Source organism: Vanellus vanellus, assembly GCF_965231255.1.
Source record: "Vanellus vanellus genome assembly, chromosome: 5".
Classification (NCBI taxonomy): domain Eukaryota; kingdom Metazoa; phylum Chordata; class Aves; order Charadriiformes; family Charadriidae; genus Vanellus; species Vanellus vanellus.
Window position 1 is genome coordinate 65,798,970 of NC_138910.1, and position 51,824 is coordinate 65,850,793.

General features: G+C 39.3%; 2 protein-coding genes across 2 annotated transcripts; one reads left to right on the forward strand and one right to left on the reverse strand.

Moving 5' to 3' along the window:
* Positions 1 to 2,032: 2,032 nt before the first annotated feature.
* On the reverse strand, positions 2,033 to 31,789 carry DNAI3 (dynein axonemal intermediate chain 3). The gene is made up of 23 exons (XM_082483886.1): positions 31,769 to 31,789; positions 25,777 to 25,909; positions 24,360 to 24,398; positions 19,953 to 20,134; positions 19,279 to 19,383; positions 18,248 to 18,418; positions 16,564 to 16,763; positions 16,172 to 16,288; positions 15,285 to 15,475; positions 14,251 to 14,375; positions 14,058 to 14,147; positions 13,526 to 13,615; positions 12,683 to 12,811; positions 10,634 to 10,707; positions 9,081 to 9,228; positions 8,238 to 8,325; positions 7,119 to 7,249; positions 6,219 to 6,282; positions 5,669 to 5,799; positions 4,800 to 5,004; positions 4,277 to 4,368; positions 2,737 to 2,864; positions 2,033 to 2,161 (listed from the first exon to the last, which is right to left on the reverse strand). The coding sequence occupies exons 2-23, from the start codon at positions 25,892 to 25,894 to the stop codon at positions 2,155 to 2,157; spliced, it is 2,625 nt and encodes an 874-aa protein (XP_082340012.1). The 5' UTR covers positions 25,895 to 25,909; positions 31,769 to 31,789; the 3' UTR covers positions 2,033 to 2,154.
* A 3,963-nt stretch (positions 31,790 to 35,752) lies between these two features.
* MCOLN3 (mucolipin TRP cation channel 3) lies at positions 35,753 to 47,985 on the forward strand (the record flags this gene model as incomplete). Its single annotated transcript, XM_082484285.1, has 13 exons — positions 35,753 to 35,980; positions 37,810 to 37,977; positions 38,515 to 38,668; positions 39,151 to 39,235; positions 39,316 to 39,412; positions 40,008 to 40,107; positions 42,081 to 42,193; positions 42,274 to 42,423; positions 44,406 to 44,507; positions 44,619 to 44,741; positions 45,284 to 45,490; positions 45,837 to 45,966; positions 47,683 to 47,985. 13 exons carry the CDS (start codon positions 35,753 to 35,755, stop codon positions 47,700 to 47,702), a joined length of 1,677 nt encoding a protein of 558 aa, XP_082340411.1. The 3' UTR covers positions 47,703 to 47,985.
* Positions 47,986 to 51,824: the final 3,839 nt, after the last annotated feature.

The following is a 51,824-nucleotide window of genomic DNA, read 5'->3' on the forward strand; positions in this document are numbered from 1 at the left end:
ATAAAGTAAAAGTACGTGATGCGGAGATCCTGGCCCTAGAAAATTGAAGGGGCATGTTTTTAACACTACCTAAAACCACTTTGCAATGTTTATTTCGGGACATAGGCAGCTCACACTGCTCCTGTTTCGTATTTGGCTACGCTTTGCTCTGACGAAGCAGCACACTGGCGCTGGCTATCACTTGTCAGCCAAAGATCCTCTCTGCAAATCCCCCGTGTGTCAGTTGTCTTTTGTGCTTTAGTGTCTACTGTGACCATATGGACATTTGTTTGACAGGAGTCTGTGACCCTCAAACAGTTCGGTGAGTCATGGAAAGAGTGAACTCACCCGTATAGAGTTTAATCTGTCCTCTGATAGATTTAATTTCTGCTTGACAGGCTCTGCTCAGTTACGTGGTGTCTGACCCGGCTATTGAAACGAGCAACGAGCAGAACACCGCTTATGAAAGAGTCGTCTCTGAGGATGGAGGATCAGCATTAATATTCATGAGCTGTTACTTATTTACACTGGTAAATATTAAAACTTCTGTATAACACCATTCGATCTCTCAAGAACAATTGTCTTTTGACGGAAATGCACACGCTCAACAGCCACAGTGTGCTCGGTAAAAGCTGTTTGTTCTAAACACTACTGATTTCTTAGAGGGAGTAATATATTTTAATGGCTTTGGTTTTCTGTTTGTAAGCATTTGCCAGGCTTAGGTAACAATCATTTTCTAATCTGATCACGGCAAGTAAAAGTGGTTCAGCCTGCGAAGTTTGAAGGGTTTATGAATAGTGTGGTCAGATCTATGCTTTAGGTTCAGCCGCCTCTGAAACTTGTTTACTAATTTACATGGCCCTCCCTTGGTGTATCCATGTATGGATTCAGCAGAGGTGCAAGGGGTTCCCCTATCGTTAAGTGTACTAAGTAATAAACAGAAGACTTTAAAGCATGGTGAATATTTGTTGTGGCTGCATTTAAGGGACCAGAGCCAGGTTGCTGCTGTTGAAGGAGCATTGATGTTGAGTGCATAAGCAGTAGCATTATATGATGCCTTTTGAGCATTGTGACAATCTTCTTGGGATAGATCCTCTTGTAGCAGTGATGGCCACCTCTTCCCTGTTGTAATCCAGGTGACTGCACATGCCATTTGGGGAAACAATTGCTTGTGGAAGTTGTTGTGGGTAAAGCTAGCTAATGACAGAAATAATCTCTAGTGTAAAAAAATATCTTTGTTCCTATGCTTCATGAGCCACAATGGCTCATCGATTTATTAGAGAAATTCAGGGTATGATTTTGATCTTTAAATCCCTTAGGTGAGAGTGGAGCCTTTTCGTGAGGAATTGTTCCTTCTGTCTCCTGTGTTACTGTGATTGTTGTGGTCATCTGAGGTACCGGTGTGCCTGCATGCCTTCCCTTCTCCCTTCCACGGCAGGTCGGGGGCACGGGGCTGCACATATCCCAGGTGAGTGTTCTTTGCTCTGGAGTGCTTTCTGTCACCATATCTCCAGAGCAGGAAATGTCCCGGACATCTCAAAAACCCCCAAAATCTACCGCTTGTCCCTAAGTTTTCAAGAGGAGTGAATACTTCGGGGCTGAGGGAGGAGATGCTTGCTAGAGCTGAGTATCAGAATTTGGGTGGCCTATGTGAATCTAACTACTGGAGTAGAATGACTTCCACTGGGGTGGGAGCAGGGGGATGTAGATTGGAGGGGTGAATACCGGCACATTGATTTGATTGGCTGAGTTGTATTTAAGATTTTTACAGCTTATAGAGTCCTGACAGACACAGAACTTTGAAAACTATTATTTAAACAGATAGAATATTCATTGTAACTGTATTAATGAAAGACAGCGGGGGAAGTGTGCCCAAGACAGTTGTTCTCTAACCACATTGTGAGTAAACAAATGGATAAAGTTAATGAAACAACAGCCTCTAACTGCAAGATGCTTTATTTCTGAAGTTAAACATGTTCTGCCGAAATGAAAAGGTCCTGAAATAAAAAGCTTGCTGGGTCTAAAGGTGGTAATGGGCTCTAAGCATCTGATGACGAAAGTATTTCTTGTCCCTTTACTGGTCCTAAATCTGCTAGTATCTGCTTCTTCAGTTCCAGAAACACAGTATAGTCTGCATTTTCTTGCTCCTCCATATCGTTGTTTTCTGTATAGCAGTCATACTCTGAAGGAAAAACACATACCAGGCAATAATGCACTGTTAAGCTCTGAAACCTGTATGCAACCCCATTGCTTTTCAGTGGATAGTATCAATGCTATCACAAATTAATGAAAATAGGTATCACCTAGGGCAACATTAACTGTATTGTCATTTCTTGGTTGATTTGTTGGTATTATTAAAGCATTTTCCAAAGAATGGATAGGCAAAATTCTTATGTGAATAAAGAATTGAAGGCTGGAGTCACTCCTTGCTTCAAGGAGCAACGTTTACAGGGAAGTTGCCAAAATGTAACTTTTTGAAAGAGCAATTGATGTAAAAAGAAAAGCAAACTCATAGTTGTTAAATGTCCATAGGCTCTAATGCTTTTGCAGAAGTTTCACTTGACCAAGAGCTGAACTCGCGTGAACTAGGAGCATCTATTCTACTCCTAAGAACTGTAAATACGAAATAAGGAGCTGCTAAGCTATTCTGATTATGTCCATCCTGACTTTTGAAAATACTATGGGAAATACTGCCTAGCAAAACAGGTTCCTTTTAAAGACCCAAAGAAAAGTTTCTTAATTCCAAGTATAACATACTGTTTTCTCCCTCTGTGCCTCCATTTCAGTTCTGTTTTGGCTTGAAACTCTTGATACTCTTGAAACTCTTGTTCACAGTACTTCAGATATTTGACTTCTCTTTCAAAATAATCAAGTACGTTGGCATGCTATTAACACAATGACAAACACAATTACACGTGCAAAGACAGAATTATTGCTGATGATCTGAATGGTATTATTAATTCATCTATATTGGGAATATAGGTACCTCTATCCAAATAATTTACAGCAAAATGATATAAAGATGTGAATTGAAACCAGTTGATTTTGGATATAAATATGCACGGGGTTAAATAATTTTAATTACACTGACCCAAAGTAGATCATCCTTCAGGAATCAGCACTGAAATGACTAAACCAATTTTAGGTTAGTGATTTCACTAAATCAGCCCAAATCCTCACTTACCTAACTTCAGGCACAAAGAAACCATAAAATACCATACTTCAGTATTACACTATGCATTTATCTGGGATTCTATGTTTTAGTTTTCATTAGTCTGTTCAACAACATAGTATTTTTCAGTGAATATTTCAGTTAGAATGAACATAATCTAAATATTAATGACTGCTCCCAGGTTAATAATTCTGTGCCCTAAATAGTGTAGTTCCAAAACACACATAATTTGGGCAGCATATGTTTCCTTATGTTACAGCACTTAGCTCTTACCTTGCTTTGGCAAAGTTACTTTTACTAAAATGAGGCTGCTGACCTGGTGTTATATTGCTACATACTGTAACTCTGTACACAGCAAATCTTTATGGGATGTTTACAGACTATTTAAGTGCATACATAAACTTAACTTAAAACTGGGATAGGATGAGAAGAAGATTTAGTGATGTAAAAACAACAGACTAGGTAGCAGGGAAGACTGCTAGACTGGATGAGATGAAAACAATAGCTTGATCTTTGGCTGGGAGGTGGAGGAAAACAACAACTGAAAATGGTGTGGAAATAAAGAGAAATTAAAACTGTTTCTGTTGTTCCCATTGCTCTTTGGTACAGATAGTCCTTATTTCAAAAGAGAATGAATGAGTGGTAATGTTAGTAACAGTTTGCAAACTGTGCTTTAATTAAGCTAGAATCAGATACTAAGATGTGTAAATCGAAGTAGCAAATTTACAGAAAAAAAATGGATGCAAATGTGGACGAGAAGGTGTAAAGAAAGAGAAACTAGGTATGTTTACATTACTATGTACTATATAGCATTGTTTTAATGCATGAAACCAGGTGTCTTTTTATGCATGTGTCAAAAAAATGCTGAACCCTTTACTGTGTTTTCATGTAGCCAAGTTGGAGCAATGCAATTCTGCCAATTGTCACCCAGGTTTCCTTTAGGTTCTTCCTATCTGAGCTCTGTGAAAAGCCAGCCTTGCTACAGGGCATCTTTGGAGAGTACAGCCATACTGATCTCAAATTAATTGCCATCCATTTGAGGGCAAGTTTTTCCAGGCAGGCTTGTTTCTGTGTTGGAGTTTTCAGGGTAAAGTGTCACAGAGATTAATAAAAATTCTTACAAACCTCATTCCTCGAAGCGTGACTTAGCGTCTGACAGATTTCCAAAACATGCAGTACTCCAAGATCATCAGAAACAGCTAAAAAATGCTGCTTTGCTGAAAGATATTTGACAAAAACCCACATAAACAATCTAAATTCCAACAGTAACACATACCCCCACCCAAACATGAGCTACAGAGGTTTCATTTTTGTTGTGGTCTTTTTGGTTTATTGTGCACTGCAGCAAAAAATCAGCCTTATTGCCCTCTTATTTTCTTAACAAATAAAGTTCCCTTTAAAGTTTATACTTCAAACTCTTTTTTTCTTTGTTTTTTTTTTCAATTAAACATTTTCTGTTGCTTTATGCCGTGGTAGTACAGTTACAACTGATGTATGCATTTTTGTATATACAGTGCAGTGTTAAATTAGTAGAAATAAGTGTTTATCATCTATTATATAAGATAGTCTGTAACAAGACTGGCGTGCCTTGGAGTCATGGGCCATTGTGCAAACAGGGTGGCGCAGTAAAGTGCAGTCACCAACATACGTGAGGCAATACGGGGGCTGATGAAAGTGATCATTGATTCGGAGATGTTCTGGAAATGAGATGGCTCATGAGTTTTCTTCAGCAAGTCCCAAATATCTATATTTCCATCATCTCTGCCGATGAAGAAAACTCCTGGTCTTGTTAAGGACCATTGTCCCGCAGTATATCTTCCTGCAGAGCAGCTTGACTGAAGGATCGGTCCATTCTTAATTTTTTTTGGAAAACAAATAAAAGATAGATCCAGCAATCAAACAGTACTATCTATTCACTACTTCAAATCTCCTATCATTTGAGAACATTCACAATATAAACGATCCTATCACAAAAATTACATCAATGGCAAAATTGGTATCACCTTCTGCAGATAAAAAGAATTGTGGGGAAGTACAAAACCTGATATCTCATTTCCAGTAAGGTAATCTGTCTATCTGCTGTTAAAGTCTCTGGTCTTGAGATTTTGCCAGATGCAGCTAATCTGGATTCCTACATGAGAAGAACTGTAAAAAAAACCCCACATTTCTTTGTCTTCACATGATGAAAAGACTGCATCCTAAATATGAGTTCTTCAGACCTGTTTAGCACACTTTGCCTTTATTCTTCAGTTTCCCTAGCAGCAGAAATAATTTGTTGAGAAGCTACAGTTTTTACAAGCTTACAAAGTTTACAAGTAAACTTTATAAGTTTACAAAGCTATTTCAAAAATAATTTTCTGATCTGAAGAACAAGGAAAAGCTCTTCTTACACCAAATTTACTTCTGAACTATGAAGCTTTGTGACTTACAAACTTTTCTGAAAATACAAGCTTTGAGGCTGTTACAGTTGTCTTGTATATCTATCAATTATGTTACAGCTGTGTTAAAGTAACTTACTGTAACCCCTTCTTTCCAAATGGCAAAATTCCGGCCTCCGATGCTTAGAATGACATCTTTAAAAAACGGAGATCTCTGGAGAGTGTTGATAGTTTCAGTGTGGATGGTGTATTTCTGAGTATGCTTCTGACCTAATGGAATGAAAAAGGCAGTTGCTTGTAACTAGCGCTTTAGTGATCATTTTCACAATGGGAGTTACATGGGGGGAAACGAGTGCAGGATCCAGCACGGGCTTCAAAAATACTAGCCCCATTCTTTTTGCTCACAAGGTATAGGAATTGGAATTGCCGCAAATCTAGTTACTTCCATGACTTGTGCCAATAGGTAAATAGCGATGCACCTGTGATACTGGAGAGGGCTTTTGCTATTCTGCCATGACAGATAAACTGCTTGCACTGTTGAGGGTGCACTGCTAAATCATGGTGTCATCAGTGAGATAGAGTATTATAGCAGATGAGCAAGAACGTTAAAAAGACAGAGTATAGGTGCAAATATTTTAAAGTTAGCGACATATCAAGGTTTAAACAGGTATTGAGAAACTTGAACTTACCAACTGGTTTTGCCAAGTCACTATCAATTTCCATTTTCCAGTCAGAATAAACAATATCTCCATCCTGTGATGCCAGAAAAATCAAGTAAATGCTAACGTTAGAGCTTGGTGGCTTATATCAAAGTGACTTGTTTTTAAGCTGTGACTTTACTTAATTATAATCATCATTAAATACGTTCTGAGTAATTTAAAACCTAAATTTGCAGCCAATGACTGAAAAAAACCTAAAATTTTGGATCACCATTTTTCAGTTATGTATGGCCAAAACAGCTTTACTTACCATGATGTATGTAGGCAGTAGCAGTCGTTCCTGCAGAATTAGGTGCTCTGTTTTTGCAGGTCATACTTTGCTTCAGTGTTTGGGGAAAAGGTAACCAGAAGCAAAAAGATAACTAGAAGCCAAATTTTCATTTCTATGTGAACTCAAAACTGGGAAACATTCTGGAATTTTAGATACGTAGGTAGAGGGGTATGAATAGCTGGGATTTCCTAAAGTAGAAATAAGTTGTTGGGGAAACTGTAGTATGAATGTTTTCACAGATGTTTGGGGAAACACTAAAAAAAATATGACTAATCTTATGGGTTCTGGAATAAGGAAATATTGTTTGGTTCCTGGTAGCAGGTAGTTAACTTCAATGTATTTTGGAAATGGCTTCTAATTCTGCCCATGAGGTAAGGGTTCATAGTCTACCAGATATTGGGATTTGATTATTATTTTAAGCAAGTAGCTAAATGCATGAAAATGGGAGTAAAATGTGGCACGTCCAGAAAGATCTTTTTAGTTAACAGCTGAAGAAAACATGCAAGTACATACATTTGTGAAAACTCTGTTATTTAATTTTTCAGTCGAAAGATATTTTGGATTAACATTTTCCTTAGTAATCTATTATTTTCACTTACTTCAGTTCCAACAAAAAAGCCGGTGGAGATACTCTCTAGTGCTTTCAGATTTTTGCTTGAAGGAGCACTCATGTCTGCATATGGGCTGTCTTTGGCAGGGACTTCTAGTGTGCTCAGAGACTGCACCTTCTCTGGGAAACAGTATGGATACATCTATTTGTTATACATTGGAGTTTCTCAGAGCAAGCAAATCCTTTGTCTTATAAAGGTGGAAGGGGAATTTCAAGGGGAGACATGAAGAAAGACTGCCAAGTAAAACAGCAGTTTTGCAGATTAACTGTTTCCTGGTGGAATCTCCCTGTTGCTGCAGCTGCTCTGAAGTCGGTGCTTCCCATACCTGCACAACTACTTAGGGTAGCACCATCCTGTTCTTTGTCAGTTTTACACAGCAGCAGTGGCTCTGCGGAAAGTGCCCTTACGCATCTCCTTTAGCTGCTGCAACCAGGAGCTAACATTTCTGCTCCAGGGAATGGCACAACCTGCCTCCTGCAGTCTGGGGTGTGACAACGTGCACTGGAGCCACTATGCCACAGCAGCTCAAGTGCCAGAAAGGCATTTTCTGGCATGGTTTGCAGTCACTCTCTCAGGTAGTCCAACTCTTGGGCTACCTGTGTGTCAGCTTGCCAAGTTTACAGAGGGATTAGTAGTACGTCCCTACCACAAAGGACCATAATAAGAACTGATCTCTATGGAATATGAAGTGCTAATTTCACATTCTGTAGTGAAGAGTGACCCCTCTATCCAAAGCAGTACAGAAATACCTACAATATATACTGTTACTCCAGGATTATTTTTCTGAAAATAGTATTCTATGAGGGCTGAAAAGGACATACTGTTTCAGGGATAAAGAACCTGGGTGGGGGGCTTGCATGGGCTATTAAGTGAAACCTGACAGAGTTACTGTGGATACAGAACTGCTCTTTTTGTATTCAATACATGTACGTATCTTTGTAGTCAATACATGTATGTCACACTTTGAATACCAGTATATTTAAGAAACCTTTTTCCACAGACGCCTTTGGTTATACAACATTTTGTTGCTCGGCTTTCATTAAGTATATACTGAAATATCAGATTATTAAAAATATTTTCCCCAATAAGGTGTATTAAAAATATTACCTGAGGTTTTGTAATGATAATGCAGTTCCCTTAAACTAATTCTGACAGGACCGTACTCTGTGTTGATATCACTTTCGCACAGGTTTATCTGTTCAGAAAAAAATGTATTTGCTAACGCATTTTGTCAAATATTTGAGGTACAAGACTAAATGACTTTCTGCTGTAATGGAACAGGTCTTTTCAATTTGTACTGTGTTTGTAATACTCCACAAACAGTATTTGCTGCCTCACGTGCAAGCACAGAGAAAATGCAAACCTGTGGTTTGTCTTGTTATCCTTTCCCTGTAAGGATTTTGCCATGTTTGTAGCAAAAAAAAACCCAGCTGTTGTGGTCATGCTTGCATTCAACTGTGCCAGCTACAGCTATTCTGGGCAGCACAGATCAGCAGGTCCAAAATGATTTTGGTTTTGACCCAACAGATTATTTTCAGCCTCAGTTTTTTCACAAAGTGCTATGACCATTTTCATCAGAGTCATTGTTGTGTTGCCGGTAATTATGGGTCTGTTGACCATGACCGTGTTTCAACAGTTTGACCCACTGGGATAGGCAGCAGAGCAGTTGAAAACGGTGACAAGAACTTAGACAATTAATACAGCTACTTTTGCTCCTACTGCAGTTTTTAAGAGGCAGTTATGCTGTTTCTTGTGAGTTAGCTTTTCAAAATGTGTTTTACTGATGTTTAAGAGGAATGTGGAAGTCTTTCATTTCATAATCAGAAGGAAATTCACAAGAAAGTCACAATTTGCTGGAAAAATTAAAGAGTTGAGAAGCAAAAGAATACATTCCTATGGCGTTCTGGCCATATCTACTTGATCCTTCTGTTCTATATTTGTGTACAGTACCTTGATGAGAGGTTTCCAGCAGAGATCTAGGTGCTTAAGAGTATCTGGAACATCAGGGGGAATATTAAAAATTCCCTCCTCTTCTGTTTTCTCAGATGAAGGTTGTTCAGAAAGTTTGGTGGCTGGAATATCCCAAAATAATATTGAGCTGCAAAATGATTGTATAATATTATTTGCTGGTTTTGTTTCAAAGTCAGATGCAGTTTTCTACACATATTTTTTTTGTTTTAGCCTTTCATCTTCAAACTTTGCATAGCAATAGGGACTCTGAAAAGCAGAAAAATTCTGGATACTTAATAGTTTCTTTTGTAAATGATGGCATATATTCCTTTATCCTCATTTCATCAGTTGTTAACTATACCAAAGCAGCCAGATAACATTCATACAGTTTGCTTATGGAAAGTTAGTGGGTGAAGTTACTGGCACTGGTGAAATTCCTGGAAGTTCGGAGAACTGGACAGAATGCTGTAGCAGGTAATCTAGTAATCCAAATTGAACCTCATTCCCAGTTCTTGTGTGTACCAATTTATTTGCTGACATTCAAGGCAAATGGCCCCACTCCCTTGGATCTGTCATCTCATTGGAATTTTCAGCCCTCTGATTGTTCCTGTTGCTCTAGTCTGGACATTCATTCACCGATTTGATATAGACAACAATAATATTCCTCGTTGCTGACATCTCTTCCCCTTTTCTAACAGGAGTTGCTCAGGGCCTGTGCTCTTCATGGATGACATTACAGAGATTCCCCTGCTCTTATTTTAGGTGAATACTTTTCATTTGGAGCCCTGGTGTGTGAGTACTTTAAGTTTTCTTCCATGTGCACTACTTGCATTACAACGCAAACTTACTAACAATTGTATTTGCAATCTTTCTTCTAACTTAATTCTTTGAAGTCTTCTCTGTTTTTGATTAGGAAAAATAACTTTGTATCATTACCAAATTTTGCTGCCTCTGACCCTCCTTTTCATGTAACTAGCGAATACATGATTAAGCCCAGCTATGCAGCCTTGGAGCCTTCAGCCTTTTGCTGTTGTGAAAGCTAAACATTTCTTTCCACTTTTTGCATTCTGCCCCCTTGCCAGTCTTTCACACAGGATAATATTTACTCATAACCATCATGACTATCTAGTCCACAAAAGAGGAGATTCACATGGAATAATTTTGCCAGCTAAGTCTCCAAGTTTAAAGATAGTTTACAGTATTTCTTTGGCCTCAAAATCATTAATAGGTTTTTGTGCAAGAGTCACATAATCACTGTGAGGTGGTGTGGCTCTTCAGGCCCATGCAGGTGTGGCCAAGCCACTCCTTAAGGTATACACAGAATATAAATGTATACATGTGATGTTTTTCAGTTAATGAACCCTTAATGCCATTGCTGTAAAGGGTTTAACTGGCCAAGCACTTGATGGGCTTGTCTTCTGCATACAGAATTTCAGCTATTCAGGATAGGCTGATAGGAATCCAGAAATGTGCTAGTTAAATCATGGAGTATGCTCCATAAAGCTTTCCAAAGGAAACTGGAAGATGTCTTGTAGAGCAGGTATTGTATATACCAATCAGGGGAGCAGGTTACAAGCTGCACGCAAACTTCAGCTCTGTTTTCAAAAGTAGCACCCATTTGGTTTTCCTAAAAAAAACAGTAATAATAATTACAGGGGCAGAAGATGATGAGAGACAACAATTTCACTTTTCTAAGTACTTCAACACATAAACGGGCTTCTATAAATTAAGTCTGTTTCTGCTTGGGTAAGGTTTGAGAATCAGGACTTATTAACCTGTAGTTATAAAGTCAAGACATTTTACAAATGTACTTCAAGTGAACTGATATCTAGACACCTAAAATGCTAAATGAAGTCAGCAGGATAAATACTTGCTGGTACCGCTGCAAGTCAGGCCCTCCTTACGTTGCCATGCTTGTAAATATTTTTATCCAGATTAACCAAACAGCAAATCATTGAGAAAGTTATCTCAAACAGTTAAGTGTAGTGGCAGTGATATATCTTCACCAAGTTTACACCATGGGTCATCTCTCAAATTATTACTCAGCTAGACCACACTGCAGGATAGTAGTAGTACCTTCAAATGTTAAATATTAATAGTTTAGTTTGTGTACGTGGCGTTCTGCAGGTTTTATAGTACTTATCATTTACCAAGTAGTCAGTGTTTTATAGAAAATTTATTTTAATTTATTCAGAAAAATAAAGGAAAGGAGTTGCAGGGGAACAAGTGATTACAGGCTGTGCACTGATCAAATATAATTTCCGGTATATGCAAAATGTATATTTTTGGCTAAAATTGTACTTATGAACCATGTGGCAAAGTTTCAGCTACACTTTTTTTTTTTTCAAGGCCAAATCCTACTTTTATTTTCATTCATGAGTTGCTTACCTGGAGTCAAAATGGTAGTCTCACAACTGTGCAAAACTGGATTAGTTTCTGGATATAACTGAATACTTTTTCATTGATATGTAAAAATAAACTGCTGATTTTAGGAACTGTGCCATAAAAAACTGTAATGCTGCGCAAAGGCTGACACATATTCCATGTTTACGTAACAAAAAGTATGTCCCAGTACACATTGCTAAATATTGACTGATTCCTTTATCAGTGTTATTTATCAAGCACAGCTTTCCTGTATCTGTTATCCCAGATGAACATGAGCACAGTTTCCTGAGCCTAAACCTTGGCAAAAAAAAACCCCAAAACAAAACCACCCAAACAACAAAAACCACAACAGCACTCTGCTATCCAATCCCTTTCTTCATGTTTTACATCTGGTACCAATTGGTATCCATGGGTACTACTGTAGCATAGCTTAATAACAAACAGTTGTATCAGCTTTCTGTTTATGCTATATGTGCACCCTTTTCCTCGCTTTTCTGGTAATTTTGCTAAGGACTGTAGTATCTATGAAGTCTTAAAAGTTTGTTTATAAAAATTATTGATATATTAATTTGCATAAACCTTTTAAAGATCTCCGTTTTCTTCCTGTTGACCTGCTGTTTTATTTTGCATTTGACTACACTTGCATTTCAAATTAATTTGGGCAACAATTTGCAGTACTTTGATAGTAAATGAGCATCCAATACTCTTGCAATAGTGTTGGACCCTTTAACTACATAGACCCTATGTACTATGGAGCTTTAAAACCATCACAGAAAATATGAGTTTTGAGTACACAGGCAGCACCTTGAAGAATTAAGGTAACTACAGTAACGCTATTCTTGGGTACCTAGAGATTTAGGTACTTGAAATTATTTCTCTGAATTCTTCATGGCAGACAGGGTTGCTCATAGTAGAAATTCAACATATTTTATATACGGAAGTCTTATTATAATTTTGAATTATAATTTTCAGTAAAGCTACAGAATTTTTTTCCAGTATGAGAAGATTCATATCAGGTTGCGAACACAGCGCCATTGCAAAGCCCAATGAACAGGACAAATAGCACCTGATTTTTTAATATTTAGAATGCAGTGAGAAATAATAAAGGGTATTATAAATAATTGGAACATTAATATTTTATCTTGAATTTGCACTGATTTCTGAGGTAGTAGATTAGGAAAACAATAAAAAGAAGAAATGTGAATTTTTAAACTCACCTCAGAATAACCTGGCAGCCAATGTATATCTGTTACTGTTTTTTTATGACTATACTGCATGGAAGAGACTGTGCAGTATCTCACTAGAGGTGACTCTGTGCTAGTCTGCTGGACTTGCATAAGTGATGGCTAGAAAAGTTTTAAAAAGAGATATCAGTGTATTTCCAAAATACAATAGTAGACCTGTCAAAGAAAAAAGGTTACTTTACATCCTGTTAATGCTTCTTCACATATTTCAGATCAGTTTGTAGAACTTTCTAGGCATCTAATACCTTCCCTTTGGAAACCATCAAAACAGGCCTTTGGATATGAAGCTCAGAAAAGAATTCCAACATGCCTCCACAGGCACATGCACGTCCACTTATGTTATTAGTTCCTCCTCTGCTTGTCGGTCTCTCTTCTGCTTATCCCCTTTTCAGTCACCTTCCACTGAAATCTGCTTCTCATCTTCCAAGCTACCTTTTTTCTGCCCATAAACTTCCAGAATCATTTTCAGTATTACATTCAGCGACAAATGCTATGTGTATTTGATAGGCTTCATTAGGCAAGAGTTGAGTATATACTGCTGCCCATTAAAGAACAGTCTTACTGAAGTCCAAGTCTGCACAAAATGCAGTAAAGCTATTAAGCTGGACTAATCAGCTATTGTGATAATGGGTTTATTTAATGAACTCATTAAGTTTCTTATTCTTTCTAGTCTTTCATTGTAAAGATTATCTACTCCTCTGTTTTGAGTTGGGATACCTTCACCCATTTTTCCCCCCTAACTTGTGTTCTAACTTTGCGTCTCTTCACCCCAGACATATAGTTGTACTACACTATAGGTAGAATGGAAGCATTCACCATATTAACAGCTGTCATCTTGATTCCGTCAGCAGCAGTTTTTGCATTTTGCAGCTTTTCTTCATGTTGAGAAATATCCCACAGCACAACCTACAATAAAAAATTGAGTACATTACGAATTATTTCATCCTTTATATTAATACAATATTTTCAAATACAATTTATGGGGATTTGGGGAAAAAAGAAGAAATTTGCTCTCTGCAGTAGAACTTATGAGGTCTTTGAAGTATTTCCTCTTCAGTCTGATGCAATCAGTTGAAAGACTATGCTTGTCTCAACAGCAAAAAAAAGAGAGCCTTTACAGCTTGACCTATTTATCAGTACTGCAAAGAGGCATCATACAGTAATGGCTCAGCTGTGGAATAACCAGGCATAACTTCAATACAGGATCAGAGAATTTCTGAGACTGTCATATCTGTCTTGTGACACTATGTGTTATTATGGATGTTGAGTACATCTCTTCACCCTTATTTTTTATACTGTAAGAAAATACAGAAATATCCAATTTTATTCTTAAATGGAGAATTAAAACCTGTCCATTGATGCAGCCGCCAACAATGATATTTGGATCACTTGGACTGAACTGAAAGCAGTAAATGTCTTCAGGACACTCCAACATTAACTATAAAGAAGAAAAACAAAATAGTTGAGAAATACAGTCACACTGATTGTTTGTTCTCTTGTTATTTAAACACTTGGCATATTTAAAAGTCCTGATTAAATACCTGAGGATGAGTAGGGTCAAAAAAACTCCAAAAAAGTATGACTGATTGCTGCAGCAATGATTTAGCAGAAAGGTTAACTTGCTCCTCATAAGAAAGCTGCTTTCTTGCTGACGCTGCTATAATCCCTGATTGAGAGAGAAAACGAATTTTCTAAGAAGAAACAACTCAAGTTTCAACATGCTATTAATTACTCTGACTTACATTTATACCTTCTGAATACAGTGAAAAAAACAAACAAGAAAAACAAAACAAAAACCCAACCATGTATTTATATTTTTCTTTTTACAGATCAACTTCGAAGAAATCATTTTTGTTACTTAAGATTAAGTTATTTAACAATGAGTTGCAGAACCTAAGGATCAGGATACAATTCAACTTCTGCGCTACTACTTCTTAATGGTGTAATACTGCACCTGAAATGATGTGACAGGCATATAGTCCTGGCCACCCATCATGAAATCAAATCTTTTGTAGCAGAATTAATTTCCTACACAGGCTGCAGGGTTGGTTATTAGTATGCTGTGCAGTTGGGACATTTAACTAGAACTTAATTGTGCCATTAAGCCTGGCTTTATAGAGCAATAATCCACAACAGGGAGCAGAAGGAGACATTTAGTATGCCTCGTGATGCTCTCTGGCACACAGCAGAGCCACATCCCATCATGGCTCTAGCATTCCTCACAAGTATTAGGCATGCTACAAGAACCAGCCATGGGAAGAACAACAGTGGTACGCAGAGCCACCAGAAGGACCTGGCACAGTTGCAGCTGCACTTTAAATGAGTCTCATAACGGAGAAATTTCCCTTTCCTATGATCACCACTTATATGCTAGTGTGAGGGACTTTGCATGGCCTGTCTGAACTCTACAAAGTTCATTTTTCACTTCATCTCAAATCAGCAATTCAGACATTCTAAATCAGCTTTGATATTTTTTTTAATGTAAAAGCTGATAATTTTATGAAAGATGCATATTTTATAGCTGTCATATAATACATGTAATTTAAGTCTCAAATCAGTATTTGAACTGCATTACCATAAATGGTTGGATGCCAGCAAATGCAGCTAATAGTTCTGTCCTTGAGATAGCACAGATCTGTGAGTGATTGGTATGCTTTAAGATAAACATCTGGCTTGCCACCAGAACTGCTTTCATCTTCTGCTAGGGCCTTCCAGTCATCAAAAAAAGCGTTCATAATTTCATTTTGCTGCAATGCAATTTCCATTCTGTTTTGTGAAAAGAACAGTTAACACTTTCAGTAATCCAGGTGTGACTACTCAGTAGTAGAATCACAAATATTTCTGTACAGAGGCAGCTTTTTTTTTTTTTTACACAAAATTATGACCACAGTAATAAAAACAAAAAAAGAAAGTACTAATTTCTCAGTGATGCATCACTGTGAGGAAACCCTATTTAATTTAAATATGAATAACTAATTGTACCAAGAATTTAACTCTAGTTCTGTGTCAATCAAGTGTAGTGCAATTGTCGAATTCTTGTGCAAAAAGTGTCAGTAAGTGGGACTTGACCCATGACTAAGGGATGTAGGACATTTGCTCTTTGCTCTTCTGCATAAGCCTCTGCTTGAGGGAGCAGTGTTTGAAAGATCAGCTTTGCAGCTTGTTCAAAAAGATGCGGCACTATCAACTTTAATAGTTCTAATATCTATTTAAACCAAAAGTGCATATTTATATGGTATAGACTTCATGTTGATTTTCATAGAAAGAAATATTAATTTAATATTTTTAATATTAAAATAATAAGCAAGAGAGAAAAACAAAACAAAACAAAACAAAAAAGTATATAGAAACAAAAAAAAATCAGTATTTGACCAGAACAATGGTCCACTCAGACAAGAGTTCTTGCTTGTATTCTATATTATTTGAGGTAGCCTTTAAAGTGTATTACTGAAGTAATTTTACCTTAATTGTACTGATGTAAGAAATTCTTTGAGTTTCTCAGATGACAGACTCTCTTCTTTCTCTTCATTGGACAACTGTCTAGGAAAATACTGCGTGGCTGCATTTTTTGGATAGGTCCTAACCAATTGGAATAAATTTGAATGTGAGTAAGTACAGAAACAATTTCAAAGACAGAAACCCACATAACGTGTAAAATTAAAAGCTAAATATAATCAGTTTTTCTAGAAACTCTTTGAAAAATAGTAAAAGAAGATGCAAACAGAGCATCCAATTCTGTTCTCTTAATCAATTTGTAACTGACTCCAGAAGAGTTAATTTACATAACTTTAGTTGAGATCAGAAACAGCGCATAGCTTAATAAATAAAGCTGATAAATATTTTTTCATGCTTACCACTTTGTCTGAGTACTAGCTTCTCTTATTTTTGGAATCATTTGTACACCCACATCTTTTTCAAGCATTTTAATACTGAATGTTTTGTCTTGATAGGATGTGCATTCAACGTAACTGTCTTTTACATGTGAAGCATTCTGATCAGTAAATGTAATTGGTGCACCAAACTTCCTGCGTACTCGAGAAATCATATACTTAATCTAGAAAAGAGATATTTTTGTAGTTAAAAGAGTATAAAGTTTTTGGAATGATTGTTCTATAAAATGGCAGCATTCATATAATTGTAGAATTAGTTCTATTGATGATTTCTGTGCTGAGCTTACTTACATTTCTGCATTTTGAAATCCTGAAGTGCTCGTATAAATAACCTACATATGTAATAGAAGACATGTTTGTATTTCTAAAACAAGAAGTTGCCTTTAGGTAATGTTTTGGATTACCACTAGTAGGATAAGAGAATTACATTTTCTAATTAATGCAATATCAAAACCACACCTTTAATTAAAGGACTCATTTATAGAAGGTCTTATGTACTACTGCATTGGAATTCCAAGACCTAACTTTTCATTCCTTCCCTCTTAGTGCAATTCTCAGCTTTGGGTGAGGTATTTCAGCTTCCCTTGCAGTGTCTAGGGAGACAAAAGTACGCCAAAGAGGATCCACAAAAATTTGAGTGACGAGTTTCCTTATAGTGAGACCTACGAAGGAAGAAGGGGTGTCGTTTGACTTCTACCCACAAAAAAAGGTAGGCACTTGATTTCTGGCAGTAGCGAGGTATTACTTTTTCTTGAATTCCCAGCCAGGTACTTTTTCCCAGCACTTCCCACAGAACTGGAAAGGAATGTAAGCTTAGAACACTTCTGAGTAGACCTTGCCAGCAAGATAGAATACACAATACTTAGACTGTGAATGTGGGTTAAATTTAGTGACCAACTCTGAATTAGTTTTAGATCAGACATCTTTTTAAGTACAAGCAAGATGTCCAGTTGCTGAGAACTATCAAAACTTAGCCAGTCTTCCCTGAACAGGGATTTAGGTATTGACTGAAAATCACTGAAGGACAGTTAAATGCTTGAAGATGCCCCACATGTCACAAGTTAGGTGACAGCTGTGAGTGAGTCTCCTTTTTTCTCAGTATAAGCTGTAGGTGTAGTTAATCAAATAGGTCTTTCTGTAAAATCAGCTTGTAATAACCCATAGCAGGTAACACTTATTCTGAGGCAGAAAGCCTTTCCAAATCTTGCATGCTACTTAAATACCATCCATGTAATGAAAACAGTTCATTGGGCTCCATGGAACGAGAACTAGGTCCTTAGAATATAATTACAATGACTCAATTTGTAATATGGCAAGGTAGTAAATAGAGCAAAAAGTGGTAGAGATGCTAATGACCAGATATTGAACTTACTGCTTAAGTAGATATGTCCAATACAGTTTCACATGCCTTATTTGCAGGAGTTAAAGAGAACAGAGTAGTAAAAAAAAAAAAAAAAAAAATGTTTGCAGCACTTTCAGTTTTTGTTAAAAGTTGAGCCTCGTTCTCTCTCTTTTTTTTGTTTTCTTCAAAGACCCCAAGAAAAACTAGAATCAAAACTTACAATTTTCTGATGGTTTTTTAAATGAACTTAAAATAAATTTGGTTTTGTGATATTTATTTGATTGAGTAATGTGAGTTGATTCTGACCTTTGTAACAGTTTCTTTAACAGATTCTTCTTCAACTTCCTTTTCACTGCCAAGAGAAACCCAAGGTTTGTGGACAGGAGGCTTATAAGGATGGACTTCCAGGGTTGCCTCTCTATTTTCTTCTTCTTCTTCTTCTTTTTCTTCTTCTTTTTCTTCAGTAGTTTCTAGAGGCTGTGACATCAAACAGTGCAAAATACTGCTTTTTCAAAAATTTGTTACTGAAATGCAAGTATGAACTAGAAACCCTTTTTTCAGTCTTTATTCGCACATTCTTTACTTTTGTCTCAATGCAATAAGTGTAGCTATACAGTGCCCCTGGGTACAATCGGATTAGGTACCATTCATTCATTTATGCATTAGAATTTTCTGATAAATGTTACATATTAAATATTAAACTACTAAAGAGGTACTGCAAATCACTGTTATATAGAAAAGAATTTATAGTGATTTTCTACATTAGGCCGTCCTGCTTGGAATTGCAATTTGCTTTTCTTTCAATTGTTACTTCTGATGCTGGGTGACAAACTCATGGAAAAATTATATAATCTGCCCATAAACCTTCTCCTATGATGCAATGCACAAGGGGAAAATGTATCCAGACTTATTTAGAAGTCATGAACGTTTTGAAGTATGATTTGAAGAACGTGTACATACATATTGTGAAAAATGAGTATATTTCTTTGAAGATGCCCAATATATTAGTCTTCTACTTTTATGTCTTACTTAGAAACCTGGGTCTTGGCAGAGGAAATGATAACATTGCTTATGATAAAAAATGCAGCAATGGGGGTTATACTGGCCCTCTGAAGTAAAATACAAAAATTGCATTCAGTCTCTCTCAGTATAAAAGATATTCTTACAGCGATACACATATTTTTTCATTATCAGATTAACTTTTAGAGAACCATTCTGGCATGCTAAGTATATCAGATGCTTACAAATACAATACCATTCCTGAAGTATAGGTTTGAGACAAGATTCTGAAATACTCATAGATAGAAGAATGCCGTGGTATACTTGGATTTTCTTACCTTCAGAAGGTTTTCCTTGGCTTCCTCAGAAGCAACAAGGTAAAAATTCTGTCCATACTGGAACTTTGCATCAAAAACTACCAAAAGTTCTTCCCCTGGATATTCCTATTTTAATTAAAACAACAAGTGGAAAACAGTAAGCAAATAACATCCAAAACACACATAAGCCTGTGACTGGCAAAGGTACCACTAGTGTAAATTCAGTATCTTTGGTTAATATTGTGGTCTTAACAGAGAATTTAGTGTGCTAATTGAAAAGAACAGATGGATTTTATTTTGTAATAAAAATAAGTCTGGGATAAAACTAATCTTTTCATACTGAGAATTAAATAGAAAAGAAACTCTTTTAATGATTCTCAATGAGTAGGCCATGAATTAGGGGAAGCCAAAATATATGATGCTTTGCCAGTTAACAGAAACAAAACTAGTAACATTTATGTTACTTCTGGCATATTTTCAATCTAACATTAGCAAAAAAAAACCCAACAGCAACAAAATAACCCAAACATGCATGGTGAGCCATGAGAAATTTTGAGTTCATAGTGATCCATGACTTATATAGCTTTTGGATATGACAGCATTGGTGTATGCACCCATTCAAACAAGGACAGACTTTATCATTACAAGAATATATACTCTGAGAGCATGAAGTTTTAAAGTGAGAAGCTACATACTAGGACAACTTTTTTAACAGGGTGAAAATCAGAAATTGCAGCTCTTGTTTTCAGGTCCTGAATGATGTCCTCTTTTTTAATAAGTTTGAAACAATTTTCTTCTGTGACATCTTCATCAACTCGGCAATTAAAAATTTCTTGGGTCTTTGTAGTGAAAACTAAAGGAAAGATTTCTGGGTGGCCTATGAAAGAAAGCAAAATTGCATGATAAACAAATTCAGAGTGTTGTTTAAACATAAACATATACCTTAATAACACTGGGTCTTTACTGTTTCCTAACAGAACGCCTCTGAAACTCTGTGCTTAGTTTTTTCTATTTTGGAAGACACAGAATACAAATTATATTACACGTTGTTAATCTTGGAAAAGACTCTACCTAACATTTTCTACTTAATGAATATGTTATTCCTAGTATGAGCATTTTCCCCCTCTTGATCAACAGGTGATTAAGAGCTTTAGTGAAGAGGCATTAATTGACTGTTTTTAATTCATTAAGGACACAACGGCATAGCTCTGATTTAAGAGCCCTTGAATAAATATACTCTAGTCCTTCCCTGGAGAGCAACGCCATGTCAAGCCAATGTTTAATCTAAACAAGGCTTCAATACCATCCCAAATAAGGATGCTTTTCTGATTTTGGACTTTAATCTTCCTCTCATCCAGTTCAGGCTGCAGTTGAGTCTATTTCTCAACTAATAGGTGAGACAAAAGCAAGGTCACTAAGATTCAAGCCAGATACAAGACTTCATTTTCAGCTTTGCTGGAGAATATACAGCTATTGGTTTCTACACACATAATCTCTGTCAGGTTCATCCATATTAATTCAGAACAAGACAGCTATTTCTTATCCTACCTCTGGCACCATTACCTTCATTGTTTTTAGTGAGGCTGGGTGCTGTTAGGTGACCCAGTGACTGTGCTTTGCAAACACTCAACCTGAAAACAATATACAGTGCTTCTTGTTAAGTGTGTGTCAGCTTTATGTATGTAACATTGGTCCTTCCCAAATTACATGTTCTGCCTTCTGGCTTACATAACAGCTATAAGTGATTAAGATCACTATAGGATCCAGCTAGTTGAATCCTGCCGCCTAAGAGACTCTCTCTTCCTTTGCAATACTGCCATGCCAGCAGACTCATACCATATGTAAGAGCATAAAGGCCACTATACTTTTGTCTGAGAAGGCTAGTAAGCATTCAGTTTGAATGTTCATCTTTTTGATAAACTGGAAAGTGGAAAAGACGTAGAGACATGTATACATGGGATTTTTATGTACTGAAATGGGCTGGCTTTTGTAATAATAGCTGATACTTTCTATCTTCTTTGTTTCACTCTACTTTCTTAGTTTGAGTTATTTAATATTTTATCTTAATTCCCAGAACCTGTGATATTTTTCTCCTTGTGTGTGCCTTAAATTGAAGTTCATATATCTAAAATGATGACACTGACCAGCTGGCTCAGCATGTTTTGAGAAGCCATCTCTAAGCCAACAAGGACTGACAAAACAATAAATCCTTCTTAATCTCTATCATCCGGGAAGCTAAATCTCTGCATAAGCCTATCACATAATACATAATGTTTGATGAATCTGACATTTATCCTTTAAAATCTTTCAGTGCTGCTCCTCCACTGCACCAGCTCTGCTGTAGTCATCACTAAAATTAATGACATGTACGATGCTTCTGGCATACCAGGCACTAAACCAAGTATGATTTACTTGGCGTTCACTAGTTGTTTTGTAGCATAGACAATCCATTTGTAGCATGTACAGTCCATTAGTTCACTGTCTTCACAAGTTGTAGTCAAGATTGCGTGACTTTCCTTTTTGATATCTCAGAGATTTCTGTGTGGATGCTTCAAAAAAAATACAAAATCATAGGGATGGTGATTGGGAAAGACCTCTGAAAGTCACCTGGGGCAAACTCACTGTTGGTAACAGCAGACCAAGCCAGGACTCATTTATCTTCCAGAGTCCCCATGCTTGCCTTTTTGACACCTACTCTCTGTAGCTAATGAGGCCAAGATCTAGATTCTTCTTTTGCTTATCAATTTGGCTATGAGACCAGGCTCAGAAAAAGTGTTCATTCCAGGGTGATTGGAAACATTTAATCCTTTTAAGGAACTGCAAAAGTTGATCTGCAGGACTCCCAGGTCGCTCTAGCCAAGGGCACAAGGCCTCATTAGGATGTCATTAGGAAGCAGACTCAAACCCTAGTACAAACTGCAACAGTACAGATATACTTTACATTTTGATATATTGGAGGAAAAAAAAAATTAGACCTCCCTTTGCAAATTAAATTTCATAGGACAGAAAGAGGATAGAAACCTAGAGCTGTGCACTAAAACAGAATGCAACTTCCATCCTCTGCTGTGCGCAGCTCGCTCACATGTCCACAGAATAGACAGGAAAGCAAAGGAACAAAATACAAAAAGTTGTGTACAAAACACATCACCGTCCTCGGAGTTGGTTATGTGGCTAGTGCAATTAGAAGGGCTAAAACCTACAGAAAAATTATAAACATAATTTGCTGATTCTTATGTGAATTTTTTTCAGAAGATTATTCCCATGGTTCAAATAAATCAAAGGAAACCCAAACAGTCAGGGTTGGGGTTTTTTGATACATCAAAAATTCCAACCAGGACTAACTGTTGTTTATTCAAGAAGCTTGTATGATGTTATTTTTTAAAATGCTGAATCATGCATACAGCTTGTCCACAAATGCTAATGCTAAAAAAATATTTTCAGAGATGTAGATTTCAATGTCAAATGAAAAAATAAAAGCATGCATTAAAGCCAAGCAAAAATACAATAGACATTACTACAAGAGGGACCAGAGTAGGACAGATAGTCTATTTTCTTCAATGCTCTCTCGCTATAAGTACAAGTTAAAAATGTACATCTTTTAGTCTAAAGGACTAAAATTCTATGTTATAGAATTCTGTATTATAACAGATTCTACACTATAAGGAGCTAATACTGGAACTCTTACTATTACGAAAATTTTTATTGAATGCTCTTTTCCAGTAAGAAGTGTGTAGCATCTAATCAGAGGCTTCACATTGTTTTCTAATAGTAAACTGTGCTGTCAGTTGTTAACAGTCAACAGCTGTTAGTGCTATGACAAATTCACAAAGGACCAAGAAGGTCTAAGAGAAGTAAATAACACTTGCAGGTCTTATGCTAGGGAGATACCATACATACAGTTTAAATCCTGGACAGACAGTATCTGCATACAGTAGCATTATTTTCCTGCTTTCAGCAACACGTTTCTAGCAATAGTTTAGATATTACGGCTCTAACCGTATTTGCCACTAGGTGGAGGTAAAATTCTCTCTTACTGCAAAACTTATGTCTCTCCAGGAACACCAAAAATACATTATTTTTTTTTTTTTTTAAAGCAACACTTTCATCATTTGAGGGACCACTTATTGTCCATTTTCATTAATTGCAGCTTAGTCATTTTGGTGATGCTAATCAGAGTGCCATTTTCACTTCCACTCGTGTGCCAATAGGATCGTGTAGGAAGAAAAATGATTTACGATTTCTTTAAACATTACCTAGTTTGTATATTCCTAGTTTGCCACATTGTTTTAGCTTTTAGCAATAAAAGCTGTACTGATAAAAGCCAATGAAAAAGATAACTCTTTGGGCTGTTCCTGTAAATCGCAGATAAATTTTACATTGACATCAAGCTATACCTGAGGAAGAATTGCACAAATCAGGTCAGAAGAAAAATCCAACCAGAAATGTGAAAAAAACATTTAAAAATTATTTGGTGTTTAAGAAAAAAGAATATATTTCAATTAAAATAATTCCATATTTTAGCTCTAAACTATGACCATGCTTAAAACTGCACTTTTCGTGCACATAAGCCAAAAGAAATGCTTGGTATCTTTTGACTTTTAAACAGCAGATTTTTTTTCCCTACAAAGCAAAAGATGTTAATCAATGCCTATTGATATCTATGATTAAAACCCACAAGTGATATGCTAAAAATCATCTTTTCACCAGATTTAATAATTTGACAAAGATCAAAGATTAAAAAATGATAAAAATATTTCAAGTTTTTCTTTCAATTGCTTAAGTATTACTAAATGCAAACATTTTGCACCCTATAATGCTGTTGTGATGCTTTTTATTTCCCCTCATCCCAACTCCTCTCAACCCAAGATAAAAACATCTTCTACAAATCCATACCTGTTTCAGCATTCCATGCTGCACTGCCTGCTACTCAGAGTGGTACAGTAATCACTACTGTAATAGCTGCATTTCTTAATAGTTTCTAATTTTTATCATTCATAAAAAATCTTTCATTTTCATTCCCTGGAATTAGTAACATTGAAGCTTCACAATGCTTGAAGTATTCCAGAACTATTACTTTAAAGCGTAGTCATCATAGCACTTACCTATACCGGCCATAGAAAGATCAACTTCATCGTTTTCACCTGAAATATAACAACTTGATGTTATCTGTAAATTTTCTTCCTAACAATGTAACTACAAATAGTTAGTCCTTTCCTTGCTAGGGCAATAATTAAAATTTCTCTATGTATTTAAAGCTAAACCGTGAAGAGGAAACAAAAAATAATTTCTATTCAGTTCAAATTTAACACAGAAAATGAGTGAAGCCTTTTAAAAGAGGTTTGTATCCTAAGGTGATGTTAGCATATTTTGAAACCATGGAGATTTAAAATTCATTTTTATTTTGAGCAGGTGGTCTGCATAAGAGAGAAGCCGTAAGAAATCTGTCATCTTATGGTACACAATGCAGTTTCTATGGTTGAAAACTGCATTGCCTGCTACCTGATAGCACCTGCCTGGGGCAATTATCATGTAAATAGTGTCATGTGAAGAGGAGATAAATGGGCAGGGCTGGCTAACAGCAGAGAGTAGCAGAACTGGCAGGTGTGCAGGTAGGAGCGGACATTAGTCCCCTCTGACAGTGGTGAGGTGGGCAGGCATGTTCTGGGTGGCAGGGTGCTGCAGGAGCCAGGCTTTCTTCAGCTCCTAAGAAGAGGGTCTGCAAAACTCCCAGCAAGGCAGGACAGGACGAGATTAGCACTGATGTGCAGAATATTCTCTACAGCACAACAGCTATTAATCAGCTGGGAGGGAAAAGGTGATTAAAAGGTGAAAGCGCTTCAGGAAGGTGGTGGTCATGGCAGAAAAAAAAATAATCTATGAAACAAGCCAAATTAAACTCAAACAAGAATACATTCCCACCTTTTCTGCAAATGTGCATGAATCATTGGAAAAAAAATATTAGTATATAGCAAAGGCTCGTTAGCATTACACTTCATTATCTATACACTTTATAAATGAGACAAGTGAGAACAGTATCTTGGTACATCTCATGGAAAAAAAAAACCAAACAATAAAATGCACGGCAAAATTAAATTGTGAGACTAGTGTATTTTCGAGCTGTATTATTGTACCTTTATGGTGTGATCCTGAGCACTTTAACTCCTGCTTCTGGGGACACCACTCTCTGCCTGATGTTCTCTCCCTGGGCTTTTGTGAATCTCCCCACTTCATATATATTAAACCTCCCATTTTCCCATTCAATACTGTTATTATGGCACAACAAACTATTAAATCTAAACTAGCAGGACAAAGCGTAAATATTGCGATGTAGCTTTGTTATGTTCCATATATTGGTTACAAACCCATAATCAGTAATTGTAGATCTCTCAGTTATTTATATAAAATAGCATATTCTAACTTATCTCATGTTTAATTAAATCCATGGGCCCAAAATAATTAAGGTAGCTGTCATGTGAGACCAGATTACTGCTTGTTTCATTGCTGCTGTACCTTACATACCAAGTTGTGTTTGTTTTCCTTTTGAGGATTTCTTCGCTTTGTTTTCACCTTTCTGTTTCTTTGCTGAGGTTTTTGGACCTTTCAAGGAAGTCTTGCTGGAGATGAGATTTTCTGACATTTTTTTCAGATTTCTCTAGAGAAAGACATATCATCAATAAACTTTAAACAGACAACAGAATGTACCATGTACAAGTGACAATTTGGACCATGACTTTATGTAGTTTATCATTAGAGTAATATTTTCATGTGCAGCCAAAGTTATATTCCATAATTTTAAATCATAAAGTGTATTTTGATATATGTAATAGCTGGAAATACTTCTTCTGTCTAGGGTGAGCAAGTATGGAAACTGATTATCCAAAACAGTGAAAGGTTAAATTAGGATAGGGGTTTCCCTTACAGAAAGCCAAGGTCCTGAGCTACACTGGGAAGAGTGCAGGTAAAAATCCTCCAGTTGTAAATATTTGTCCCAATGTCCTTAAGTTTAAATCCTGACTCAGCTGCACAAGACATTTCTGTGCTTTTCTATTTCCAATTAATTTTTCAGTGTAGCTCTGTGGAGGACAAACTTGGAAAGAAGTTGTATGCATAATTACATGTAGCAATGACGCAGCTGGAGGTGATGCTGTATAGCAAGCTACTCTTTTTTCATTTACTCTCCTTCTTCCCAATATCTAGAATAAGGACGAGAGCAGCAGCATAGAAAAGGCTCAGTTGCATTGCAAAGAAGGAAATGCAATACAGCCTGCCCAATGGACAGACCGGACAGCACCATCATGTGGAAGGTACACACATAGCAGCCGATAGGACAACTAAATGGGGATAGTCCAAACTCTGTTAGAAGTATTGAAAATTGTTTGATGTTATTATTGAACAGCCAGAGGCATTCAACTGGGATAAGAACAGTGGGACTCTCAGTTTGTTTGTGTCCTCCCTCTTCCATGTTCCCACTTTTTTTTTTTAAGACTGTAAACTGACTGGGAGAGGAACTATTTTTTAAATCATGGAATCACGGAGTTTCAGAGTTGGAAGGGACCTCTAGAGATCATCTAGTCCAACTCCCCTGCTAAAGCAGGATTGCCTAGAGCACATTACTCAGGACTGCATCCAGGCAGGTCTTGAAAATCTCCAGAGAAGGGGACTCCACAACCTCCCTGGGCAGCCTGTGCCAGTGCTCTGTCACCCTCACCGTAAAGAAGTTTTTCCGTGTATTTGAACAGAACTTCCTATGTTCTAACTTGTGCCCATTGCCCCTCGTCCTGTCACTGGGAACCATTGAAAAGAGCCTGGCTCCGTTCTCCTTCAACCCACCCTTTAGATACTTGTACGCCATAATAAGGTCTCCCCTCAGCCTTCTCTTCTCCAGGCTAAAGAGTCCCAGCTCTCTCAGCCTTTCCTCATAAGGGAGATGCTCCAATCCCTTAATCATCTTAGTTGCCCTACACTGGACTCTGTCCCTCTTGAACTGGGGAGCCCAGAACTGGACACAGTATTCCAGTTGTGGCCTCACCAGTGCAGAGTAGAAGGGGAGAATGACCTCCCTTGACCTACTGGCCACACTCTTCCCTATGCAGCCCAGGATTCCATTGGCCTTTTTGTCTACAAAGAACCTACAGTATTTGGATGCTATTACAATTTTAACACTAATGAGAGGAAAGCAGATGCACTTATAGGACAGAAAGAGACGACACCTTCAAGAACTGTGTCATGACATAACTATTTCTGATGAACTCTTATAGGAGCTACAGCCTGTCTGCCTGCACATGTGAACGGTCCATTTACTGTCAAGATGCTCAAGGTGAAAAGGTGAGTTTATAAAATAAATGTTCTACCTTGAGACTTTCCCAATTGAAATGCCTAAAATAGTGTGAGCATTAAAACAAACATGCCGTGGCCTGTGCATTTGCAATTTCAGTGGGCATCCTGGCTTTGGGATGGTCTTTCATTCCCAGAGTGAGAAACAGTGTTTTTCTGTTTTGTAATACAGTTCTCAAATACTCCAGAAGCAAGCAATATCATTTTAGCTTCTAATCTGAATTTTAGTTTGGAGATGGCCACTGATGGCAAGATATAGGTCATGGATTATAGCCTGGTGGTATAGCCTGGGTTTGGGATCTATGTTAAATTCCCATGAATTCAAGGTAAATTTTGCTGTTGACTTTAATGGGAGCATAGTCTGACATTCTTATTACAGTTTTGCATTTTTCTTTTTCCCACCAGTCAAAATAGAAAAATATGCTCTATAAATCCGTAGGGTTTTTTCTCTATCATACTGGATCTTTCAGATCACAGGTGACAAGCTGCATCCATGGCATGCTAGTGCATTTCTCTGGTGTTTGATCATTATGGCAAATACAGGCCCATTCAATAATCCATCTGAAGAACTGTAGCAATTTCATCTGCTTTTGTCAAAAAGTGGTGATAATACCAATGCAAAACAGATTAATGTTTCAGAATTCTGAAACTTTTGCCTTGCAAGGGATGATGTTTTTGGAGGATTAAAAACACCCCACAAGTCACGTATAATGAATGTAAGGAGAAAGTTAGGAGTTTTTTCTGCCCTCATTCTCACAGTCTTTTTGTCAAATACAGGACTACAAACATTGACATTATATTTGTGTCTAACATTCAATGTATTTTCTCAGTTACAATCTCTCAAAGGAGCCTCTACACTGAACAATATGCTTAGTTTACAGTTCTGAAATGCTTAGGGCTACCTAACTTAGAGTGTGTGTCTATTCAGATGGTTAAAAGAGGCTAATTTTCCCTTATTAAAAAAAAAAAAAAAAAAAAAAAAAGCTCAAAGCCATTTCTTATCTACCTCCTTGTGTATTTTACCTAAAAAAATTGTGACCTATTTTATAAACGGATTCTGTGACTACTCTAGTTTGAAACCAACCTTGATGCCTCTGGATAAAAGAGACAGCCCTCCAGGACAGGAGGGGAGGCCAGCTGTTTTAGCAATTAGTTTAAGGACAATATGAACCATCTCATATGTATTACAGTCACATTGTCTTACTTCACCATTTCCTAATTATACACTGAAACAAAGCCAATTTGGAAATTTTGAGTTCTTTATTCTGAGTAACCTAAACCCTAAGTCACATGAATAGAGGAAACACTGAGAGGACTGAGATAAGTCACATGCCTATGTTTAGTACAATAACTTGCAAGTAAAAACATCCCTTTTCCTTCGACTGACTTATTTTAAGTATATTATAGCTATAAAAACAGTTAAAACTTTTGAAAATTGTCTCCCAGTAATGCAGTTCCTTCTCCTTTACTGAAAGAATGAGGTGTAGAGGTACACACAGCACCATAAAGGTAAGGGCAGTGCTGGTGAAGGCAGTGTCGGTGACTGAGCGTTTGTGTATGCTTATGTTAATACAAAAAGTACTTCTGTTTAAGGGTTGCAAATGAATACAGCAATCAATAGGACTGTTCGTGGTTCCATCTGTGATACACAGAACCTCACCAACTCGAAAGCAGATAGAAAAGTACAAAGTAATTATCTCCTTGTACAATATCCCTAACACCATATCGCCTCTGCCCATTTGTCATCCTGTGGGCATATGATTGTCAGTCGTTTGAAAACACGTAAGGCCTCCAAAGAAAGCAAAGGCAAAACTTCTAAAAACTTCTCTGGAAGCATAATCAAGCCCATAGCCGTTTACAAAGTATGTATACAAAGTTGTTTTTTCACACAGGATTATGCTACTAACCCCCAGGTGCTCCCTGCAGGAAACCAACACACACTGAGAACTTTGAAATAGGTACCGAAGAGCAAACTTTTGCACCCTTCCTCTTCCAAAAAAGAAATAAAGAAACAAAAATCCTAATGGTTCTTAATGTGTAAGGTAAAAGCTAGTATTTTCAGACATTACCTCTTACTTCAGGGGTTTGTGTTTTTTTTCGCTCCCTAAGTTTTTACACAAAGTACCAAATCCTATCAAGAAAACCATGAAAAAATTAGAGGACTGTATGAAAATATGACAAAAAAGATAATTTCTTTAATCATCTGTGGTTAGATCCTCCTCTTAGAGATATTTCTATATTGCTTATTTAGAAAGGACTCTAATATATGTATGTGTCCAGAAATATACAAATGTATTATGCCTTTCCATTAATGCTTATATAAATTCATGATTCTATGATTGAGAAGAAAAGTTGAAAACAGCATTTAAATTAACATAATTTAAAAAATTTAAGAATCCAAAACCTATAAAAAAGAATAGCTCTTGAAAATTGTCATAAACACTGCCATATATTTTATTTTTTAAAAGTAGGTAATGTGTTATATTAAAAGTTCATTAAATATGTTCAGTCTAATTTTTCAGCAATTTTTCAGTGGAGCACAGTTTTACACTATTTAAGTGGTAAAGCCCAAGTAAATATTTGACAACTTACTTTGACATTTGGTAGCCTAGTTTATTTATAGATGGTTATAATATTTTGAACATTAGGCTCAAGAGAAGAAATAAGATCAGCGCATTCTCCTAATCATTTAATGTACTGAAACATTTACAGTTATAAAGCAAATCTGCAAAGTTGCTAGGTACTGCAAAAGGGGAAAGTTAATTAGCTATCAGTGGTACAAAAGATGCTGTCTGAATTGAGGACACAGAATGATTCATTAGTTGCCTAACTGAATGATTTAAGGTCAAGTCTGTGTGTATTACTAATTTAGCACTGCAATTTACTACATTTGGAATGACAGAAGAATTGAGTGCACTTCCATTTAACAAAAGCACTACAAGGAAATCATCAAAAACATGTGCTACTTGCTTTTTTGTTTTTGTGTCACTGTCAAGCTAAAAATCACATTTATGTCTGTAAACATTTAGGAACTTATTAAAAATACCATCTGGACAATGACCTGATCTCTCCAGAAATTCATATACAGTGTTCCCTTTAATTAAATTTATTCTACTTTGCTCTACACAAAGAACAAATAATACAAACACCTAAAGTTTGTGTTATTGATAATGCTTGTGCATATTTGGACACAACTTCATTGTGTACATTGTAGGGAGTAAAGCTGAAGTTTTGGCAAATGCCAAATCATTTCAGCATATGAATAGTTCTATCTGAATGTACCCGATTTCACACATAAAACTTTTCATTAAATTAGGCCTACTTGAACCAGTTGTAGATGTTGTTATTTGTTAGAAATCAGTAGAGGTAGTTACAGGTTCTGGGATGATAAATACCATATGTGTAAAATTAGGTTAAGAATTAATAAGAAAGGCATAATGAACAAAATGGAAAATTTCGTTAAAAAATTGGATAATACTGTGTTCTCTTTCTCCATTCAAAGAGAAATAGAAAAGAATTGGAAAAGCTATAACATGGATGATTGAAGACATGGAACATGTTTTGTACTAGGAATAAGCTAAGATTCTTTTTAGCCTGGACTGAAGAGGATATGATAGAAGTCATTCAAATCATGAGAGGCATGGAGAAAGTGACCAGGGAATGATTATTCATGGTCTTTCGTAATATAAGATCAAGCTGGCATCACGTGAGCTTACCAAGGGACAGACTGAAAACAAACAAAAGGAGTATGGAAATATTTCATTGCATAATACATAGTTGAATTATGGAGCATACTGCCTGTGAACAGGATAGCTGCTGTAAATGCACGATTTCAAAAAGTAACAAGGCAAAATTGACAGATGAAAAATTGAGGGTTACTAAAAATAATGGTAATACCTCTGCCTATAGAAATGAAGCCATAAATGCAAGAAAAAAAGGGTGCGAAGACTGGAAGTATGGCTTTATTATAATCTTGCCCAGGCCCTCACTGGCCCAGACAGAACTTCTGGTGTGAGACAGTACAGCTGGTCTACTTTATTAAAATTTATGAACAATTTGGTTGGTACTTCAATAGTTCATAAGTAAGTATGATATTTAACTAATCATAACACGATCCTGTCAGGAAGCAAACAGTACCATATTTTAATTGTTATGACTTTTGAACCAGAATCGTTACCTTGTACAGATTTACACTGGATAAGACTTCATCCTTTGGGTTTTTCTGGTTTGGTTTGGTTTGGTTTGGTTTGTTTCTTTTAGCAAAGTTAAGAAAAATAATCATCTCATCTTTTAAACGTGAGAGCTAGGTTGCTGGAACACAACCATGTAGTGGGATGGGGCCGCGGGGAGGACCTTGCAGGTCACCTGCAGAAGCACAGGGCTGCTGCCGGCGGGTCTGAGCGCCAAGGTGGGGAGGGTTTGTAGCTGCCCGGGTCTCCTCACCCGCACCCCTCCGGCCTTCGGCACAGCCCCGGGCCCTTCACCTCCCCTCGCCTCCCCCTCGCACAGGCCGGCGGGCAGGTTACGGGGACGAAGAGGCCGCTGAGGCGGTGTCGGTGGCAGAGAGCAGGCCGCAGGCTCTGCGCCGCCGCCTCGGCCTGGCCCAACGGGTGTTCCCCGCCGGCTGCTGCCCGAGCTCTCAAGCCTGTCGTTTCTCACCCGTTTATCACTAGCGCAGCGGGGCCGCTTCCCCGCGTCGCCGGCCCCCCTTCGACCCCGGCCGCCTCTACCTGTTCGGCACCGGGCCCGCCGCGTCCCTGGCGCCGCGCGGTTGCCAGGGCAACGGGGCGGGCCAGGATTGACGCTTCCGACAGGCAATCAGCGCGCTGTGTTTCAATCCGCCCCCGCGAGGGGAAGCGGCTATTGGGCGGGGGGTGGTGGGTGTCCGCTGTTCAGATGAAAACTACGTGTCCCGGCATGCCGTGCACGGGGTGCTCACCGCCTCCTGGGGTGGGTGGGGAGCAGAGCATGATGGGATCTGTAGGCGGCCGCTACCTCTGCAGATCCACGGCCCCCCCCCCCGTCATCAGCTGCCGGGCGGTGCTGGGGGCGCCTCCCGCTGGGAAGGAGGTTTAGGTGGTTCGATGCGATTCGGTGATACGAAGATTTGCATTCCGCATCTTTCATATTTTTGATGCGTAGAAATTATTTAGTCTGCTCCGCTGACGTGTAAAACAGAGGAGCCCTGGCGCACCTTTCCCTCGGTGTTTGCGGACCACCCAATAGCGGTCCTTGGTGGCACCCCAAGGACCATCCGCCGCCCTCATGGTAGGCAGGAGGGATCTTCACTCTTCCATTTCTCGCTCTACAGCCGGGAAATTCCCTCTCTTTGAACGCCGAGTACTCCCCTTGGGTTTGCCTTGTCCTTATTTTACCTTCTCTTTTTACACCAACGCTCAATGGGTCCGTGCAGCACGAACCAGGAGCTGGTGGCTGGGCACAGCGTCCGTAACCGGGGCTTTATCCCGGGCCCTACCTCCCGTCCGGCAGCAACACCGAAGTGATCGTTCCCGCAGCGCGGTGGAACTGGCCAAGATCCAGGACAGGAGACCGTTTCTTTGAAGTCCCATTAATAACTGTAATAGCTTAACTGCATGTAAGTGGAATGACTTAAGCATGTCAGTCATTCCACGCAGTTCACTGTACGGCTGGCTGCTCTTCCTAACTACAATTCTCTGAGCAGAAAGGTTGTTGTTGTTTTTGTTTTTGTTTTTGTTTTTGTTTTAATTACAGGTGGGACAGCGCTAATTATAACATAAGCGTTACCTTTTTTCCTCCTGATGCAGAAGCCCAAGCGAATAAATCTGGAGACGGCATTGCCATCCTCTAGAAAGTCCCTATAGGGTAGGGCAGCCGTCGGTCACGCGCGGCGGGAGGGGGATGCGAAACAGGAGGTGACAGAGGCGACGCGCTCCTGTGTGCACAGCACAGCCCCGAGCCCGGGGCGGGCTGGCGGAAGCCCCCGGAGCCCCCCCCCCCCCAACCCCCCTCATCCCTGTCCCCGCGGAGCTGCGCCGGCGGGGGAGGGCGCGGGAGCGGCGGGGGACAGCTGGCGGCAGCGGGCGGCGGGCTCCGCGCTCCCAGGGCCGCCCCCGCCGCACCGGCAGCCCCCCGGCCCCGCTGCCTGCCCGGGCAGGAGCGCGGGGAGCAGCAGGACCTTCGCGGCCGTGCCATGGCCCAGCTGGCGGGTAGGCTGTCGTCTTTAAAAGCACGAAGTGGCGCCTCGGGATGGGGGTGGTGGGAGGGGTGTGTGGGTGTATGCGTGTGCGCTCCCGGGCTCCAGCGTTCGGCTTTGGGATGCCACGGTAAATCAGCCCCCACCGGGCCACGCCGAGCCCGGGAGGGGCAGGGGGCTGCCGCGCTCCGCCGGGGCAGGGGGTGCGGGCGAGGCCGGCGGCTGCTCCTCCCCTCCGCAGGGCACCGGCCGTTCCCCGGGAGCGGCCGGCGGCGGTCCCTTCCGCGACCTGAAAGGCGGTACAAGCCCGAAGTGTGTGTGTTAACGGCTGGTAATGGCTCGGGAGGGCTGCGGCGGGCAGCGGCCGTGCTGAGGGGACCGTAGGGGACCGGTCGGTGCCGGCGGTGACACCCGCGGCTGCGGAGCCCTCAGCGCAGGCTACTGAGAGCATCCCGCCTCTGGGTGATGTTTGTCTGGAACATCTTCTCAAGCCGATGCCGTGAGGTCAAGAAGTAGTTTGTGGTTTGGGGTTTTAGTTTGTTTGTTTTCTTTTTTTTTTTTTTTTTCTTTTTTTTTCTTTTTGTTTTAATGAAGCACATACGCTGCCAGGCATACTGCAGTATCAGAGTAGGGCTTAGCTTAGAAGCGATTGATCAGCTGCAAGAAAGATGAGTGGAAACTGTGGCATACTGTATCCCACAGGACAATGGAGACCTGATAAAACAGGAGCTGAATTTTCGTTTAAGCCTATTTATGGGCCCATTCTTAGGTATAAACTGCCGATTCAAAACTTTTCTTGCCCTCTCTGACAGCTGGGGAAATTGAAAGTCTTGCGTGGTATCTGAAAACAGACTCGTGTTCCAGTGTGTGCAATGGCTGCCTGAGGAGAGTGCATGGGATCTATGCATTTTTAAAAATTATTCTTGGTGTTTTTTTTTTTTATTAAAAGTTAATTTTATTATTAATCTTGATTTTTTTAAGTTCTATAAGAAACTTTGCTTATGCAAATTAAAAATAATGTGTCTAATATGGCACATCTTGAAATTTAGTCAAAACCTAGGCTGTCTCCTCTGTTCTTAATATCAACAATCTTTTATCTGAAATAAATATTCCTGCTACCTCTTAAGTTCTTTATAAAGCATTTATAAAATGTTTGGAAGTCAGTAAAGTTAGCAGCAGATTAACATCTAAATATGATGAATACTCTAGAGAGTAGTGTCTCACAGTTTTTACAAGGTTCTCTTCTAATCTTTCCTCTCATACTCATCTAAAACGTGAGCCTCTTTGGCTAATCACGATGCTTGAATGCAATTACCTTTTGGTCTTTTTGTCTGGTTCGTGATCACCATTGTTTGGCCTTCAGTCTTTTATGGCTGAAGAAATAGATATTATCTTGCTAAATGACAAGGTAATGCACTCAGGTAATTTATTTGAATTGCAATTTAGCACGCTGGGACCATTTCCGAGAGCAAACGATGCTAATACTAATGTCTAAGAAAAATGCTGTCTGTCTTGAAAATTCCATTTCTGTCAAGGACTGGACAGCAGTCCCTGACAGCAGGGGAAAATACTAGCGACAGAAGTAGATAAGTTTTCCAGAAGAGTGAACGCTCATGAGAGGCTTTGGGTACTCTTCTGGACACAGGAGGAAATGAATCAGGATGTCTTGCATATATGACGTTGGCAAGTGAGAGAAGAAGTTTTCAGCAAGTGACTCCATAATTCCAGAGGAACAGAAATCCCACGATGAAATAAATGTCCTGACAGCCTATCTGCAAATTTAAGAGCTTGCCCAAACTGTTCTTCGGGTTCTGCAGAACATGTGCAATGTTATGAGGAAGGTGTTAGATTCAGTGTAACGTGCACGTGCCTTTCACAGAAGATAAACGTCTTTGTGGTCCAGGTTGTCAGTGCAGACTGATCTGATGCTACTGTATTCATGCTTGCACGTTTTCCAACTGACATGGACTTCTTTTCATTTCAGAAATGGAAACTCCTGAAGTGGCTGTGAGCAGCTGCAGTGCTCACGATGATGAAAATCTTTGCAGCTACAAACGACACCTGTCAGTATCACAGGAGGGGCTTTTGGAAGACCAGCTTAGAAGGAAGTTAAAATTCTTCTTCATGAACCCATGTGAGAAATTCTGGGCCCGGGGCAGAAAACCTTGGAAACTTGGGATTCAGCTACTCAAAATAGTAATGGTTACTATTCAGGTGAGTAAGTAGGGAAGCAGGGACTCTTCTTAGCCCATGGGAATTCAAATAAGGAGTGCAGGTGACAAATGCTGTTCTTGGTGTGCTGCAGAGACAGGGAGAGGAGAGTCTGCAAAACTATCTTAGTTGCATATATGTAGATTAGATCTCAGATGGCATAATTTTCTCCTAAAACTATTGACTGAAAAATAGCTTTCCTAAGAGCAGAGATGAAAGGAACTATGTTTAAGGTCTCTACTTTTTACTTTATTTTTTTTTTCCTTTCCCTTTCCCCTCTGCCCCCCCCCCCCCAAAGGATGGCATCCTTACACATCTGTTCCCCCCCAATACCTTCTTCACTGTAAGTGTATTTGTGTTCAAGGGAAGGAACAGTTGCTTGTGTTTTAATATCACAGAGGTAAGAAATGGAATTGGTAGCTTTTTCATGACGTTTGTTTATGCCTTGCATATCAGATTCAAACTCTTGTATTGAAAAAAACAAAAATTTTGCCCTACTCTTCCTGTCACCCAGCCTTGCACCATAGATTTCATATAACATTTATCTGCTGCCTAAAACGCAACTGTTTGTCTCCAAATTCTGTGGTTAAGGAGGAAGAAGGTCTTTCATGAAATCTTTCTAATGCCCCAGATGATGATCCTTCAGAGTTGCCCACAAGTGATTTACATTTATGGTGGTGTCAGTGCTATAACAATACAAGTATGGAGAAGAATGTTTTCCATGGTTGCATGAATGATGGGACGAACTGCAGGAATAATAATTCTTTTGCTGTACATCTGGCACTATGTTTGTATCCCTTACTTTCCGCTTTAGTTTGAAACGTATCATCCTCTGATTGTCCTCTGTCCCATTTTGCAACTAAAAATAAAATTTGATGGTGGAACAACCTAAATAAGAGAGAGACTAATGCTGATTTAGCCTTTTCAGAGAAAATCTGCCAGTAGGTAATTGAATCTTAGCGCTGTTGATTTGCTGGTGTATTCCTGTGTGCCAAGCACGCTGAGCTTGCCCACAGAGTGTTTTAGTGTATCTGTAACTGAGTTGTCCTTATCAAAACCTGCATATCCAGTCTGCATCGTGGCCATAAAACTAATCTGTAGACTACTGATTCAGACTTATCTCTGATGAGTTTCTTCACAATACTCCTGATGCTAGATACGAAACAATAGTGACTAAAGAGAGTTGTGAGCTCCCACAAACAATTCATCACATTCTTCTAGAAACCTTTTCCAGCCTGGGTAGTAGGTAGCAGGGGTTTATTGCTAACTTTTCATGAACGATTGCAATATATTTTTTAACAGCTTCAGAGGTTATCCTGTTACAAGCACAGTTTTAATCAGCTGTTTTCAAAGCACCTTTCACTCAAACCTGAGGGAGGGATGTTTGTTTTTCTGAGTTGTCCTCAATTTGCCTTTTCTGCACTGGAGCAAGGACTTCAAAGTGGGGTCTGGTTAAGTCCTGTCCTGCCTTTTTGGCTGAGGTACACCGATATTCCCCAAGGCGAGTCATATTAACGTCAGGCTGAACTAACAAAGCACGCGTAACAGTATATGGGTAGCTTGAATTTGAGATGGTGTCCTTTTCTTTGTAAAAATGCGAGTCCTTGGCCAAGATGCTGGTAAACATGTTAAAGGAACATTCTTGAAACCCATTGTTTCCTAAAGTTAAACTTTCTTTTGACCAGCTGTGAAATGGAGTAGCCTGCATGTAGGTGCCCTGTCTACCAGCACGACGAAAGAGCGGCTGTTTGCAGGATTCGCAGGACAGGATTTGCGTGTTAATCCAGAAGCCAACTTTGTCTTTGAACAGGAAATACAAATGTCTTTTTCAGCTGGTGGTTTTTGGATTGAGCAATCAAATGGTCGTTGCCTTCAAAGAAGAGAACACTGTTGCATTCAAACATCTCTTCTTGAAAGGATACATGGACAGGATGGATGATACCTATGCTGTATACACACAAACAGATGTCTATGACCAGATATTCTTTGCAATAAACCAGGTAAGGATTGTCGCTGCGATGTATACAATACATATGCTCTTCACCCTTTCTTCTTCCGCCTTCCCTCATGGTGTCTGAAATTGAACTTCTGTGCCAGTTGCTTAAGACTGGAATGTTGACTTGTTCAGGTTTTCTGTCATTGCCAGAGCATTGTACTTGCGGCGAAATCCTTAAAGCTAATCAATATACTAATTCTGCACTAAATGCAGGCCTTGGATTTGAGCCAGGGTGCTTTGCAAATAAGAGATTAGGCTTTCTAGTAAGGATTGTAAAAAGAAAAAAAAAAAAAAAAGCAAAAATGTATTTAGATCCAAATCCTGCACTTAATGTTTTTGTCAAATACCTTGAAGCATTTGAGGACTCAGCCGTAGTGTGGTGTAAGTTTCCAAGTTCTTTAGGTGACCTTTTAAATAAAAAAGATAGGTTATGGTACAGATCCAAACGCTTCTGTTGGTGGTTTGTTGTTTGTTTTCTTTTCCAGAAACTAACAGTTTTGGTGCCATGTAAGTTGATTTGTCTGTTTGTTCTGAACTTTAGTACCTACAGCTGCCCAACATTTCTGTTGGAAACCATGCTTATGAGAAGAGGGGAGCAGAAGAGACAGCTCTGGCCGTGTGTCAGCAGTTCTACAAGAGAGGAACCATCTGTCCTGGAAATGACACCTTTGATATAGACCCAGAGATTGTGACTGGTAATGAACCTAATCTATTGTATCAGTTCTTTGGGAGGAGGGACCCTAAATTTTTGCTGAATTCTTATAAACGTCCAGTATTGTATAGTCCTGTCAAATGATCTATATTGAACTTACCACCAGGCAAAACTGGCAAGAAAACTGCTGTGTAACGAACCTCTAGTCCACACTTCCAAGGTAACGGTCCTTTATGTCTACTGCCGAAAAATAAGTGATAAGCCGTTAGCACTGATGACCACCTAATACAAGTATTTCGGGCTAATTTCAGGAGCCTTCCCTATGAGTTCATGATGAATAACTTGGCTGTTTCAGGGACGCCAATATATTTGTCAGTTAACTTTCCAAGTGACTCCTCACTTAAGCATGCTATCTCGCCCGATGTAGTCAACAGCTCTTTCCAGCCTCGAGAGTGGGAGAGGCAGATTACCGTTAAAGAGCGTGATAACCCATGAGATATTGTTGTGAGTGCTTATCCATTGCAGACTGCTTGTACATTGAGCCAACGACACTGTTAGACAACACAACAGTGGGAAAGCACAATTTGAATTTCACTCTGGATTTCCACAGGTGAGGGGGAGTCAGCACCTCCTGTATTGGGGTACTCGTGCATTTTCCCCATGAAAAGCTAACACAAAGCTCTGTTGCAGACTGGTGACGGTGCAGCTCATGTTCAATCTGAAGGCAATCAACCTCCAGACCGTTCGTCACCACGAGCTCCCTGACTGTTACGATTTCACTCTGACGGTAGGTGGAAGCCTGCCACGTGTTTTTGTTCAAAATGAGAGTTCGTGCTAGTTTGCCATGCACAGTCAGTGCAGATGTTTTCTGAAGAGTGTTGGGTACCATTGGCTGGTCCCCGGCCGTGTCTGGATTACTCTGTCGTGGCATAGTGTACCCTGTAAATAACCGCCAGTTGTGACTGGGAAGTTAAGCTTTGAGTGCTGGTGATGCGGTCCCGAAGCCCTCACCTGGCTTACGGCCTTTTGTGCTCTAATCCATCTGAAGTATAACGAAAGCATAAACCTCTTCTCTTTAGAGAGGAGCTTCTGGGAGAGCTTGTTTTCAGATCACAGAGGGATGAGGCTGTAGTTTGAAAGAATTTCACCTAGTATCTAATTGATCAAGCAATTTGTGGTAAGTACGTGGTTCACCAGAATTGTCTTTCACTTTGACAGCATTTATTTGCATAAACTGGAATTACCTTAACCTAAACAAGTTTTGTAACTTCTTTCCTAGGAGAATTACTCTGAATCATTATGCAAGCTTAGCAATACAGTGTGCTACATATATAATGGTTTAACTTTAAAAAGACATGCACCTTTTTTTTTTGTTAATACAGATAGTGTTTGATAATAAAGCACACAGTGGAAGAATTAAAATAAGTCTAGACAACGACATAGCGATCAGGGAATGTAAAGACTGGCATGTCTCTGGATCAAGTAAGTGACATAAATGCGTTCACATTTTCATGCTACACTTTTGCCAAACTAGCACAATGTTTGTTAACCTTTTTCTTTATTAAAAGATGAGGCACTATTGACATACATTCTCTAGTGGGTGCGCTCTAAATCCTGATTTTCTAAGGAACTGTTGTTCTTCAACCTCTGATCTGAAATCCCGGGAATCCAGCCACACCATTACTTTCCTTAGCAGTTCTCAAACCTTGCACCATTGATACTGTCAAACCGAAATTTTTCCACACCTCACTGTGTATCCTTCTAGCTTTGACTATTGAACTTATGCTGCTTATTGCTTAAGGTAGGGCTGTGAACTCCTCTTCTAGCACCAAGCAACAGAAGGACACATGATAGTGGTGGAAAGTTGAAACTGATTCACTCTTATTTCAGGACTTAGCACCAGGAAAGATAAGGAAGCACTGTTGCTAAGGCTTGCCAGAGTGGAATGGCTAGAAATGCTTCTTACTGCTGCTTAAATGTTGTTTGGCATGTATTTGGGTGTAACTGAGACGCACAGTACGGTTAAATAATCTATTTAAAATAGTTACTCATAAGAGCACCCTTTGTTGGCAGCTATTGGGTCTGGGCAAAACATTGTCTGAGATCTGTTTTGATTAGAGAAAATAATGTCTTTGAAAGTCAGAAGCTTTCCAGGATTCTAAATTCCACTTATTTTTAAATTTTTTGCTAAAGTACGCAATAGGATGAATCAAGTCCATTTTTCTACTTTGCCACTTTCCCCTTTGCTATGCCTACATTAGGAAATGAAGAGCTGGTAGTGAAAAAAAGATGGTTTTCTTTAAGATCCAGACTGGAATTAATTTGGGGGAATTTAATGAAATGCATCACAGAGTACAAAACACACCACTTATGCAAACACATATTCCACTAAATGCTCTTTATCAACTAGCTTTGCTAGCTACTGTGTTAGAAACGCACACCAGATGGCACGCTACCTCTAACAGATTGCTAGTGCAGCAGTACAGGAAGGTTTTGATAGCAGGCTTCTGTAATAATCCACATTTGATATTTGTGTAGATTGCCTCTATAACAGTTTTCAAAACCATCTCCTGTATTGTTTTCTGAAAGCCAAGGAAAAATATGAAGGTAATGCTTGCATTTGAACAGTAACAAGTTCTTGCTGTCCTGGACTACACTGCAAAACCAACTTAAATGGCGACAGTACACGGGTTAGTGACTTTGCTATAAGCAAGAAGTAGGTAGGCTTTTTCTGAGTAGTGCAGTTTGTGAAGTCAACTAGAACTTCGGTATCCCACTTGGGAGAATGGCTGCATCTTCTTGCAAATTTAGCGTTACTTTGTTTCAACTTTTTTCTCAAACAATCACTCTTTTAGCATTAAAAATCCAATCCTTATACTGTCTCATCTAGTTTCAGCTGTATGATAGGTGTAAAAAAACAAAAGAGGTCCAGTGGTAGATGTGGTGCAAACTTTGACCTTAGTTGACCTTGGTCTTGGCTAGCTGAGCAGCAATGCAAATTATCTGCACTCCTCTAGTACAGAAAACCCATCTGATAGTCAAATACTGGTCTGTAAGAGAAGATACATATTGCAAAGTTCCCAGGATTTCTTTTCTTTTTTTTTTTTTTTCTTTTTTGACAAGTTCTGTCACTCCAAAGGCCATTCCAGTGCATGTAAAATGGACAATTCCCACCTCTAATTCTGCAGGGCTGTAAGAAGCACTCATGTACTGGTATATTTTTGATGTGGTATCAACCTTCCTAAACTAACTGAAGTGGTATCTGTAGTGCAGATGCATTTGTGTCTCTCATGAAAATATGTCAGATAAACTTTTGTGGGAAAAACGCTAAGATTTTTCTTAATTCAGCTGTATGACCATAGTTAACATAAAACTTGATTCTTAGTTCAATACTCAAGATGGTCAATAAGATGAAAAACATCTGATTATAAACACGTACGTTTTTGTTCTTGCAGTACAGAAAAACACTCACTACATGATGATCTTCGATGCTTTTGTTATATTGACTTGTCTGGCCTCATTGATCCTTTGCACACGATCAGTGGTTAAAGGAATTCAGCTCCAACGGGTGGGTATCACTTTTTCCTTAGAAAGTCTCCATGTCTTGTGTAATTCTGATTAGATTTTTTCTTTTCTCCTTTCCTCTAGGAATTTGTAAGCTTTTTCCTATATTACTATAAGAAAGAAGTATCTTTCAGTGATCAAATGGAATTTGTCAACGGATGGTACATCCTGATTATGGTTAGCGATGTCTTAACTATTGTTGGATCCACTCTAAAAATGGAGATACAAGCCAAGGTAAGCTTGTTACACTGTTAGGTGGACACAAAACTGATTGTTTCTGTCCCAGCTAGGTTTAAATCTCTCAGAGGACTTTAGGCTGGCTATACTTCATTCTGAGTGGCATGAAATTTTAAAACTTTCTTCTCCTCTGGCATTACAGCTGAGATGTGTTGTTTCCAGTTGAGAGATTTAAAAACTCCAGTTGAGAGAATTAAAAAATAGTTCTAGTTATCTTTGCTCAGTTGTGACTCCAAGGAATAAAATGAACTTCATGTCTGAAAGTTTAAGACTGTTGACTTCCTCTCTTCTCCATTTAGGACCACTTATATTTGCTTATTTGATAGATTTTTATTTTTTTTTTTTAATTTAGCATTTAACTTTCTGAGCCTCATTTAACAAGTGTTAAACTAGCACAAAGACTCTCTCCTTAAACATCACTTTGCTGCTTTCCCAGCTTCTGGCTTCCAGCACGTACATAACAGTCAGCCACAGCCAGGTTCTAGGCCTTCAATTTCTAAAATAAACTTGATATAGAAAAAAAATATATCTTTTTAAAACAAATTATGTGCAGCCAGAATCAGGGAAGAAAAATTATTACAATATGCTATCCTGAAGCACTCCAATATTCAGATAATTTTGTTCTTCACCAAATCTGTAACAGACTTTGAAGTGTGACATTGCAACACAACAGACTTTGGACAGTAGTGATGAAAGGATGGGTCTGAAATCCATCTGGTGACAGCTTGACCGTCGTAAACACCCTGTACAAATTGCCCTATCTTACCTTAGGATCTATAAACTCAGTTCTTGGGAGTAGAAAGAAGCTATGAGGAAGTTGGCTAAGATAAGAGGCAACTCCATTCTGCTTTGCTGGAAGCGAAGACAGGAACAAGATTGGAGTAAGACCTTGCATTTGGGATTCTGATATCGTATATATAAAAATACATCTATTTATATATATTTAAGAGAATATTTTACTAAAACTCTTCTCTACGGGTAGATTTCACTTCATTTCGCAAGCCTCGTGGACCATAATTACAGGATCTTGTTCCATGTTACTGTGTGAAAGTTAATGGGTGAATAATGAGTTCACATTAAAGTAGCCTAAGTATGTTTTTTGTCAAGCTGTAAATGAATTATGCTAATATAAAAGATTATCCAACTCTTAGAGGAATAAAACCAGAAAATAGTGAAAACTACTTATTCAAGTCAGCTGCCACGAGCCATTTCAGAGTAGAGCCGCAGTTCAGGGAACAGGGTATATGCTAACTTGGATGAAAACAGGCCAGTATGTAGGGGTGGAAAAAAACAGTGAAGTGCCAATAAAATATAAATGAAGTTCCGGTTAGAATTAATTAGAAGCTAATTAGTCTTCTCCTTGATAACTTTCTACACCTCACAGTTCCCAGCTACCTAACAAGATCCTCCTTAGTATTTATCTGAGCTCTGCTGACAAGTCATGGTATTTTTTAAAAACTGCTTTGCCTGTGTACTGGAAGAACCTTCTTTGCTCTGTGGTTCGAAATTCACAGCTACACTGTCCATTGGGATGAGTGGAGAGATTCCCAAACTGCTCTGGGGAATCTATCCATGCAGATTCCAGAAGCAGGTGCCGCAGGTGGGGAAGCAGCGTGAAAACGTTTGCAGTGCCACTCTGCAGGTCTTGGCGAGGCAGGTACGGAGGGGGTGTCTCTGCACCCGCAGCGCAGCTGCGCTCTTCGCCTTGCAAACGCAGCTTGTCTTGTCAAAATCTGTTTTACAAACAGCCATACGTAAAGGCATGTGAAATGAGTTACACTCGAAAGCGCCCTTGCTCTTCGGTAGGACTTCTGACCTCTAACGCATATTGCACCAAACTAATTTTTAATGGGAGAGATTGCCAAGGAAAACAATGTTTCTTAACAGATCTTTGTGGTAATGAGAGTCACAATTTAGAACCTGTCAGTTGTTATAATACTTGATTTTTTTTCTTTCTTTTTTCTTTCTTCTTTTTTTAGAGCCTGACAAGTTATGATGTCTGTAGCATACTCCTAGGAACATCCACTATGCTTGTGTGGCTTGGAGTCATTCGCTACCTAGGTTTCTTTCAGAAGTATAATGTAAGGATCACCTGGGATCTTCGTGTTGTTGGTATTTATTCTGTTTGTTGCTATAAGAGGACTGGAAGAAACGCCTGGTTGAATTCTAACTGTTTGCATTGCTTTGTGCAGCTTCTCATCCTAACATTGCGAGCGGCATTACCCAACGTAGTGAGGTTCTGCTGCTGTGCTGCTATGATCTACCTGGGCTATTGTTTCTGCGGATGGATTGTACTGGGACCATACCACGTGAAGGTAATATACTCAACATGAAAAAAGCCAATTTGCATAACAGAATGGATTCTAAACAAATGAGAGTTATCTGCTGTTGACTTCTGAGTTTCCATGTCAAGGCTTCCCTTAATACAAAAATAGTGCATCTTCAACGTGATGCTGCTGTGTTTGAGGAGTCTGACTTCCATGACTCAATCAGACTTTCCTCGAGTTATGAAAGCTCTGAGTCAGAAGTGGAAGCTGCCGTGATTCCCAATCACATGCTGGTATTTTGAGAAGTAATTTTCATCTTGCGGTGTCAGACTAAAACTTTGGAGTCTCTATCCTTGTCCCTTTTAAAAGTGAAATTGTTTTTTCTGAATTAAACATGTATGTGTACAGGAGCTAACAAACTTTGTTCATTCCTCAAATGTTTTACTGTTTGCACCTTGTCATGCCCTGGGCGTACAAAGAGATCCGAGGCAGCCAGTCATCGGCTGTGTATATCTTCTTCATGTTGTGTACAGTCTTCGGATCCAAATAAAGTGGGGATGGATGTCCTTGTCTTCTTCCCTCCTCTCTAGTTTCGCTCTCTGAACATGGTTTCCGAATGCCTTTTTTCGTTGATCAATGGAGATGACATGTTTGCCACCTTCGCAAAAATGCAGCAGAAAAGTTACTTGGTTTGGTTATTCAGTAGGATCTACCTCTACTCCTTCATCAGTCTGTTCATCTATATGGTGCTGAGTCTCTTCATTGCCCTCATTACAGATACATATGAAACTGTCAAGGTAAGCATGGACTCTTACTCTTTGTTTGGAATAAAAATGCAAGATCCTTCAATATTTTGACTTGCAGCGCATGCCAATTTAAAAAATAAATATAATGGCTACTTTTGAGGGTGTAGAGTGATGACAAGAGGCTTTTAATCCCTCCCTACTTCAGTTTTCTTACAAGCCTGTCTGATTTCCTGCTCCAATGGCAGCTAAATATCTACTAAAAAGCAGTAATTTCATATTTGGTTCTATGAATCTTCCAATTTCAGACTTGAGCAATGTCTGAAAAGCGATCTGGGGAGGATTTGGGTTATTGTATGTTTTAGCCTTGTTAGAGGTTTAACTAAACACCAATTTTTAGCACTACCAGCAAGATGGCTTTCCGGAGACAGAACTTCAGAGATTTATATCACAGTGCAAAGACTTACCAAACTCTGGCAGGTACAGGCTAGAGGAGGAGAGTTCCTCATCTCTCTTCTGTTGCTGTAACGGTATGTACCTATATTAAAATTATATATTAAGGTATATGCAAAAGTAACACATGGCAAAATGTCTCTGGTATAGTGTTTATGAAGAGTACTTAAAGTCTTGGGGGTGGAGGGGGAAGAAAAAGAACAAAACAAAAATCCCGAACTTAGATTAGAAATCTAATGCTCCAGAACGGAGCACTTTAGCAAAAGGTCTGCAACGAACAAACTCTTTAGGAGAGCTGAGAGGACTTTTAAATTAAGAATCACTTAACATATGAAAAATAGTACAGAAAGTTAGATAATATATACAGTAACTTGGGAACCTCGTATGTATAATGTGCAAGCATTAATGTTTTTTCTGTACTCACTGCAGTAGGCAGGACTTACAGAACTCCTTCAGTGTCTTCTCATCCACTTTTTAATGATACTTTGTGCAGTAAGGTGTCCCAACTTAAATGGTAGCAGGCCTGAAACTTAGGGAGAAAATCAACTTGCCAAGGTTTTAAGACAGCGTGCAGCTTAAGATACTATCACAGCACTTGGGAAAGCATTGCCTAACTTCCACTGCGGAGAGCTTAATGCTTCAGTTATTTGAAGTTTTGTTTCTTCAGGAATACCGATTGCAGGATACGTGGTTTATATTTAACCTGGCTGGCAGCAGCTCTGGGTCTTGCTTGCTGAAGGGTCCCTCGGTGCAGGAGCCTTAAAATATTTGCAGCTTGATTAAAAATACCAAAGGCATTTGCAGCTCCTTGGTGTGGGGCTTTTCTGGTGTGCCGTGTTGTTATATGCCAGATGATAGAATATATTTATGAGGGGGAGGAGATGGGGACGTATTTTGGAGCAGGGAGACAACAAAGTGCACAGTGAGCCAGTCCAGAGCGGAGAGCCACTGTTCTGACCGAGTGCCTTATTGGAGATGAAAGCGTGGGATGAAGCAGAGCAGGGCATCTTGCTCCTGGGTAAAGGGCACCGACATGTTAATATTTCCTTTTCTGCACACACCTTTTAGTTTAACCAGGCAAGAAACCCAGCGTGAGGCAGGACAGGGTGGGGATGTAATGCTTTTCCCACTGACTGTGAGGCAGGGGTCGGGGCTCCAGAAGATCAGTTGAAAAGGAAAAGTTGATTACTCTCAAGCAACTCGTTCCTCAGGAGTCTTGGGCAGCCAGCAGCACCCTGGACTCGAACGGAGCCGGAGGCATTTAAGCGCCTTGTTTCAGAGCCTAGTTTCCTAAATGGATTACCTACTCTTTAATGATTTTATCCTGGTGCCGAGCGTCCCGATCCACATGCATGCCTCAAACCACGCATGTTAGTGTTACAAACTGGTTTTTTATCTGGAAATAGTGCGTTTCTTTCCCCAGAAGCGAGACCAGGGGCTGACTTTGCAGCTACCTGTAAATACTGGACATGGCTCCATTAGCTCTCTACTGTGGCCTTCTGCTTTCACTTTGAAACAAATGATCTGTAGGAATAAGTATCTCAAACGGGATGTTGCATTATCAGTTCTATGGCTTCTGCTCCTTAAATAATCATATAGTCCTACAGGACACCCAAGGCTTCTTTTAATGCTTTCATGTGTTCAAAACGTTTTATGGTGGTTCATAGCAGTTTCTTATCAGTGTATGTCAATTAGTAATTAAATAGTTCAGATGCATTTTTAAGGCTCCTTGTACAATGAAATCATTATTTTGATGCGTGCACCTGACAACTCCTCCCCCCTCTCCTTTACAGGTTGTAGTGAACGTATGTAATGAATTGCGGGAGCGTATCATGGAGGCTTTAAAGCGGCACACGCTGCAAGAACTGGACAGTGGAGCTGGTGGAAAACATTATACCTAAAGCCTGAATTTGCTTTTCTCAAAAACCAGTGTAAGCCTGTGGCAGAAGCTCGCGATAAACTTACAGTCTTTCTGATTAGGCACTCTCACTGCTAGTTCAGGGCTTTGGGGTTTTTATTAGCTTTGTTCTATTTGTTTCCCCAGTTAAATTGTGCTAGAATGCAAAGGGCATTAAAAAGCTGTCTGTGTTCACAGACTTGGCTAGATTATGCGAGTAGACTAGAAACGCAGTCACTTTCAACTAAAAGCAGAATAAGCACTGGACAACTGCAACTTTGAACACTAACCCAGTCCCCAGTAGTGCAGGCGTTATCTGGCGATGGCTGACCCGTCACTGAATGAGCGAAAGCTCACTCTAGAGCCCTCAGCATTTTTTGTTTATCTGCACTCATAGTAAAAATAAACTAAAACTATGACATTTGGTGTAATTTGTTTTTGGAGACATTACAGTGAGTTGATGCACAAGCCATTCAAATATGACTGAGAGCATAAACTAAATATTTCTATAAACGTAAGTACCACTTGATACAAGGGGCAGTTTCTTCTTGGAGAGGCCAGGGATGTGCCAGAGCAGAACTGAAGTTTGAGGGGTGAGTTGAGTGCAGAAATGTAGACGTTCTCCTATATCCAGTGCTGAGTAGGATCAGTTACAGTCTTCAGCTTCGCAGTGTGCTGACCTTATGATTTTAAAGGAAAAGTCAGACAAAAGCACTTTCAAAATATCTATTTTTTTATTTGAAATCTTCCTCTGGTACACGAGTCTGTAAACCTGAAGTCTAAACACATCTCCGTGCTTTAGAAACTGGATGTTTCCTACCAACCCAATAACCTGGTACTGCCAGTGCCTGTCTGAAATATTAGAGCTTATAAAAGCTCAGTTTTGACAACTTAGTTTATATACTTGATTGACTGTGATACCATGTAATGGATGCCTTATTTTCTATAGTCTATTCACTCTGGGAGCAGAATAGAAAACCAAAGGGAAGCATATTTTAGAGAACGTGTGTTTGTGAGCAGCATTCCTGTAGCTGTGTGTGACAATGTATATTGCTGTGCGCAAAGGTGGAGGACAGTAAACATGTTCTGTCTGAATGTTTACACATTGTAAATGTGCTACAATAAACACTTCCAGCTGCAGTAAGTATTGGGTATGTCGGTATTCATCTTAAGAGTAAATATATTGGTCAGGTTAATATACGAGTCTGTCTTTTTTTTTTTTTTTTATAGCAATATGCAATTTCTGGCATGAAACAGTGTGCAGAGTGTGTGAACTTGAGTTTCCTGTAGTCAAGATAGTTCCTTGGACCCTGGTGAGGACCTGTTCCCAGTTGATCCCGTTTAACAGCATTTCAGAGTTTGCCACAGAAACGAATAAGCAAGTATTAAACCGTCCACTGAAAACGCTCCTGTACATTACATGAAGTTCAAATGCAGCAAAGGCAAACCAAAGGCAAGGGGTAGGCAGAACAGATTATTCACAGTATCTGAAAATTTCCTGTATTGAGGTCCTTGTCTTCCACCGGTCACCTAAGATTGAAGACTTTTGAAGGTTTTCAAGGAGATTCAAGCCAATCTTGCCTCACAAAGCAAATATTAAGTGACCGTGTCTTCTGTTGACACATTAAACTCCTTACAGATCTTCGACAACACGCAATACATAACGTGCACATCACTATGCTACAAAATAGTTTGTACAAGGAATTCCGACAAGGATGGCAAGCGCTTTAAGATCACCGAAAGGCAGAAGGCTGACTTCTTAGCAAGGCTTTTTCATACAGCGTTAAAAAGAAAGCTAAGATTAATAATTTGCTCAAAATGCAGGTGCATTTGGTAAACAGCTATGGAATGCTTTGTTTGCCAATACAGTTATAAGGCAAGTAGTAGTCTGATTTCATTTAGAAACGGGGCAGAGCATATGCTTCATTGCTGTTAATTTACGAAATCGGCAACAAATTTCAACAAAATTTGACAGAGCTCTATAATAGCAAATACTTACAAAGTTTTATAGAAGTAGGGAGTAATCATGTTAATAGAAGCCTGCAGTATGAGCATAAGGCATGGAAAGGTACAGTGGGTGACCTCAAAGCAGGAAAAGATACCGTATATAGAGTCTTTCAATTTCTAATAGAAATCTTCCACTGAAGACCAGTTTCTGTTGCCTGAAGGGCCAACTTCCCTGCGAAGCCCGTTTTTGCAGTGAAATCCCTGATAGAGTCTTTAAGTAATGACCTGTGCTTGTGCCACAGCTAAAAAGTCAATCAACTGAGATGCGGAAATTCAGTGGAAAACCACACCCCGTGACTTCTGCTGGGCTACACAGCTTTTAGTTTAGCATTGCTGGCACTTGTGTGGTTTGGGGAGGAAAGAGTTGACAAAAGGCAACTTGCCTTCAAACAGTAATGGGCAGGGTCCCAGCGTGAAGCCAGAGGGGAGGGCTGTCTAAAAGTAGGAGAAGGATGTGTAGAGCAAAGGATAGGATGGGGTGGGGGAAAAAGAAGTGACAACTGCTAATAAAGTTAGCAGAGCAGCAATTGTATATTCCTGGCCATGGGTGCAGGCTGTTACATGGGGGAAAGAAGAGCAGTACCCTGAAAGGTTACTGGCTTACATCTGCTCAAAATGTCCAATTCCGACATTGGAACATTGGAAAAAGAAATGCTGCTTGTATTACATATCTGTTGTCTATCTATATTTTAAGAAAACCAGACACTCAAACGTGTATTGTTCTCCTCAGTAGTGCTGCTGGCAATCTAAGTGCTTGCTGTCCACATTTCTGACCTGCTTGCTCCTTTGGTGTTCAGGATCTTCATCTGCCTATTTGGCTCATCTGAGAAGAAGCCAGCCCGTTCTGTGTTTTCTCTACTACTGGCCGTATTTGAGACAAAGTGTAGCTCTTTCAGGAGACTTGTGGCTGATGCTGCTGCATATGCGATGAGGCTCTTTAATCTCATTTCATGTCAATACATGATGTGTGGGTTATGGCCTAGCAGAGCCAAGTGTGACAATGATCTTATTCTAAAAAAACCCCTCATGACTTCAACCGTATCTGTGATCTCAACATTAGCAATGCTAGTAACACACGTAAAGCTGCATCCTGGAGACATCGGTATCTTTACGCTGATACAATCAAGCAGGCACAGATAGAACTGTAAAATGCAGGTGGGGAGAGCAAAGAAGCAGATAAAGCATCAGATAAACTCGTTATGCTTAAAAGTGCCATCCTAAGGAAAACAGGGCCTTCAGTGCTGTCCAAGAAGGTGTGGGGGGTAAGAGAGTTCCTTTGTTCTGAGTTTCACTGGGCTCTGGAAAGAGTTGCCTGAAAAACACCAATAGTCAGTATTTCCTCCTGAAAATGAGTCGCAGGGTGCTAAACTTGGGTAACAGCTGTTTTCAAACCAAGCCTCGTTTCAATGCCAATGTTTTGCATATGCCCAGGTGGTGACAACTTCTTCTTTTCAGCAGAGCTCAGATCTCTTAACAGAATGAAGTTACACTGAGGGGAAGAGAGAGGTGGGGGCCATACTTGTTTCTAAGTACCAGTTTCCATGTTGGATTGAAACACATTCTCGAGGGAAGGTAAACAATGTGCATGTAAAAGAGGAAGAAATCAAATCCAGATAGCCCATACCTTTCCAATAAAAAAATGTGTAAAGGCATAATTTATCGCTGGCAGACGGGGGGAAAAACAGATGCTGCTGTAAAACCCCAAACCTGTGATCGCATCTGTCGGGAGCATCTTCCTGCCTGAAGCAGTAGGAAGGGAGGCAGTAGCTAATACCAGATGCTGCAGCGGGAGCCTTAAGGAAACTTTCATGCATGAGCTGACATAATGCTCTTGCAGCTAATTTTGAGAAACGGCACATAGATGTTTGTCTGGGCTCTTGTTCCTTCTTCTCCCTGAAACAGCGTGACTGTCACCAAACCCAGCATCATCGGAGAGCGTCAGCCAAGAGCCCTACGCTGCCCATCCCCACCGCGTGGGCAGGTAGGGACCTCACAGCTGCTGCAGCGAAGCCTCTTCTCAATGAGCTCCTT

Bases quoted from the DNA above. Each gene is read 5' to 3' on its own strand.
- DNAI3 (XM_082483886.1), bottom strand. From the start codon at position 25,894: ATGTCAGAAAATCTCATCTCCAGCAAGACTTCCTTGAAAGGTCCAAAA. The intron at 15,476-16,171 runs GTAAAATTACTT...TTCACAAAACAG, and splicing joins CTTACATCAGTACAATTAAG to AATGGAAATTGCATTGCAGC. The intron at 5,005-5,668 runs GTAAGTTACTTT...AAAAAAATTAAG, and splicing joins TTTGGAAAGAAGGGGTTACA to AATGGACCGATCCTTCAGTC.